At 44.4% G+C, this 72089-nt stretch overlaps 1 protein-coding gene across 1 annotated transcript; it reads left to right on the forward strand.

Moving 5' to 3' along the window:
- Window positions 1-28452: 28452 nt before the first annotated feature.
- Window positions 28453-51902, forward strand: DLL4 (delta like canonical Notch ligand 4). The gene is made up of 11 exons (XM_085626919.1): window positions 28453-29193; window positions 29298-29558; window positions 30696-30753; window positions 32078-32350; window positions 39444-39504; window positions 39659-39789; window positions 40100-40269; window positions 44824-45043; window positions 45552-46284; window positions 47107-47215; window positions 49984-51902. The coding sequence occupies exons 1-11, from the start codon at window positions 29140-29142 to the stop codon at window positions 49987-49989; spliced, it is 2076 nt and encodes a 691-aa protein (XP_085483045.1). The 5' UTR covers window positions 28453-29139; the 3' UTR covers window positions 49990-51902.
- The last annotated feature ends 20187 nt before the right edge of the window (window positions 51903-72089 follow it).

Here is a 72089-nt window from a genome sequence, read left to right on the forward strand (position 1 = left end):
GCCAGGGAGAACACTGCCCTAAAAAGGCGAACTTCATCTGATGATCTACATATCCTGTCAAAACTGCCCATGATATTTGCCAGTTTTGCTATGTCTATGGGCATTTGGAGTCTTGCCTACACCCCTCTAAGCATAGCCAGCCCTTCAGTGCCCTTTGCACCAGGAATGCTTTTGTCCCATCCGTGTAGCCGTGCATCTTCGCAAAAAATTGAATTGCCACAATGTGTGCCTTGCCATAGGACACGGGTCTCCCTTCCCCCCTCAGGTACCCGAGGGAGCTTGTATACACCTGCCCTGGAATCCAATTATATCCCCAGGAATTCAATTGTGGTGGCTGGCCCACAGGTCTTTGCCTGTACAAGTGGTACCCCGAAAACACCCATCAATTCCTTGAAGCACAGCAAAGCCCTCCCACACTCCTCTGTTCCAGGCGCTCCCAGAAATAAGAAGTCATCCAAATAATGCAGTCCCATTGCTTAATTTGTAAAATAATAAGTGCCAGGGCCCTGACCAGGAGGCCACTGCAGTGTGCACCACCCATCGCCCCTGTCATCCCTGCCAAAACAACTACTAACTATCTCTCTCGCCTGCAAGTGTGACAGTTTAGATTATTCCAGGTCCCCAAAGCTAAAGGAATGGCTGGGGAGGCAGGTATTAGTATTTTAAATATATATTGTATTCATAAGCAACTGTTGTTCTGCTCATCTCTAAATTAGATGAGCAGCGCCACCATGTGGCATACTGTCCTTAGTGCGGTGTTGACAATCAAGTGCCGGTGCCCAGCACTGGAAACCACTTAAGTGCTGGCGCTGAGCACTGGAAACCACCGGCTCAAATTAGGCACTGGCGGTGTCCATTGGTGTCCTGATCTCTGTTTAAATACTCATTCCAAGAAAGCACTAAACCTCTCAAAGTAAGCATAGGAGACTGAACAGCCCATGGGCACACATTTGTCAAAGTAGAGGCACCCTCAAATTGGAAACCCAATAAATGAAAGTCCACCGGAAGTAACCGAAAGGCGGATTCTATATCTGCTTTTGCCAGCAAGGTCCCAGTTGCTATGCCAAACATCCTGATGCAAACATAGCACCTAAAATTGACACCAAATTAACTTGTCTCCACAAAGCACTCAAACGTGCATCAATCAAACAAAAGCCCTCCTGTGCTTCTATGCTCTCATTTACTTGTAGTAATGTATGACCGGCACAACCAAAACAACACTTCCCATACGGGGATTAACCCCACCACCTTGGCTCTATCAGCAATTAAAACGCCTCGCACTCTTACCTTTGGCGCCCCCTCTGGAGCAGCCACCGTGAGTCCACTATCATTACCTGGGCTCTTGGGTCAGGCGAGAAAACTCTCAAGCCCATGCGGCTCCAGGCAGGGCAAGAAGATGGGAGGGGGCCTACCAGCAGCGCGTGATTGTTGTGGGGGTGGGTGTCAGGGAAGAGAAGCGACGGCGTCCTCCTTGGCTGCCAGCAGGAACCAAGAGACCTGCTTGCAGCAGTGTGGCTCTTTAAATAGGGGCAGGGTTTGGGCCGTACTACACCGGAAGCACTTTAATGCTTTAGGGTTAGCGCTTGACCGGGCCCAATCACCGCCACCCCTACCATTGGGACCGAACATGCCCGGTCCCATGCATGGCCCCCGGGTCCCTGCCATATTGTCGGGTGTGGGGGGGAGTCACTGTTACATGTTATCATGATGGCATATTAAAATAAATGAATGCACAAAGGCATTTAGTGAGTAACACTGTATCTTTAAGACATGCAAAGACACACAAACAGCATGCACTTCCTAAACAAAAAAAACAATTAAAACTTTGCAGTGTCAGCAAATAAATACATCAAACAACACATACAAAGGTCTCAATTACAACATTGTGTCATGTCATATCTGCATTCTAACAAAAGAACTACTTAATGCTCGATCACCCATCCAATCAATGGTAAACCATGAAATACACATGGAAGCTTTTGACCGAAGGGGGCTTAAACTTCAGTCACTCGCTCTGTGCTTCTTATTGTACATTTCTGAAGAGCTGATGACACGAGGTCCTCCATAAAGCTAAAGCTGTAGTGGCCCTGCCAGACCCCAGAACACCCCAGATCATCTTGGGGTGCGTCATGCTCATGCACTCCACTGCAATTCGGGGTGATTATTAGAAGGTATACATAACCATTATCTAAATTATCTATCCTTTGCTTTTGCCACTGTCATTTAGAACGGTGCACGCTTTTAAAAGCTCTCTTAGAGGGGGGATAATACGGTGCTTTATGCCAAAATAGAAAACACAGGCGTCAGCCGTACAACAGGTAAAGCATCTGAGCGCCAATAAAAACAAAGGGGAAGAAACTCCCCTTCATTTGCTACACATTTAGAAAGACAAATATTGAAAATTATAATCATCCAAAGGTTAATACGTTTTTTTCAAAAGCCCTGTCAATGTTTGCATGAAGAGCAAACACGTGAGGGTCACTGTTCTCGGATTGGACCGAGCAGCCTCAGTACCCAGCTCCCAGATGTTCACTGCCATGATAACCCAACATTTTATTGGCACTTTTATGGTCCGCTTGCTGCAGGTGCTCTATTATGTACCTAAGCTATTGCTTTATTGTCACTTAGTGCTTGACAGGGAGCCCTTCACATGCTTCTTTGCCAGCTATGTCCGGGAAAACATATTCTCTGCGGAAATTGGTAAAGAAGAAAAGCAAAATAATGTTCTTTTAACTCAAACCCGCCTTGTTTTAAAAGATATGTGATAAGAGCTGACAAAGGTAAACCTGTGTTAAAAGGTGCAACAGATTCCGCTAGGAGATGTGAGCCATGAAGAAATAGGCTTAAGTGTTGGAAACCTGTCCCTGTCCATTGTTCTCTGAAGAATACAACACTTCATTCACCTGCAGCACTATATATCATAAACCTTGGAAAATTCCAGTTGACTAGTTGCCAATTGTTTACTATTGGAACGAGCTTTGGCATGTTGTTTTGTTTTTGAGGGGGCTTTAGACTATAGATGAACAGAAGAAAAAAAGGCACCACTGGCTCAGAAAAATACTAACTTTATGCAACAACTAATACCGATGGCAGTTCCAGATGCAATTGCAATAAACTGGAATTTGTTGCATCGTATAATGGACAGAGCAGAACCCAATCGTACCTGGTGTACTCAAATTTCCACCTGAGAATACTTTGCCCTGTTAAGAGGCAAGAGGCGCGTGCAGGGCGCTGTGACACTGCTTCCTTTCCGCTCCTCCAGATGGTGCTTCTACCAAGTGGCCACGCGCTGAGTGCCTCTCGTGAGCCTAATAAACTCACAATGCAAGTCAAGAATCAAAACACACGTCAACATCTGCCGGGGCCTACAGAGCGGAGTGAGGCCCTGGTGGTGACGCTAGGGCCCCGCACCCTGCTGCTCCCACGGGGAGGGCGCTCATTACCGACTAGGGAGGCGGGGGGAAGCTAACCTCGATTGTATTAATACCCAAGCTACCAGCGTCAGGCCAGGGCCTGACAGCCACGCGGCGTGTGCTGGGAAATCACACCACTTCGGGAAAGCAATAGCTGCCCTTTGTTGTCGGCCCCTATCGCAACACTTTTCATGCATAATTCATCAATTTGTGCTAGGAATATCTGTCGATAATGTGACGCGACTCTTTTAAATTGTAACAATAATGATTGGATCCCTAACAATGGTAGTAATAAAAATAAAACTTGAACCTTTCCCTGGATAGTTTGTCAGAAAATCCAGTATTTGGTTTAACAGCTGATCGAAACGCCCACGACATGAGCTGCTGGCCTCATAATAAAGTTCCCTACCAGCCCGCCTATCGACCGGTCGGAAAGCCCTGACAAAAGCTGCTGGGCTCTTTATAGACCAAGCTACCAGCCTCAGTACCCCCAGGCTGGGTATGACCGTAAAAGCTTAAAAGCTGCCTACCAGCCACAGGCCTCCTTTTCTAGGCAGGATACTGCAACCTTTGCTGACCCAGACTAAGGCTCTGCACCAATTCAGGGTCAGACTGGGATAGAAAATAGGCCCGGGCACCAAAATGAAAGTGGACACCATTAATGAATGAGAAAAGTGGTCCATGTTTGAACATTGGCGCAGTTTTGAACTTGTAAAGGCGCTTTATAAGTGTTGTTTTATGTATAGAAGACTTAATGGAGTTGAACCTGCTGCAGGCAGGGAAATCAACTGTGAACGCCAGCCCATCATACCATAAAACAAACCCACAAACAACCAAAAAAACGCCTAACACAATAACCAGCCCATCGGGAACTGATTTCCTCATAGTCCAGTCCAAAACTCCCTACCATCCCCAGGCATTCTAACAAAGAAAGGCATGTTTCCCCTGAATACAGCTCCCTCCCTCACCTCCTTTTCACTTCAATTCCCAAAGTAGTACAGACACAGCGAGATCTGCTGACCTAGTGAATAAAGCTATCTTTCGGCCACTACTCTTTTAATCAAATCAGACGGAGCAAGTCTGCTGACCCTGAATAAAGCTCTCTTGGAGCCCAGACACTGCAGTGTAAGTCAGAAATAGCAAGAACTGCAAAGTCCCTGAGAGCAGTTCTATACTGGCCACTGCACTTTAGGTGGGAATAGACACAGCAAGAGTTGTGGTACCCCCTGATAAAGCTCAATGAATACCAGCCTTAGGCTTATAGGGTAGTACAGACATAGCAAGACCAGCTGATCTTTCAATAAATTGTCCAGCTCCAGGCCTTCTAAGAAAGGTGAGGCTATGCAAGAGCTCCTATACCCATGAAAAGAACTTACTACTGGCCCTTGCCTCAAATTGAGAGAGAAACACACATAAGCAACATCTTTAGACCCCTGAAAAAGTTTTCGTCCAGCTATTCCCTTCTAGATTAATGTACAATCAGCAAGTGCTGTGGCTCTCTGAATGAAGCATTCAGAACACTTCACAGTCCCTTGAGAATAGCAAAAGCTACTACGCTCCTGAAAAGAGATCCCCACGAGTCCCTGTCCCCTAGGGCAGGGCACGCACAGCAAGAGATACAGACCTATGAATAAACTTCCAGAGCCTTTGCCTCTTGGAGTAGATAAAAATTAGTAATAGTTTCTGGGCCGCTGACTAAGGCTCTCCATCAGGAACTAACCATTGCGTTATTACAGCCAGAGCAAGAGCTCTTGACCCCTAATGAGGCCCGTAAAGGCCCAAAGGTCAGAAAAGATGCAACAAGAGCTGCTGCCCTTGATTAAGGATCTCTATCACCCTCTACTGATATGGGAAAAACAGACATAGCACGAGGTGCTGGATCCCTGAATAAAACGTGGCACAAGCTGCATCTCACAAAATAACTTATAGATGAAGAGCAGGTGGCACCTTGCCTAAAGCTTGCTTCCTGTATCTGAAACACATGTAAAGAACAACTGGAACCTGGAATAAAGTTCTTTTTCTGGACCAATAGCACAGGGCAAACACAGATGGAGCTGATAAGGCCCTGAATATATCTCTATACTAGTCTCAGGCTTCCCATAACCCAGGGCAGACACAGCAAGAGCTTGTTGGCCCTGAGTACAGCTATCTGCTTCCTAGGGTACAGCAAGCACAGGAAGACATACTGATCCCTCAATAATGCCTTCAGCAAACCTCCAGCCCCTTTGGGTAGGTAAGACACAGTAAATTCTGCAAAAATGCTCCATAGGATCCAGGCCACATAGTGAGCATGACACATTAAGGGATGCGAGCATGCTAAATTAAGCTAAGTAAATCTCTCTACCAGCCTTTTTTCACTGGTGCAGGTCAGCATCGACAATAGTGGATCCACTACCTAAGATAGAACAGACACAGCAAAAGCTGCTGGACTTGACTGAGGTTCTTTACCTGATGCTACAACCCATAGGCAGGAGAGGCATAGCGTGAGCTGATAATCCCATGAATACAGCTCTCTTCCAGTCTCTGCCCACACAAAACGGTAAGGCAAAGAGGGAACTGCTGTACCACTGAGTAAAACTCTCTCCCAGCCTACAGCCCACTGTAGCAGAGACTAAGAGAGAAAAGATCCCCCCTAAATCATGTGCCCAGAAAAGGAGACAAGGATTGGTGAACCCTTTATAAAGTTCTCTTCCAGCCAAAGGGCCCTTATTCTAGGCTAGACAGCACAAGCCTTGCTAACACCATACTAAATATCTCTAACAGCCATAAGCAATTAAGGCACAGCAAACACAACAAAGGCAACTGTTGCCCCAAAACATTTGATACCTTCCCAAGGCTCATTTAGAGCAGGATTGGCATGCCAGCTACTAGGCCCCTGAATAAAACCTATCAGCCTCTTACTGCTTAGAATAAAAACATGCAGAGCAAAACCTGCCAGCTTCAGGTTAAAGCACTATACCAAGCTAGAGTTCCTACGTGAAGTACAGACTCAGCAAGAGCCACTGGTACCCTAACTAAAGCTCTTTCCTACACCTTTCCCCCATGGGGAATGAGAGACAAAACACGAACTGCAGAACCCTCAATAAAGCTAGCTGCCAGCCTCAAGCAACCTAGGGTCAGAAAGACAAAGACAAAGGAAGAGTTGCCAGGCCCCTGCATAAAGGCCTCTACCAGCCCATGTGCCTGCCAGAGTTGGACTGAGGCTGCCAAAAAGGCACTGCCTCATGGCAGACTGCACACTCAAGTGAAAAAGATCCCGTTCAATATGCACTGCAGAGGAAGCCTGTTTTTTTTTTTACAAGGAGAACTGACATTGTGTTAGATAACAAGTTCTTACAATAGAGCTGGCCTGGGATAATATCAAGAGGGAATAGCTTTATCCTTTCATAAAAGCTACCAATTGCCAGCCACTTGGAATAACCATGACGCAAGATTGCTGACATATAACATTCAGTGGACATGATTCACAAAGCATTTACTGTGAGTGGTTGGGTCTTTCTCACGTCTCAGATGTGAATAATATTTGAATATCCATGCATGTTTCACAAAGCAGTTTCGTAAAAAGCAGCATCATCTTTATTAATCCGAGTCTGACCTTTCTTGCCACAGTTCGAATGCACTAAAGCATACTTGGTTTTAGAAACCTGTCATAGTTTTATCACAATACTAATGCACATGGTCAAAAAATGAAACCACACTGGGCAACACAAGCCTGCAACAAAGTGATATTCATTGCGAGAGGAACCCTAGATGATAAATAAGTCCTCCGACTTAGAAAAAGACATCACACGGTCAAGATACACAGAGGGAGCTTTATAAACATGAGGACGGCGAAAAAGAGAATTGGAAAGTTGGGGGGGGGGGTCTCAAACGCTGGTCAGGGGGATTGCTGTTATTGTTTTCAGGAGTTCCATTTTTTCAGCAGTGATTTTTAGCATTCCGATACCGAGGAATTGGACATCTGGTATCTTCTATGGTCTGCTAGTAATTTAACTGTAGGATTAAGGTGCCATAGTGTTTCTTGTTTTGCATCTTGTTTGCAATCTAGAGGGTTTTTTGGCTCACCATACTCGGTGGGCCTGAGGGTCCTCAGTTGCTACATGCAGATGGTACACCATTCACTAGGTTTCAGTTCTGTAGGGTGTTGGCCCTGAGGGCAGTGGGTTTGGATACGATGAGCAGGGGTCTCATTCCTTTAGAATTGGGGCAGCTACTGCTGCTGCAGGTTTGGGGCTGGTTGGGCCCACAGTGCAAAGGATTGGCAGGCGGAGGTCGGACTTAAAAGGTAGCACCAGGTGACGAGCTGGTCTCTTTTCCTGCTTACTGCCCCGCAAGGCAGATGCCGCTTCGGACCCCACACTGTCCCTCAGACCTTGGCCTGGATTGTGTTTGTCTGCCCACCATCTTCAGAAAAATTGGGCACCGGTTGGGGGGTCTGTGTGGGTTTTGTCTTACTTTGAGGGTTTTATGACAATTGCTTACTGGCTGTTTTATTGGGATGATCTGTGCCGTGTCTAACCACCTTTTTTCTTGCAGGTATGGCTGATATGTCGTATGTATGGTTGTGTAGCGGGTGAGGTCATGATTGGTGCGACAGTTTGGGTAAATACAAGGCATCATTTTAGAACAAAGTGACAGCTGTGCCAAGGATCCTTCAGGAGGTGCTGGCTCCAACAACAGAAGTTCCAGGTGCATGGGGGTTGGGGGCGGTCACTGACACGCGGTCCTTACCAGGCAATCAGACGCGCAGATGCAGTGCGCACAAGCTAGCACAGGCCCCGGGCGTGGTTCGGGGGGAGTTGGGAGTGCCCGAGGTAGGTATCCTAGCGGGCAGACGGCTCCCCTGCACAGGAACACCCCGGTAGGGAAGGTCGGTGGGTGGGGCCTGCCCATAAGAAGTGACCCGCTCAGGTCCAGATTTACTGGATAAATGGGTCTAGGAGGAGGGACTCTGCTGCCAGTCATGATCTCACTCGTCAAAATATGATCTTGAAGAACAGGCAGAAACAATTTTAGCTATGGATAGGAAACAGCCGTGTTTTATAACTTTTTTAAGGTTTGTACTTAATGTCTTTAAGCAACGATGTAAAACTGTGAGTTACAGTGCATAATAACTGATTTAACGTTCTGTTGTGTATATATGTGTAAATAAATACAGCAGGAGGTCTTTCGACCCCTAACCCAATGTGTTTTGTTCGGTCTTCTTGCCATTATCTGAAGGGGTATTGTGGGTGGGAGAGAGGTCTGAGGGTAGGGATTGCCATGGGGCCTTGGCACCTGCTGCCCATTTCTGCAGGTGACTGATGATTGGAGTAGGAAGCAGGTAACACAATGTCCTGGGAGGCATGAAAATCCAATGATTCCTTATGCTGAAAAGCCCAACGAATCAGAAGGAAGAATTTATCTGGGGAAAAGAGGCAGATAAGGATCATGGCACAAGGTGCCAAGTTTGTCCACCTTGGGGGCGGAGCTTGCCCGGCTGGAAAATTGCTGCTCCGTTCTAGAGCTCCGCCACACAACGCAGTAATCCGCTCAATCCTCACCTCAATTCATTGTTGCTGCGGCGTCTTCAGCCTCCCGAGCCCTCAACCCATCCGGGGCTGTCCTTGTGTGCCTGAGATCCCTGGTGGAAGCCGCCGATCTAATGCTTCGTGGGCGCGGCGCGACCTACTGCCCGCGTGCTCACGTGAGGAACCGGCTGGATTTCCTGCTCCCTGGACCGTGTCTGAGGCTTCGGGCCGGCAGCTGCTCCGGCCTAGCCCATGATCGCTGGAGATTGCCTGTGTCCCGCTACTGGCCCCGCGCTGGGCCCCCCGGAGGTGTGAGGACTGCGGCGCTCCCGCTGTTTGGTGGTGGGCAGGGGAGGTCTGGTTGCCGGCCGCATCGGAGCCTGGTGAGCGGCACAGCCGCTGCTGCTCTGTCGGGATTTGGTGAGTGACGGGACTTGGCCGTGCTCCCCTATGGATACGGCGCCAGTGATCACCGCTGGTGGAAGCTCCTGGGACGGTGGGGCATCAGTGCACTGGGCTGCGGCGGGGGGGGGGGCGACTAGGTGCCTTCTCCCCTGGGAGCTGCGTGTACCCTCAACAGCCTTTCTCCTATCCTGCACCTCGTTCTGGGCCTGGCGTGGAGAGCTGCCTGTGGCGAAGACTATTTTAACTGTGTGTGCAGCCCTGCCCGGTGCCTGAGACCCCCTTGTGCCTGTGGCATACTCCACTCTGCTTCATTGGCGCTTTCATGCTTGGCGCTGGGACTGGTGGTGAGCGCTGCATCTTATAGTTGAGAGTTTGCTGCTCTGAGGTGCTGCCACCCATATAACAATACCTACCTCTACCCTGGCTCAGACGCATGCTCTGCACTGCCATCTCATCCTGTCTGAATTCTTGGATGGTTTCTTGCTGGCTATCTTCTCCTAATTGTGGTGTCTGCGTCGACCCTACTGTCCTGATTCTGCAAAGTCGGTCTTCATCCGCTCCTGGTCTCCACCTCGCAGCCACATCCAAGGCGAGTCCTCCTAGGTTGCTCATTGTGTGTAGATCTGGCGATGGGGAAGCCTGACAAGTCCCAGCCCAAGCTCAATTTTTAGCAGCGCAAGTCCCGGCGCTACGAGGAGGCGGTGGACAGTGCGCTTTCCAAGACGAAGGCCCCTGCGGACGACCCAGTTGGTGACATCAAGCAGATCATTGCTTCTATGCAGAAGGGGCTCACTGCCATTGACTCCAAGATAGATACGCTGGTCTACAGGATGGACAGGATGTCTGAGAGGGTCGATAAATATTCAGAGCGCATAGACATGGCAGAGCGCCGAATAACTGAAATAGAAGAAGCGCAAACCGATGCTGGTGGCACACAGAAACGGGTCAAGCGTACATTGTCTGCATTACAGGATCGGGCTGAGGACCTGGAGGCCTGGTTGCATTGCAGCAACCTCCGCATTACGGGCCTGACGGAATCTACAGCGACCGTAAATATGGAGACATTCGTGGAAAAGCTTTTGACCTCCCTGTTAGGTGCGGAAACTTTTTCCCATTTATTTGTTGTTGAGAGAGCACATCGATCGCTTGGCCCTCGCCCCCAGCCTCGTGCCCCGCCTCGGCCTATAATAGCGAAATTCTTAAACTACTGGGACAGAGATGCTGCGTTACGCAAGGCACGAGAACTGGGAGCTTTGCAATACGAAGGCTCTTCCATCTCTCTGTTCCTGGATTTCACTCACAAGGTACAGGAGGCCAGGCGACATACCCTTAAAACGGAAACTACGTGACCAGCATATCGAGTACGCTATGTTATATCCAGCGCGTCTCAAAGTTCTATTTCATGGTAAACCCAGGATATATTCAGACACGCAGTCCCTACAGACAGCATTTCGCGAATGGGAAAAAGCTGGCAAACGGGCGAAGGATCAGAATGACGCTCCTGTACCGAATGATGCACCAGGCAGTCTAGACGACAATGACTGAGATAATGTTGGCATTTTATACATGCAATGATGCTTTGTTTGTTGGAAATAGCTCTGTACGGTCATTGCGTTATGCATCGCCGACCTGTTTTTTGCGGGTTGGCTAATATGTTTCGTCAGATACGAGGTTGGGAGTATTCTCCAGGTCAGTTCCTTTCTAACAATATTATCTCCCGCCTCTGGTGTGGTTCCTAGATGGGAGGGTCAGGGCTTTATATTACTTCTCAAAGAGGTGGGTATTTTTGTACGCTAATGGTAACAATATGGAACATCTTCATTTGCTATTTGTGATTGGTCTATTGCTTTGTGTCATGCAATTATGGAGTTTTTTGGTATTTTTGCATGCGGTGTTGTGGCGGTGGGTTGGTTCAGTTTGTATTGCTGGGTAACATCTGCCCTGCTGCGTTAACCGCTGCATCACTTCTTGTTTTTGGTTATTTTTATGTTATTCTAGGTGTGACTGTATCATGATCGCTGTTTTTTGGGGTATATGGGAGGGTGTATGCTCGCCTTTGCAGAGTTGGGGAGTGCAAGGCGCGGGAGGGGGGGAGACATGTTTAGTCGGATTGTTCTTTTCCTTCTTTTTTCTTTTATGGATCACATGTTCAATTTCTGTATGCATGGTGGGAGGGGTGGGTGGGTGAGCTGTGGGCGGAGATCACACTTTGTGCAATTATTATTGCTATGACAGAACATCAGGCTAGGGCCAGCTTGCCCAAACGAATGACCTTCATGACATGGAATATCCGTGGTTTAAATGACCATCGCAAGGTGTGGAAAGTTATTGCATATCTGAAACGTAAAGAGAGTGACGTTGCATTGCTTCAGGAGACGCATCTGCCTCCGGGCTCTGCGTTTCTTGCTGGTGGCAGATTGGCGGGGATTTCACATGCGGCTTGTTTCACTTCCCATTCTAGGGGTGTATTGACATGGCTTAACCCTAAGGCAGGTTTCAAATTAGAACCATTAATGACAGACTCGGTAGGCAGATATGTAATGTCCCGATGCTTTAGCCCAGAGTGGGAATTCCTGGTGGTCAACTCATATGGTCCGAACTATGACAATCCGGTGTTTTATCACTCCTTGCTTGCCTTACTCAAAGATCGCTGTTCCCTTCCGATATTCTGGGGGGGGGGTGATTTTAATTGTATAATGGACACAACTCTTGATCACTCTAGGGGCCCTATTCGTCCTCTTTCTGCCACGGCGAAGGCAGTGGCGGACATTGCTTTTCAACTTCAGCTGGCGGATGTCTGGCGGTCTCGTTCGGGAGACCGTGGGGGGTACACACATTATTCTGCACAATATGACATTCACACACGCATTGACTACTGGTTTATTTCACAATCCTTGTTGCCCAATGTGCTGGATTGCTCTGTCCTGGCCTGTTCTTTTTCGGACCACTCCCCGGTCACGGTTGCGGTGCCCCCTCGTTCCCCTCCTCCATTTTTGTGGCGCTTCCCACCCTATTCGCTGTTAGATTCCGTTTTCCACTCAGAGCTCAGTGGTGCGATCTCAGAATTCTTAGAGATCAATGTGCGATCGGTCGACTCCTTTACCACAGTGTGGGAGGCGTTTAAGGTCTTCATCAGAGGCGTAGCCATTAGTAAACACGGGGGTGTTCTTTGTGCTAATCGTGGTCGCCTAGCTTTGCTGGAGACTCATCTATTGGATCTGGAAGCACGCCTATTAATCACTAATGACCCTGAGTTGCGTGAGCAACTTAAGACCACGCTGGCTGAATTCCATGAGGAGGTTGACAGTGAGGTCAAGCATATGGGCAAGTATGCTTCCGCTAGAGCTTACGGGGAGTCTGATCGGCCTGGCTCAGTGATGGCGGCAATGGCCTGCCGCCGGCTTGATGCTAGAGGTAACGTCAAATTAGAAAGGGAGGATGGGTCGCTCCTGACGCAACACACTGACATTAATGCTCAGTTTCGCTCTATCAGGAGCTGTATAGCTCTAAACTTGCCCCCAGTGATGAGGATATCGCTAACTAGCTAGAATACATACAGCTCCCCTGGTTACAGAATTGGCATCGGGAGTTTTTGATGCACCCTGTTGAGGCTGCGAAGGTTCGCCTCGCTTTGGGTTCGATGCGTGAGGGTAGCGCCCCAGGGCTTGACGGCCTTACGGTCACATTCTATAAGGGCTTTAGTGATCTTCTAATTCCACATCTAATATCTCTATTTCATGAGATGGCTGCAGATGGTATTATGCCCCCATCCATGCGAGAGGCGTTGATCATTACTCTGTTAAAGCCCAATAAAGACCCCCCTAAATGCCACTCATATCGTCCGCTCTCATTACTCAACGGGGACACTAAGCTGTTCGCGAAAATCTTGGCCAATCGTTTATCGCCGCTTCTCCCTCAGCTTATAGGTCCTGAACAAGCTGGGTTTATTCCGGGTCGCCCTTGCAAAACCTCACGGTTTTTGGGGCTCTGCAGCACGTCCGCCCGGAGGTTAAGGCCGCCGCGGTCTTTTTAGATGCCGAGAAGGCTTTTGATTCAATCGAATGGAAATTCATGTATGCTGTGTTGCGCCGAATGGGGGTCGGTGAGGTGTATCTGCAACTGGTTTCGGTGTTATATAACTCTCCAGTGGCTCGGATGCGCACGGGTGATGTGTTCTCTGTCCCGTTCCCAATAACGCGGGGCACTAGGCAGGGGTGCCCTCTGTCCCCATTGTTGTACGCTGTAGCTGCTGAGCCTCTGCTGCGGGCATTGCGTGAATATCACGGGCATAGAGGACTTTGTTTTCCTCATTACAATCTCATTACCTCTGCTTACGCGGATGATACACTTTTATATATTAGAGATCCCGAGATCCATCTATCACCAGTGATACGTGAGGTGCTGCGCTTTGGAGGTCTTTCAGGCCTAAAGATAAACTGGGATAAATCCATATTGTTTCTGCTGACACCCTCTACAGAACAGTTTCCGCTTGATTTCCCATTACAATGGACCACTGAACCGGTGCGTTATCTGGGCATTCAGGTCCACTCCGACGCAGACGAGGTAATTAAAGCTAATTATGGGAAAGTGACTGATAGGCTTGGGGATGATATAGATAGATGAATACGACTCCAATTGTCCTTGGCCGGTAGAGTCTCTTTGATGAAAATGGTTGTACTCCCCTGCCTGCTCTTTCTCTTCACTAATATACCCATAGTGGTTCCTCAACATCTGTTTCGTGTACTCCGATCCCTGATGATCAAATTAGCATGGGCTGGTAAGTTCCCTAGAGTCACCTTGGACACCCTCGTGCTTCCGTACACTGCTGACGGACTGAATGCCCCGAATTTTGAACTGTATTACAGGGTCGCACAGGCTTCTCATGCATACAGCTGGGTGCATGGGCCCCATGCTTTGCCTCATCTTCACATCGAGAAAGTAGCTGCTGCCCCGCACTCCCTGCCTCGCTTTCTCACGCAGACCCCAACGAGGCGCTGCAGTATATTGGACTCGATCAACTCCGTCATTTACGCGTGGAATGCATTGCTTAGAATGTATGATGGGGCGCAACTATATTCGCCCCGAATGTATGTTGAATGGTGCCAATGGTACGCGCTTAGTTCGGAGAAAGGGACCCTGGATTCCCTAAAAAAATTACGCATACAGAACATAGGTGACCTCTTCAGACATGGGCGGGTGGGTACGTGGGAAGAGGTGGCAGATGCAGAAAGTGTGCATTCGGCTCTGATTAGATTCCACTTCTTCAGAACCCGGCACACTCTGCGGGCGATACTGGGGGAAGAATTGCAGGAGCCTTTGGTCATTCCTCCACTGTCGGCTCTGTTGGGTGCTCAGTCTCCGTGCAAACTCATTTCCAAGTTATATGCCTCAGCTCTGGACGTGAAGACTTCCTCCCTTAGCAAAGTTAGGCAAGCCTGGCAATTAGCTATAGGCGTCCCCATTACAGACGACATATGGTTCTACTGCTGCGAGGTTACCCGTAAGATCTCTATTAATGGCCGTCATCGTCTTGCCCATTTAACATTTTTAAATAGAGTTTATTATTCACCTCTACGTCTATTTGGGTAGGGATTGAGGGACACTGATAATTGTGAGCGGTGTCATGAGCCGCAGGCTGGCTTTTTTCATCAGGCATGGCAGTGCCCACAGGTACAACATTATTGGGGATCAATATTCCAGAAGCTGAATGACATACTTAGGCTATCTCTTGCTCCACATCCCCTATTGGCGCTCCTGGGTTATACTAAACCTCTTAAGAAAAATGTACGTAAATTGGTAGCAATCGGACTTCTCCTCGCCAAGCATTGGCTGGCGCTGCATTGGATTAGAGGCCCTGTGCCCACGGTGGCAGAGTGGGAACACGATATGGTCTACTGCCATACCAAGTCCGATGTTTATAACGAAACGCTCTCTCCTAGTAACCGCCCGAAGAGTTTCTGGGGTATGTTTGCTCAATATCGAGCTGCACAACAGGTTGGGGCAGACACTCCTGAGGATTAGTTAATGACTGTATGCATCTTTTGTTTTTTTCACCTTGTACAATCAATGTCTTAGACTGTTTCTGCATATTAACTGTATTATCCTGTGTTGTTCTTATGCCCATCAGCAATCTTTAGTACAGAATTTACCCTGCCTGAGTATCACACTGCTGGTTTATTATTTCTCCATTTGTTATGTCTCATGCTCCTCACCTGCCTTCCCTTTAATTGTTGCCATGCTCTGTATAAACGTTGTTATACTCACATTTGCTTTTGACTTCAGTGATCCATATTGGTGTTATGTTATTTTTCCTTTTTTTTTATTTATTGTATGTATGTTGAGTTTCCTTATATTTTCAAAAAGCAATAAAATACAATAATAAAAATTAAAAAAAGTTTGTTCACCTTCTGAGCTGATGGTTACAGGTTACAAGAAAAAGCCCTTTTAAAGACACCAGATCCCTAGGAGCAAAAAAACACAAAACGGCATGCACATAACTGTGGGGGAAGACAGCGAAGCCAAGTCTCCAAAGTGTATGGATAAAACATATGTGTTATTCTGACCTGATGTCGGTGCTAGTTTTGCACACAGCAGGCATGGGGAGGCAGCATTGTTTTGTTTGGTTACGAGATCTTGTGAAAACAAGATCTTGTAACCAGGCAACAGTATAAAAACAGGAAAATTGCTGCTATATTGTGTTCTTCATTCTGTTACTGACAATTGAGGGCAGAAAAACTACCACGAAGGAGTAGAGGTGGGTGAGTCAATAAATTAACAGGGCGAGCCGAGCCAGAGCCAAGCCAAGGGTCTGGCTTGGCTCTTAGAGCACGTGCATGAGCCTAGCCCTGAAAATGTTTGCTTTGTAAATCATACAACAAACATCACATAAAATATCATAAAGTCACTTAATAATTCACAAAAGTGTATTTCTTTAGCATGTGTAAGCATCTTGTAAAATATTTTTATTCAACACTTTATTGCATAAACATACAGACAACATCTGTTAGGCATGCATCACTATACATCGGAGGGTGTCAGAAAATGGACCCTAATGTGCCTTTGTTCCACAATTCCCCCCATATTAGATTGCCCCGTTCACTTGTGCAGAGGCAAGGAACCAGCCGCTGGTCCCCTGCCTCTGAACAATCTGTATCCATCTCATGAAACATGTGGAAGCTTTGACATTAATATGTCACACTATAGCAGCTACATTGAGAAGTACTTATTAAAAGTGATAGTTTTTAAACATGAACTTAGAACCATTCCTGGGTCCGCCCCACCCTGGTGACAGTACCATTAATGAACTTAGAGGCACAACAGCAGTCATAAGAACCCTCTATGTGGCGCACCCACTTAAAGATAGAGCAACATTATAGCCTATCAAATTAAACACAATAGTTTTTTTTACAGCTGGTATTCTAAAGTCCGTATTTGAAGTTGCTTTCATATGTGATGGTGAAGAAAAAGGAGGATTAGTAAAATAAAATATTTGCCTAAAATCACCCAATTTGTTTAACCTCTTAAACCGTGATTAACCCAGTTTTTCTGATTTCACTTTGTGCAAATCAGCCACTAAACCGATATCTATTTGACAATACTGTTTAACTAAAATGTTAATGCTTTGTTTTTACTTCTTTGTGAGTGATGGGTAGACCGAGGGTGGCAGGCAGACACCATATGAAAGCTCGGCTCGTTATGTTGAGCAGCAGCCTGGGGATGAACAACTGCTTTTACAATCTGAACTTCAAGCCCTTATTAAAGAAGCCACTGAGTCCTCCCTAACAGAGCCAAGAAGCAGAGAAAGGACCAAGGTGATGATCTACAGACAGATCCAAAAGACAAATATGTGCAAGGCACTCAATTGTGGCACCTGCTATAACACATCAGATAGGCTCTAGGTTTTGAGGAGCGACGAAGGAAAGAAGAACGGGTCTACTCCAAGTATAGTGCTGTAGAAACAGATGATTAACCTCTCCAGGAAGTAATAAAGGAAATGTTATGCAAAGTGTAGAAAGATCCTGATGAACAGGCAATCCCCCACTTTCTAAACAAAAGATACATAAGAACTTCTCACAGACACCAAAAGTAAACACGATTTTGGCTTCAATGGCTTCTACTTCAAATCTAGCCTCTAAGAGTTCCTTCCTAACTGATATATGGGATAAAAAAGTGGAATCAACTCTCCAGAGGGAGGCTGGAGCAAACACCTATGAAGCACACACAACACAGGATTTCCAGACATTATTTGACTGTTGTTTGAAATGGGGGTCTCTAGTTGGCAGAGGTAGGTACCTTTGTCCAAATAGGGGCCCTTGCTTCTAGTCAGGGTAAGGAGGATACACATCTAAAATAACCCCTGCTCACCCCCCTGGTAGCTTGGCATGAGCAGACAGGCTTATCTCAGAGACAGTATGTAAAGCATTTGTAAACACATACAGTAACACAGTGAAAACACTACAAATGGACACCACACCAGTTTAGAAAAGTAAGTAATCTTTATCTAAAGACCAAACAACAAAAGTCCACAATACACTATTAAAAATAAGGCTTTCAAATGATCGAAATAGTTCAGTTCAATGCAAGTTGTAAATGCGACACTTCTCTCACAAAGTGCCTTAGATGTGTCACGCAAAACAAACAAAAGGGTCGCAGGGAAGGTGATGCGTCAGTTCCTTGGTTTGGCGGAGGCGATGCGTCTGTTACTTACTGCAGCGTAGGGGAGGCGATACGTCTTGTTCCTTACCGGAGAGGAGGGGATGCATCTGTTTCTTACTGTGTTCCGGTTACAATGCGACAAGATGGCACCTCAATGCGTGGCAACGATCCGGTGCAGGCCAACCCCAGACAGCAAACAGCACAGAGGCAGTATTCCTCCTCAGCTTATCTGGCTCTTCTCCTTGGCAAAGGTTTTCTCTTGATTTCCCAGAAGTGATCTAAAGTTCTGGGGTCTGGGCCCTTCTTTTTATACACACAAATTCTTTATTCTCTGAAGGCAGAGAGTGTCTGTACCCAGCTAAAACCAGTTTTGTCCTCACTGGTGCAGCTTCCTGGCAGGAGGTGGAGCGAGCATTGTTGAAAGCAGACCTGGCCCAGGCAGGTGAAAGGAAATCTCCTCCCCTACTCTAAATTCAACCCAGGTCCATTTAGCCCAGCCCTGACTCATCAGACTCCCAGAGTCGCTGCCCTCCTCCAGCCCCTGTCACTCACAAGCCAGACATGCAATACACAAACCTAGCAGAGGCACACTGGATGGTTAGGCAAGAAAATACCCACTTTCTAAAAGTGGTATTTTCAAACACAGAATGTAAACATCACCCTCACTAAAAGATGCACTTTTACATTCTGAGTTCAGGCATACTAAACTTTATTTTCCCATCTTGTTCCTAGGGCCAGTTATATTTATTAGATGTTATAAACTAACTGCCCATTCTGGCCTATGGGAACTGATAGGCTTGCAATAGTGAAAAACGAAATTGGCAGTATTTCACTATCAGGACATGCCACACACATCAGGGCATGTCCTACCTTTCACATACAATGCACCCTGCCCACAGGGGTACCTTGGGCCTACCTTAGGGGTGACTAACGTGTACAAAAGGGAAGGTATAGGGACTGGCAAGTGTGTGCACTTGCCAAGTCGACATGGCAGTCCCAGACTGCACAAAGGCTCTGCAATGGCAGGCCTGAGTCACATTTTACAAGCTGCTTCTGTGGGTGGCACAATCAGTGCTGCGAGCCCACCATCAACATTTGATTTACAGACCCTAGGCACACATGGTGCACTGTACTAGGGTCTGACAAGTAAATCAAATAACCAGTGATGGAGTCACTAATCCATAACAACAATTTACACAAGGGAGCACTTGCACTTTGGCACTGAACACCAGTGGCAAAGTGCCCAAAGCATCTACACCAGCAAAAACAGATGAGGCAACAGCAAAAAAATGGAAGGGAGAGCCACACCAATGGTGCCAAGTCTAACAACTGTATTCAAGCCAAGAGGATCCTACAACCATACTGTCTAATATGGAACTGGTATCTCAATTTTGTCAGATGTCACTTTTGACAGTCTGTGTGCTTCAACATCTTCAGCCGGAGCATCTATAGCAAGCCGCAGACCATTCTGGATGCAATTATGGAAACTCTAGTCCAGTCAATAAAATCTGATTCAGAGTTACAGTTCAAGGGACAGAAGCTTTTCGGTCCTGAATTAGATCAGATGATACAAAATGCTGTACAAGAAAAAAAGATAATTTAGCCTTTTTAAGTTTCTTCTGGGAAGAAATCTTTTATCTTTAAGCGGTAGCCACAGAACACTCAGGAGAAACATCCCTTTCGGGCCAGGCTAGTGGTCAGGGGCAGCATTTGCCAGAAAAATCTGACCAAACAATCCAAATACTTAAAAGCAACCCCAGAAATGACTACACGTTAGTTGGGGCAGGATTCAGGAACTTTTACAGTCAGTGAGAGAATGGTGTAATGGACCTAATGGTTTCTGTAGATCATCAACAACGGTTACCATACTCCGCTCTTCCACAGTGCTCTGCAGGACAGTTTTATTTCTACCCAAATGTTAAAAGAACAATCAAAAGCTATGCCATGCTTCTGGGAATTCAAGCACTAGTAGACAAGGGAGCAATGATTCGAGTCCCTTTGGATCAAAGAGGGAAACTATTCTATTCCCTTATTTTCCTTGTTCCCAAAGTCAACGAAAGATTTCAACCAGTACAGAATCCCAAAGCACTCAACACATATGCTTTTGTGGAACATTTCTGAATATCAGTACAGATGATCATTCTTTTTTGGGCAAAAGATGACTTTCTGGTCACTCTGGACTTACTGAACACTTATTTCCACATCTCAATCCATCCGTCAAGTCAGAGTTTTCTTCGTTTTGCTGTGGAACATTACCATTTTCAATTTCACGCATTGTCTTCGACCTGGAGACTTCACCCAGGGTCTTCACCAAGGTATTTAGTCCAGTAGTTTCATTTCTTCAGTTGAAAAGTATAACCATGTTTCTGTATCTTGCTGACTAGTTATCTGCTCCTTCTTTTTTGACGGTCCTGGAAGATGTGCTGATGGTGATCAAGACGCTACAAGAACTCAAATTTATCATCAACTTTCCAAAATCACACCTGCAGCCTGTTCAACACATACTGTTTAAAGCAGTGCAGTTCATTACTCTTCTAGGGCATGTTTTTCTCCTCATCAAGGGAGTAACTGCAAGTCAGAACGCTGTTGATCACTGTTGGGATGGAAAAGTCCTCTGCATGGTAATAGACGTGCACCCCTGCTCTAAGTGCCCAACTGTACTGATGTCTGGATCCCTAATGCTGATTTTTGTTGTCACAGGCAAACACGGATCATGTGTGGGCGCCATGACAAAGGCCTGTCTCACGGATTGAGGTCTTGTTGGAGTGGGAGGGGTGCCTATAGTGCTACTCTCATGGCGGTGGAAGGATACTGCCTTCGTCAAGGGTTAAGCATCACAAGCATGGGGTGGCAGTGTACATGTAATGATCAGTACTAGTGAATAGGTGCTTTTTAACCTGTGTCATTTGACAAAGGCCTACAGGCTCATTCATTTTTTTTTGTTCTGCTGCTGTGTGCTGAACTCACCCTTGGCCTACATTAGTTTGTTTTGAACTGCTGCCCAACACGGAAGTGGTGTATCTGCGCTGGGTGTTGTGCATAGGAAGGGTACAATGCAAGGATAATGCAGTAGTGGGCAGTGCATGCATGGTTAATGCACGTGCTGGATGTATGTGTTTCAATGCAAGAAGGATGTAGTGCTGTGCAGTGCGTGCATAAAGAAAGCATGTGCTGAATGTATGCGTGCCTGTGAGCGGTATAGTATATGGAGGATCCAGTACTGTGCAGTGTGTGTAATTTGTATATATGCACGGGGTGCATATATGACTGTGGATAGTACAATACATAGAAGGTCCTGGGTTCCATTTTGGCGGACCCAGGCCTGCATGGTGAAACATGAGGGAGGAGGTAGAACTATCCCCCAGACAGATTTCTGTATTGCTGCATTTGTGTAAGCTGGCTGGGACACACACAGGGGAGAGCCACGCTAGCCCTGCACACTTCAAAGGGTGCTCTTTGATTCAGTGAGCGGTCACAAGGAAGGGTCTGGGTACATTTCAGGAGGGAGATGGGGTTCGTAAGAGAATCATGAATAGGGCTGGGGCCCCTGGGCTAATCTTTAGATGCACATATCACTGTGGCTGACATCCAGTTGTGAATTCTAGTTACTCCCATGGCCTGTGTTGTGGGATTATCAGCTTTGTAGTCACTCCTGCTGTGGCAGACTGCTTTTCAAGAGGAACAGGGAGCAGAGGAGTGGACACTTCAAAAGAAGCAGACCCTTAACATAAGACTTCTAATACTCAGACCCTAAATCACATTTGGCTTACGGAAATGGACTACATGAAGGGAAGATTGAGACCCCAAAAACTGTAATCTGTCAAGCAGCCAGACAGGCCACGTGAGGGGGGGGAGGCTCTGTAAGACTTCTGCTTGTGACCAGGGCTAGGAGCCAAGGCCTGCTAGTCTCCCTGACATCACCCTGGAAATACAAGACTACCAGCCCTGGAGCACTGGTGCCTACCTGCTTGCCAAGACCAGTGTGCCCTGTGAGAAAGAGGAGAGCATTGGTGGAAGTGAGGTCCAGTGGGGAGCCCTGACGAATAGACTACCTCTGCAAGGTGTGAGGGACCGACTGCGGCACCGATCGGGCTGTTTCCTGTATGCAGGACAGAATCAATGACTCCCGTATGCAGGGGGAGGGCCACCAGGAAGCATGTGCTACACTGCGCAGACTGGGCCAAAGCACATGCATAGTGCAGTGTCAGCGACCCCATATGCCAGGAGGGTTGCCATGAAAATGTCAGCCGTGCACTAATAGCCATAGCTAGGTTCGGTAGCGGGCTGTGGCCCCTATGTCAGGAGGAGCCGCAGCTGAAGACTTCACCGTGCCGATCGAGTAGGAGCCTGTGTACTGTGGGATATGGTAACCAGGAGCATCAAGAAGTGCAACCTGATCTGTCAATCCCCATTGGAGAAATTAGGATGTCGTGAGAGCACCAGCGCACCATCTCCCAGTCAAGGGACCTGCAACATGATCATCACAACCATCCCCAACCGGGAGATGAACCGGACACTTACCCAGCAGGAGGAGCCGCGGAGAACCTCAAGTCACTTCGAGAGCACAACCACGACTGAAGGACTCTGCACATGCTGAGTGCAGCCGCATGGGCCACGTGCAACAGATTCACATGAACTCAGCTGCTTTGAGCGCCTGCGGATGGGGTCCACTCAGGAAATCCAGACACTCCACGACTGCTGGTGTGGGTAAGACTGTTTTTATGGCTTGTTGGCCCCCGGGGTACCTTTCTGCTAGTTAGCATGGAAGTACTGGAATACTATATACCTAATTTAGGGTCAAAGTGGGCTCTTGAGACTCGGACCGCTACTGGGGCATACCCTGGATGTTATCAGTAGTGAATGAGTTATAACCATTATCGCTAAAACGAGGAGGGGGTGGGACAGGAAATCGCCAAAGAAAAACTAGAGCCCCAATCACAAGAGGGATTGTATGATGGGTTGTGAATGTCATATTTTTCCTTTGTATAGTGTGAGGTAGAAATAAAATACTTCTCTTTTTTCATGAAAGTGAGTATTTGTCTGGACAATGATTTATTACTGCTGCTGCAGGTATTTTGAGTTGTGAGTCCATGTTCACTATGCTGTATCCACACCTCCCCATCTCCTCCTGAGGGAGCCTTGGACTGCTCAACCACATTACTAGTGAGAACCAAGTGCAGAAAGAGTGCTTAGCACAGTTTCTCAAGATCCAGAGTAAGTCGGGCACTGGGACATAAGAAGTAAAAGGCCTCGAACTCCATGTTTGGGCCCAGTTACTCCTGCTTGGCTTGTAGCCTTCTGCAAAGAGTTCTGACAATCGTCTTATGCATCATTCCATTCTAACAACATGGGCATGGCTAAGGATATAGGATCTAATGGCATCTGCAACAGCAGTGGTTCCATGGGCAAGGCACTATCTCAAACTCCTGGTCAACCATATACTCTCACACTGGTGCCAAAGATCTCAATACTATGAGCAATTGATACCAGTAACGCCAAACATAAAACATCACCCGAGTTGGTGGTTAGTAGAGAGTAACTTATTGATGGGCATAAACTTGTAGTATTCATGTCTGATTCATCTGAAAACAAATGCCATCCTCATGGAGTGGTTAGCAACCTAGGGGATCAATAGAGGAAAGGTCACTGGTCAGAGAGGGAAGCTACACCGTCCTTCAACTGGAGAGAATTGACAGCAGTTTAGCAAGCATTGCAGATATTTACCCCTCAGTTGGAAGGCATGAATGTAGTTGAAAAAACAGACAACTGTCAGGGTGGCACGAAGAGCAAAGAACTCAACTGAGTGGCAGGTCTCTTGTTAGCCAGGGAAGAAACTCACCTGCTTGTGTTATCAGCAATCTATATCCAGGGGCTATATCCATCGCCCTTCAATTATCAATCGTCCGTCAATTATCACCTGTCAACCTGGGAGTTCAACTTAGTATGTGCCCTCTTTGGAACCCCCTGGATAGACCTATTTGTTTAGCATCACAATGCGATGCTTCCCTAGTTTTGTGCAGCGATGCTGTGGCCCAAGCTTGGGCGATAGATGCTCTGTCAATACCTTGGCCTCAAGAAATACTATATGCCTTCCCATCAAATCCTCCCACCCCTTCTCCAAGGGTGCTTTGGAACATTCTGGAAAAGAGGAAGAGGGTGATTTTAATAACTTTTTTATTAACATCACTTGTGGTTTTTATCTCTAATGCATCTGTCCAAAGGGGAATTTCTTCATCCAGTTCCAGCACATCAGCTTTACTGCTTGGAATCGGAGAGAATAGGATTGCAACAGATGGACTGGTCTTTGCGGGTCGCTCTTCAAATTCAAGAATCACGCAGACCATCAATGTTAGCATCCCACAAAAAAACATTGGAGTTCATTTTTAAAATTGTGCTCTCCTAAAGACCTAGATCCTGTAACTATTGATCATTTTCAAATTCTGGAGTTCTTGAAAGGTGGGCTCCTCAAACGTTTGTCTCACATCTACATTATCCTCCCAGTGGGCAGCCATAAAAGCATTAGAGGTAAGAGAGGACTCTTTAAAGATTACTTCGTTGATTACTAAACTATTGAAGAATTTAAGACTCAAGAGGCCACCACTGTGAAATCCAATCCCTATGTGGGATTTATCTATAGTGTTGAGTGGCTTACAGTTTCTGCCTTTTGGGACACTAGAATAGTCGGACCTAGCTTTGTTATCCTCTGAAACAGCCTTCCTAAAAGCTATCACCACAGCAAGGTTGTTAGGCGAGTTCGAATCATTGGATTTTCCTTACTTGAGATTCTTCCCAGCTTTGGTAGTTCTAAAGTTGGATCCTAAGATTATTCCGAAAATTAATTCTTCTTTTCATTTGGCCAAAGATGTGATGTATCTGCCTTTCATTCAGAAACAGACAAAGGTGTGCCTTTCACTTTAGATGTCAAGAGGGCTTTATCTATTTACATATACAGAACAAAGTAATTCCGATCTTCCAATTCACTCTTTGTCACACAACAAAGGCAAGAAAGTGTCAACCCAGACATTAAGTAGATGGATCCACCAGGCCATATTTTAGGCATACAATTCAGTAGGGGAAACAATCCCTTTAAATTTTCAGGGACATTAACCCAGAGCAGTAGCAGCTTCGTGGGCAGAAGCAGGACAGGACATTTTTAGGGCTGCGACATGGTCGTCCCATCTAACATTTGTTACACACTACAAGTTGGAGTTGACAGATTCTAGTGAAGGTTCCTTTGGTACTTATGTTTTCAAATCAGCAATGAAGGAATTGTTGAACGCAATAAAAATCTGTCCGCATCACTAATTGTTGGTGACATTTTTTCTACTTGTTAAATCATTACAATTGAGGGCTGGGACAAAGAGGACTAGGATAAGGGGTAACAGATGAGCAAACGGTTTGAATGACATTGTTATATATTGGGAAAAGGGTGCCCTTTTCCCGGACTGGCTTATACAAACCTCTTTTCTCCCTATTTCAATGTCAAAGCAAGCATTTATTCGGTTTTACAAGTGGTAGACGCGTGCATGGCTGTCTGCTCGCTAATTTGCCGTTCACTCGATATTTCAGACTACATAATCTCTGGATCATGATGCTGTTTAATATTCATTGATAATATCAACAGCATCTGGCCAAACTAACCCGCTGTCGGTGCATGCATACCAATCAATAAAGCGTTCATCTAAGTGGATCAATTCCTTGTCAAGCATATTCGGAACCTGGGGGGAGTATAAAAAATACCAGTTGCGCTGTTTTTATTTTTCTTCTGATAAGGCCCTTTTGTTGCATTTCTGGTGTACATCACCAGCGGGTGAGGAGCAGCAGAAAGCTTGGAACGGGTCCGCACAAAACTTACGAATGAATAGAAACCAGAAACCCGCAAGTCGTATCAGAGCTTAAAAGTATTCACCTAGGGGTAAAACCAACGTGTTAGAAAGAAAGGAGAAATAAACCTGCTCAAAAAAATTAATAATTCAATCTTTGTGTAGAAGTGCGGAGCGTTTTGCTTGCTTCTTGCACAGGTGAACCAACACACTGCGGGGGTTTATTGCTTTATGAGCTGTAGACAAGATAGTGGAGAGCTGGCTGCGCCTCATTACCATACAGCTGAAGCTGCGTCCCCCCAACCCCCCTTTTAACAAGCTGGAAGAGAAGCCACATGAAAGGCGCTCTGTGTGCCTGGCTTTAATGAGGGGCACGCGACCCAACAATAAGCAGCCTCTGCAATCAGGCAGAGGGCTTTACTGGCACACGCCAAGCTGCAGCCAGGGCTGTAACCACAGCAGCAACAGCACACCAGGGACCGCAGCCAGACCTGGGCTGGCTGCAGGCGCACTCAGACGAGCACTGACAAAGGCAAGAGGTCTGGCCTTGTTTAGTAAATTCATGAATTGTTCTGCTGGCTCCATTCAAAGGTAAAACTCAACTAGCAGGGCATTTCATTTTCACATTTATACATCTTTTTTTTTGTTTTAGTCTGGACCATGACAGCCCAGGTGTCATACTACTTAGAAGAGAAGTCACACAGGAACAAAACCATTTATAAATTACAAGAACATTGTTTTAGATAATTGTCTTCTGTACGTAAATACGGCACAACAGTTCGTTATGGCTTTGCAAAGGATGTACTTTAGCCCGCACTTTACCCATATACATGTTCTAACTTGGGAGACTCCAGCGGGCCAGACCCATGCCAGATTTTCAGGATAGCCATATAATAAAAATGTATGTATAATGAACCAATATGGAACTCAATTGCATAATGTGGGGTAAACCTAAAAAACGTGGAATGCACCCAGCACCGCTACACCTCTGTCGGATACACATTTCTTACATATTTACAGAAAGAGACAACGTGAGTATAGACTGTCTTTACATTTCAATCAATATAGTTTGATACTAGCATTCCTGTTAGCTTTCGGTTTGGTTCATACAACTAGGCACTAGTATTGCTAAATTATGGGAGACAATGGGATGTAAAACAAATTCTAGTCTTATTTTCATTGACATACTTTAACCAGGGCGCTCATATATTTTTCCTGGATTAGTAAAACATGCCTAACTAGTGTGGCGGATTGGATGAAGCACAGCTATCTGAAATGAAATTCAGATAAAACTGAAATACTTTCTCTTTAAATTTCCAAATTGCATAGGACCTTTGGTCTAACAACTTGTGGCCTTCTGGACTGGCCAAAAGATATTTTGATCACACATTTGAGGATGTATTTGAGGATGTATACCTTCCCAAATTGGCCCCACCAAGCTGGATGCAATATAAACAATCAGGGACTCGTGAAAAATGCTAACTTTACTATTCAATTAAAAACAAGAAGCCCCAAATAAGAATGTAGCTACAGGGTTTCACTCTTTGTCTGCTTGTCTTGTCACGTGGATATACAGTTCTGTTTACTAAAGACCTTGGTTTTTAGCATGTTTATTTATAACTGGAGAAGATAAAACTATTAATTGGCACGGGCCAGTTGTACCTGGAGGTATGTCAGCGTCAAAGGCTGTGTCACTGGCCTACAGTAAAGTAGCTCAAATGGAATTTCCCAGTTACAGGACATTTTCATAGAGAATTGAAACATCAAGACTGGTGGACAGAAAGGAAGTTAGAAGCAGCCCTGTAGAACTCCATTACTGATCATAAAAGGAACTGTTTGTACATCCCTGCCAAGCCTGGAAATTTGAGGTGCCTTCAGGTACTGATTAGATCTAACGTCAACTCAGCAAATTTAAGCAACAGGTGTTTAATGTAGAGAAGGGTGTGTATTTGTGGAGAATTGAATAACATCTGGGGTGGGTTGGTTTTTATCTGTGGTTGTATGGGGCACTGGGTTTGTTATTGTGGTATGAGTAGATTATATATATGGTATTGTCTATTTATAGAACCAAAGTACACCTTTGCTGCGCAATACAAATGAAAACAGTCAATACATCTTAAACATCAAAAATAAGAACTCAATAAAGGTAAAAAGATTTTTAAACAAAAAAAAAACCTTACTATTCTGAGGATACCTTAAGACCACTCACAAATAGAGTTTAATAGCAAGACATTCCCCTTAAAAAACACTTTTATTGTATTTTTTTCACAAACTGTGTAAAACTATTTGCATCTGTGGGTGAGTGTTTTTTAACGTTAAGCAACCAGGCTTCCCACATGTTGAAAACATGTAAACATGTACAGAGATCTGTAATGCACAAGTGGACCATAAAAACCTGACAATACTCCATTTATCACATAAGTATGGGACTTTTGTGAGTTGCTATATTTCATCCAAGCATGTCAACCTGGAAAAACGATGCCTCGTGTAATCCCAGAGAGCATGGCAGGTACTAGGAACGATTGCTTCTTTAAACGTCACTTCTAGTTCTTGCTGCACTCTGGGTGATGCACTTTGAAAGTCAGATGCTGGTCAGTGATAGTGTACACACACGTCCTATAAAAGGAGGCGACTGGCACGAGCATCGCCTAACTAGAGAGGAAGGAATAATAAGCTACGGTTTTGTTTAATATGAAACGTGTGCATTTTTTGTGCACTGTATGCCTCGTAACGGGAAGCAGCTATTTAGGGGGGGGGGGCGCTTGTGTGAAAGCCCAGTATGGGAAATATATCAACAGATGCCCGGACTCCGCTAATGAGCACACCGAGTCCTTGGTGGTCAGAGCGGCGGTGGCAGCAGGGTATTAATTCTGTACAGGGGTGCTCTCCACAGCACTCGGTGCTGGGAGGGGAGAAGTGGGAGGCGCCAGGGCGCTGAGTGGCAGCCGGAGCAGCACACGCCATGGTCAAGAGGAGCTGCTATATAAACAGTTTCCAGTCGGCAGGCTGTGCATTGCTGCTGCTTGCTGCCAGCGGACACCGAGAGGCGGGGCTGAAGTTTGACACAAGGGAGCCTGCAGGATCCACGCACACGGGGCTTCTTAATCACCTGGATTACACCTTGGCTATTTGTTGTGCTTTGAACCGCAGGGGATATCTGGGAGGAAACGCCACTGCCACATTCTTTTTTACGTCTTTTCTTTTTTGTCGTATTTTGGATTTTCGTGTTCGCTACCTTTTTAAACCACGTGGATGATATAAACATCAACAAAGTGAAAAGACAACTTTATTTTAAGTGTACATTGAATTTGGAGCTTGGCACTCGCGGACGGGATGGCGAGGTTCTGCGTCTTTGGTTTGACGTTTCTCTCCGTGGTTTTGCAACAGGTAAATAAATGAGCGGTGGAGGCAGGCATCGCGGAGGCCTAGGTGCTGGGTGGGGGGCAGGCAGTCAGGTCCAGGTCTGACATGGGTGTCTCTCTTGTGTGCAGGTGTCCTGCTCGGGGGTCTTCCAGCTGCAGCTGCAGGAGTTTGTGAACGGCGACAGCCTCCTAGAGAACGGCCGCTCCTGCTGGCCCGACTGCCGAACCTTCTTCAGGGTCTGCCTGATGCACTTCCAGAAGGTGCCCTCACCGGAGGCCTGCACATTCGGCAGCCTCGTCACCCCGGTGCTGGGGGCCAACTCGTTCGCCATCACTGAGGTCCCGGGATTCAGCAACCCCATCAGGCTGCCCTTCAACTTCACCTGGCCGGTGAGACTGCGGGATCAGTGCGATGACTGTGTGTGTGGAGGGAGTGGGGGGGGGGGGGGGCTCAACGCAGGGGGCATAAGAGCGTTTGTCGTGAGACTGTGGTGGTTTTCAGCGTATGATTGGGGGGCTTCAGGGGTCGTGCGTGTGACTGAGGAGGCTCAGGTTATTCAAGGTATGTGTGTGTTTGTGGCTTTGTGAGTGAGGTGCGGGCTAGGATGGATCGGATGAGCGAGGGAAGCTTTTGCATGTGAATGAAGATGCCCTGGTGTGTGCGATTAATACAAATTGTATGCGTGTAAAAGTCTGAGGGGCTCTGCAGTGTATAGTTTAGTGACCGGAGACACTGTTGTATGTATGCCCAAGCAGAGAGAGAGAGAGAGTGTGTGTGTGTGTGTGTGGGTGCACATGTGTGTGTATTGCTGTAACCCACTGAAACAAAGACCTAAGCTAAAGTAATAGAAACTACTGATGACAAAAAACAAATGCATCAGTGGAAACTTACCAAATAATGGTGGAAAGGGTTAGATTGTGTCAGACATGATCAGGATGGACGGAGGAGAACGTATATCATTAATATAATTACTAGTTTAAAGATGCATTATTTAAATAGCTTTTTGTCAATAGTTTCTACACACGAGCACTTACAAGAACCCCTCAATTTTACACGTAATCTACTGACAGAAATGTAATAGACACGCAATTAAGTTGCAACCTAAAATATACATATTCGAACAATATGTGTTTTCCCAAATATTTTATTAAGCAAAAAAAAGAAACCGATATATTAATTCATAGGCAAAGAGGGGTTGAGTGGGTTTAGACGGGCATCACAAAAGGTGCCGTTATAGAAAATATGCTTATAGTAGGTAAAAGGAAGGTGTCCATTTAGAAGCGCCCAATCCTCCATCCACCCCTCCTTCCTAAGCACTGGAAAGCAGCTCTAAAGAAGCTCTGTTTAATTGAGCTCTGGACAAAGTAATGCTATCTGCAATTAGATTGATTAAACCGTACCACTGACCTGGCAGCTCTGCAGAAAGCGGGGGTTTAGTATTTCATCTACAGTATAAGAACAGGGGACTTCGAAGGGCGCAGTTACTGTATTTTCAATGCATCTCTCAATTTTTGCATTTATTGCAGGGCACTTTTTCTCTCATCGTTGAAGCTTTCCACGCTCCCGTCGACAACCGTGAAACAGGTGAATACAGGCATATTTCTGCATTGTACACGCTAGAGGGCGCCAGGCTTTCACAAACTGGAAGCACATGCTTGCAAAACAAATCTGAAGCAGTTAATCAGAATAACCAACATCCTAAACAATTTGTACCGTCCTTATTGAATTCAAATGTTTATAGTACAGGTTCAGTGTTAGTTTTAGTCCACAATCAAACGCTATGCCCTGCATGATAGGAATCAGGCCTGCTTTGATTTCTGCCCTCCCTACGTAATCTACAACACAATTGCGCTTCCTGTAGTTTATTTTTGGCGTGGGAAAGAAATCCGTTCTCTGGTGAGAAAACCAGAAGTCTGCCAAAATCCCCTGACTGCCTTTTCCTGTATTTTACACCTTTTCAAATTCCGCCCTTTGCAAAAGGAATAATGGGTTCTGGATGTTTTGATGACATAAAGGAAGGGGATATTTCAACAACACTGTTCCCACTTTGAAAACTTTTTGCAGGCTCCTTAAAGTTTTGTACTTGATTCAGCGCCTTTGTGTTTGTTCTTAAGCTAAAGAGTTTTTGCGAACACATGCATTACGATCTAGTCTGCTCCATTGTATGTCAGTGTGCCAAGAAAGAAAAACATCTTATGTTCTGTTAATTTATACCACACAATTTTGAAGATAAGACTTAACTTTAGACAAGAGGGTACAGTGAAGCAGACTGCATTCAAAATGCGGTATAGAAAGGAAATGAGGTAGTTATATAGAAAACCTTTTTTTCATTAAATTCACTCTGCTTTCCAAGTTAATGGGCTTAAAGAAGAATATCACATTGGTGCATGCTAAATAATTTAGTAATTTGGCACTTTACATATAAGTATAGAAGTTGTTAAAATCCCAAATTGGTGTTTTATTCCTAAGGCAGAGAGGCGAAGAAATGGATGGGCACACAACCCTGCACCTTTCAAACAAGCAATTCAAAGTTTATATTTAGAGTATTTTTTAAATACAAACTTTCTTAATTAAAATCTAAAATCTAAAATCAACATGTGACTGAAGTGCAGCGTAGTTGCACATCAACATACTGTGAGTGTATTACAAAGCATACAAAAATATAGTTTTCATCCTACTGTCACTATTAGTTATCAGAGATAACAAAGAATGATTCACTAATCCTAACCATGTGCAATTGTCTTAAAAAGATCACACTGAAAAACTGTTAGTACTGTTAGTTGCTCAAATGTACTGGTAGTCAGGAACAACATATTTCTACTGAGGCCCAGCATGCAACGGGTCATCTCTGTAAGTCAAAAACTCTGTCTTCATGGTTGTAATGGGAACATTGCCTTCTTGTGGCTAGCTTCAGGTTTGTTGGACAGAGCATCGCTCATCAGCCAGTTTGCCATCCAGAGCCACTTGAATGTGAGTGAAGAATGGTCTCAGTCTGTTCAGGAGAAACACCAGATGAAGCTCAAGTACGCATACCGTGTAATCTGCAGTGAATCTTACTACGGAGAGAGCTGCTCTAGGCTATGCAAGGGCCGCGACGACCGTTTTGGGCACTATGTCTGCGACCAAGATGGCAACATGGTCTGTCTGCCAGGGTGGACCGGAGGAGGATACTGCACAGAACGTAAGGCTTTCTCTATTTCCATGTAAATACTGTGCCTCATTAAATAGGGTGTCATTAGAAACACATTACCTAACAAATACAAGCATACTACCCTTGAGCTAAATGCCAGATTCTTGGCATTTTTGTAGATGCTGAAAAATGCCTTTGTTTTTGGTCATGTAATATATATTTTCTTTGGCGAGGATATGTAGGTTTTGCTGGAAATTCCAGTTGTAATGCCATTATCACGTGGGGATTATTTCACAAACCCCTCCACCACCACTGCATTTTCAGCAGAAACTTCATATTGTTTGAAATAGATAACAAATGGTCGAAACACACACACATACATGTGTGTTTTGTGAGTGTGTATAAATATATATATATACACACACACACACACACATAGAGAATATTTCAAAACCAGATGTGTGCAATTTTGTAAAGTGCAGACCGTCAAATCCCTGAGAATTTCTGAAGTGCTGGAAGACTCAACGCATCCCATACTCTGAACAGATGAGAGCAGACCAAAGTGAAAATTAAAGTTAAAATGTTGTTTCACACGTGTTTCTCTTGTGCTTCAAATGTTTACTCTCGTCTACTCCTAAGTCACATACCTCAAACAGTATCAATCACTGCGAGTGGAAGCCTACAGACCATTTAAACCAGGTTGTTTCTGTTACTTGAACCATGAGACGAACTAGATCTATGTTCATAACATGTTCACCCAAAAAAATTCCCGGTCACAATGCTATTACTGCAGCATTTGAGCTGCTTGAGTCACCTTGTAACCTCCTGTAGAATACACCTACAAACTGACCATGAATAACTGTAATGTCACTTGTAGTGTCAATGATAGCACAAATCGGTCCATGCCTCTCACAAACTGCCTTGGGTGAAACGAACCAGGCCTGTGTGAGTAAAGATGGCAGTGCTTCTTTAAGTGATGTATCAGTTTACCTTCCTCTGACATTGTCTCTCCGGTTTCATATAGTGCAAACCGACTACAAGCTCACTGAGAGGTTTCATCTCTCTCTCTCGCACTCAAGTGACCAAGTTATTTTGTTCTGTCTTCTAGTCTCCTGTCTAAAACAATAACAATAAAAAGATAAAGTTCAAACAACTTTCTAACTCGTGTATGTTTTGAAACAAGAGTGCAGCTACTACATCCAACGCCTTTTTAATTCCAAGTATACTCCACTCTGTGCACTGAGATGCTTCTTACATTACCCTGTGGTAGGCAAGTGGGGAGGGCCATCTTGTCATTATGGTACTTAGATACTAAAACGAGTGACCTGTTTAATTGATGCTTGAGGGCAGGTTCTCACATATTCGACGCTTGCTATTCCCTTTCCAGGAATACTACTAGGAACTGACTACAACAGGGGGACATCTAACTGACCGCTGAAGCAGTTAATATGGCAAAAGCAAGATATCCGTTTAGGAGTACCATTTTATAACTACTGCAAAATATTTGTATGAATTTTTTGTCACAGCCCGTTCTCTGAAATAGAACAATAATAAGACTATCATATGGGAAATAAAGATGTGAGATTTTTTGGTATTGCTGCATCCTAATTGGTTAAAACTGGTTAAATAACTTTGACATGGCAACATTTCTCAGAATGAAGCAAATTCTTCTGTTCTGTGCACAAAAAGATATAAAAGATGAGTGGGAGCATGAGACTCTAGGCAAGCATTGCATTTTTGAGGCCCTGGGAGAGTTCAAGCTGAATCTTTCTTCTTTAAAGTAGTTTGAAAGATGGCATATGAGTCATTTATAATAGCTACCTAATGGGTTTCCACCAAAATATCTAGGAAAAATTGTTGTGGGGCCAAAATATCAAGTATATTTACATGTGTATATGTGTGTATATATGTGTGTGTTATGTATTTATATATATATAAAATCGTATTCTCTTCAAGATGCACAGACACTGAGCAAAGAATTGTAAAGCTCTACTCACCCATACTTACCTGCATGCACTCACCTTTATTATATTTTAGTTCTTGATAGTTAGGCCTCGATATTTTAGCCCCACTATATTTTTTTCATCTATAATTTAGTGGCTATGAGATTATGTTCTACTTTTATTACGGAAATCACTCATTCAGATTGGGTTAGATCGAGGCGCTTGGCACTTTAATAAGGCACATCGCATAGATTACCTAAATAATGGACTATAGTTGATTTTATTGTTAATTACGTTTTTGAAAATGTAGTGTATCATGCTGATTGTTTATGTCTAATTGTTATGGTTTTGTTCAACTATACAATAAAAAAATACTAACTACTAACTACTCCTCCAGTTGGCTAGCACTGGGAAAAAGTAATGTTTTGGAGTGTCACAAATAAAACTCAACAGTATTTACCTGAAACTCTATGTCAGAGAAATGCAAACTAACATTTTCACTTAAAAGAACTACCCCATTTACACAGAAAGACCTATACGTTTTATCAATCGCAATTTGTTAGCAGCATTCAGTAATTACCACTCGGGTACATTCAGCATTCAGTGAGCAGCTCAAAGAGACTCACGTGCAGTAATATCATTGTGGTGACTTGGTAAGTTTGGTGGTGACCCATGTTTTAAACACGACTGTGGCCTAGTTGCTCACCTCGTAGCTTGGGTGGCAGAAACCAAACAGTTAGGAAAAAGTCCAGATTTCTTTTGAGAGTGCTGGGCACATTGTTTTACGGTTGATAAGACCTGCACCACTTTTGCCTGCAGTATCAGCTAGGGACCTTTTTCGTATCTTCATTTTTCTGTGGCAGATTTAACTCATAGCTGCCTGTTTTTTAGAATGTCACGTTCTGACTATGTTCCTGTTATTAATGTTACAAAGCTGCAATTCTAGCCATGGTTCAGAGATATAACCCAATCAGGATTTATGCGTTTTTTTAACTCTAGTGTCAAGGAAATAAATATCACTGTGCAGTGAATATATCGCCCCACCGATCGTAGGCCCGGTTTGCTTTCATTGTCATACTTACATCTGGAGCGTTCGACATGTTTCACACTGTGTCCCAACAGTTTCTTTCGGGATGACTGTATATTTGCACTCTGTTTTATAGGCCCAAGAAAACTACAGACCTGTCACTTCACCTGTCTGTCCTCTTAGAAATGTCGTTATCACGTGACCTACGAATGACATTTGAAGGTTCTAATCCATTCATGCTACTTTTATGTGCCACATATAACAGAAGCCTCACGAACCTAAAGTCACAGGGTACATGGACTCCCTAAAAGATTAAGCCACAAGAATGTAAGAACCAGCCTTACTTCATTTTCTCGCTCACCCCCCCAGGTGTCAGTGGGAGCAACCACAACACACCACGCGCTTGCGCGCACCTGGCTCGTGCCGCTGCGCTATCTGGCGCGTGGCACAACAGACGCGTGCCGGCGACTGGTCCAGAGAGCGGTGTCAATTTTTGGCTCAGAGAAACGCCACGCCTCTTCCCAAAAGAACCTAGCGCAAACGGCGAATCGCGGTTACGTCAGCGCTGAGGTATTAGAAAATGCGGGTCAGAGAGCACGTCGCAGCAATTGAAGCGCGCCAAAGCGCTGACATTTTGGCGCGGGCCAGAGACCGGGCAGACTCAAGCCGCAGCTCTCACGCTACCTCACGTCCAGGTTCTGCGGAGGCTCCCCCCGCGGCCTCTCCATTTTCTGTATGTCAGCCCCTCTTCGCACGCCCTGCCGCGGGACTGTGATCCTTTAATCCCCACAGTTTCGTCAGAACAAGGGCGGGGCCAGAGGCAACACGCGCCGCTCGTTAATCGGCAAGTCGTTAGCTGCCGCCACGTGCCGCCCGTTGCTGCTGTTATTGTTTGTGCGGTGGTCGGCAGCTGCACCGATGGGGATGCGGGCGGGGGCCTCACCGCGGCCACCATGGTACAACAATGAAGCAGCTGCCAGCGATTGATGGGAGGCAGGAGGCATCTGCTTGGAGCCAGCCAAGCATTAAACCTTGTGCTTGTATCCCCGCGTAATTGATGCCCCTGCAGCACACGAACCAGAGTCACCACACCAGGATATTAAATAAAAGGCTGCCCAACGAATGCATTTGTAAAATAAGTTAATAAAGAGTGCAAGACAAAATATACTCCTAAAACAAAAGCTTGTTTCTGATAAAGGGATGTTATACATGATTTGGACAGGTACATAATGTTTAGAAGCTCTCTTCTTAATCTGAACTCTCAAACACAAGGATGGTTACGTTTATATATATATTTTTTTATGGGTTTTCCCTCTTGTTCATTATCAATTATGTCTTACTCCATATTAAAAATAAACTGCCTGTACCTTAAGCTGAGATTGGGGCATCTCCTATAGTAAATTCAAAAGCTCAACATAGGTAAAATGTGGGAAGAGAGACGTATTTGCTTTACCATATTTTCCAGTCCAATGAGCGCTAGTTTGGGGGCAGCGAAACAAATGATGCCATGCTATTCAGTGTTGGGAAGATGCCAGGTATTGGACTTCATTTTACAAAGCGTGGGTATTTGCTAGACTTGAAGACACGTTTTCAAACACCTCCTTTAAGAGGCCCAATGTCACTTATGATACCTTAAAGCCACTCCTAAAGCTGCTAAGGTTTCATATTGCTATATGTGACATTTTCATAATTTCAGTGTAATTATGAGACATTTCAACAACTATGAGTGACACTTTCTCGTGAGCAAAATCAAGCTGTGAAGACGAGGTAAACGTAAATATCAAAAATTGCACCCATTTGGCAACGAGAAACTCTTAAGAAGATCCTAAAACTGCAGCATTGTGATATTTCGTAGTTACTAATAGAGACCTCGATGATTGTCTGCTGCCATTAATATAGTATGTGAGCGATCACTGCACTATTCGCTATACAAGAGTATATGTAAATTTAAATTTGATACTTGTATAGCGCACTACTCACCCGCAAGGGTCTCAAGGCGCTTGTACGAATACCGCTGTGGAACCCATCCTGGCTTTCCCTGTGAGGCGTCCACTCCTGGGCACCCCCAAGGTGGAGGCCAGGCATCCTTAGCGTTGTGGGGGCCGTTGTGGAGATTAAGCAAGCTATTGCCCAGAGTTGCAGAGTGGGACTCCATGATTGGAATAGGCACCGAGGCAAGAATTATCAGGTCCGTGGAATGTTTGAGCCCAAGACCCGCCCAGGCGGGGAATTGAACCCTGGTCCCGGGCTAGACCTCTGCATCAGGGTCTGCCGCTCAAATCATTGAGCCACACTTCCAGTATAGCAACAGCCCAAAGTGTGAGCATTTCTTTACATATTGTTATCCAATAACACTAGCTCATACAGTACAAGCCAGTGAGTGACAAAACTACAAGCAATCACCCGCAAAGGAAAATGAGAAAACTCAAAAAGTATATAATACCAAAAGAATATGTTGGTATGTGCACAAATTGATATCAAACAGTACACAAAGCTGTCGGATTACTCCAAACAGCAAAGTGCAAATAAGCCTCTCCCAAACAAACATTAAACATTCAGAGTGCCGAACACCAAACAAGTGAGCTAAAATCACATTGAGTGATTCTGGAGATGTACTCGCCGCCAGTGTCAGAATCCACTTATGGAAAATGTTAGGACCGGCAAAAATGCGAGAAGGAATGTGTGCTTGGGACGCTCTATTTACGCTCGCCCGCATCCCCAATAGAAAGAGGACAGCATGTACATAACAATGACAGCGTGGCTTGGCAGTGATATCTTATAGATCGGAAGCATTTCTTATCTAATTCTGGGCTCAAAGAGAGATGAGTACAGTTTGTGCTACTGCTTCTGGATAGTGAAAATACTGTGATCCGGAAAACTTACTGTTTCCTGTTATAACTGCTACTTCTATGTCAAACGTCTCACAGAAATGGAGGATGAAGGGGTAAATGTATGGTAAGGGAAGGAAAGGTTTAATGAGGGGTAACCAGGAGAGCGGCCACACCACAATGCCATATTGGACAGTGTTGAGATCATGCCAAACAAGAGGAAAAAAAATAGAGCAGCCAATATCGGCCTAATTAGAGGCACTATAAATGCGTGATACTTATTTTTAATGCGGGGACTTGCCTTAAATGCGTTAGGCTAACGCAGGATGCGTGGAACTTGGCAGGGCTGTAGCCCTGTTTTAGCCATCATGACTTTGCATCCTTAGATTTCTCTGTACTTCAAGTGTTAAAAGTACATAATCAAGTCCCAAAACTAAACTTGTTAACTGAAAGGCCCATGACCTTGGCCATTTGACAGCTGTGTTCAAGTAGTTAATGGTGACCTGATATAGTTTGACAAAATAAATCAGTTGAAGAAGCGTATAGGTTGCTCCATGCCACATAGTTGTGTTACTTATCCAAAAGAGATGATCGTGTTCTTCAAGAAGGCCAACCTCAGTGTTTTGCTCAAAACTGATACTGAAGCAGTGATTGAAATGGAATTACGGAAGTGTATGAACTCACTGGCCAAGAGTACCTCAATGCTATTGAGAAATGCCAGTAGTCTCCCATTATAAGTATTGAACCTGCTGAGAATTGCAGGTAGTTTCCCTCTCAAATTAAAGAAGTGCAGCTATTCAGTATCTGTGAGTAACCGCCCATTTAAAGCACTGTACTGAAGAGATCTGGGATTGTAGTGTAGAAACTTTGTAAATGTTTGTCAGCAGTTGTTAATTGTATTGCTATTGGTGTATATGGGCAGTCAGAATTCACATGTTCATCTTTAGCACCACAAGTGACCTTGGTTACAGTGGCCAATTAGCAGGCATAAAAACAGGCATTAAAATGCTTTAGTCCATCTCAGTCTTGTTTAGTTCGCAACCCCGACATCTACACCAATACTGATTTGTATTCTAATAGCGTTCTCTGCTATCTGAAAGGATTTCTTAATCTCCATGTAGTACTAGTTTACGCATCTTAAAGTTAATTCCCTCTTCACACAGTAAAACAATACACACGTAAAATAAGCGTACATTGGATAAAGCCCTCTCGAAAACAACATATGCAATGTGAATGACAGGTTAAAATAAGAAGTGCTCTCGTTTAAACCATACTGTTTGACCTTTGCATCATCATGTTTTCTTTTACTGTTTCTATTCTAATGCAAACATTCATTTATTTTACAGCCATCTGTATGCGTGGTTGCAGTGAGCAAAATGGATATTGCAATAAACAGGGAGAGTGCATGTAAGTATACATACTATCTGCACCACACATTGAAAAACGTTAAGAAGTGTTAATTTTACTTTACTTTATTGAACTGTTTCAATAGCAACATAACAACAGTTACATTAATCCTTTATTTATTTTGGGCTAAATTTAATTTCCTGTTGTTTTTCAGTTGCCGTCCTGGTTGGCAAGGTCGCTTCTGCACTGAATGTATTCCTCATGTAGGATGCCGTCACGGAACATGTGTGACTCCATGGCAGTGCACTTGTAATGAAGGCTGGGGCGGTCTCTTCTGTGACCAAGGTAGGTCAGACCTGTGAAATCATGTCACGTGTGGTGAATACCTCCTTATCAAGTCATCATCTAACCTGAAAGACTATTTTTATTAAGTGAGGCATACAACAAGTGCAGTAAGGCTTTAAGAACAGCATATTTAACAGTTAAGCACACTTAAAAACAGTTATTTTCCTGCACCGTTATTCTGACATTGATTGTAAAAGAAAACATATGTTTATTGAACAATGTAGAGATTAAGAAAACCTCTTTAAAATGGCATTTATTGTTTTTTAAGTCTTTGAACTAACCATTTGTCTTAATCCTTGTTTGTTTACAGATTTGAACTACTGCACTCACCATAAGCCATGCAAAAATGGAGCCACATGCATGAACACAGGACAAGGAAGCTACACATGCTCATGTAAACCTGGGTTTAGTGGGGTCGACTGTGAGAGAAAGATCAGTGAATGTGACAGCAACCCCTGCAGAAATGGAGGGAGCTGCACGGTAAGAAAAGCTAAAGCTACTGTATTGCCATCAGGAGCCTAGTGTTCTTGCACAAGGAAAGGCTGGAAAATAGCTGACTGGTGTTCCTGAATCAGTTGCCTTTATCTATGAAAGACTAATGCATCCAGGAGGAGTTGCCACTTGCTCAGCTGTGAATTTGTACAGCATGCCTTCAATTCTGTGATGCAGAATGGCTTAGCAGAACGTCTAAGGTGTTCTGTGAATTAAATGTCGAGATATCTAGGAAATGAAAGGGGGAGCAAAATATTTTCTTCTACCTTGTAATTGGGGTTTTCTGAAGCGCTTATGCACCTGAAGGTCTCTTGGCACTATCCCAGTACATGCGCAAATCAATAGTAGTTAACAGGTTTTAAAGATCAAGTGTGTGTTAATCTTACTTCTGAATTTGGTGGTGCATGATTTGCACATAAGTGTAAAGTGAGGGAGTTCCACAGTCTGGCTGCATACATTGAGAAGCTACGACCACCCACACCGATGTTTGAAAATTTAGGATAATTACTTGACCAACAGTGGATGAGCAGCGAAACTTTAAATGGAACATTTTTCTATTCTATTTGTGTTAAAACTGGGTGAGATTCAATTTAAAGATATCTGTACCGTACATAGTCTCTTGAAGAGGATACATTCACAAACTGGGAACATTCGAAGGGTGTACAGGTAGCTGTAACAAGAGGCTCCACTTTTAATACACTTAGCTATGTGCTGAATAATTTGTAGTCTCTCTCTTGAAGTCATTTAGTAAGCCCAAATAGTTTGCCTCATCGATTCTTGAGCCAGTAATCACTAAGACTACCCATCTTTTTGCATCCGTCTTCAAATATAGAGCCCTTTTCCAAAGTAGTTTTAGATTGACGTTGTAACAAAAGATACAGTAGATGAGTGCTGAAATCTGCTTTGATAAGGCGAGATTACAATCAATCTCAGATCACAGGTTATTCACTACTTTAGACGGAGCTGGCTTAGAGAGGACCCATTTCAAGGGTCCATTAGCATATAGTAAGGTTAGATTTCCCATTAAAGATGGGTATCTCACTTTTTTTTGGGCTTCGGTTTAAGTCAGTTGTTTTCCATTAATTCTTAATGAATTCTCCCGGTGCCAGGAAAATGGAACAGGAGGACTGTCTAACCGGACTAATAGTTGGGTATCATTGGCATATATGTATAGATTTACATTCCTGGCAAGAACTAGTTTTGATATAGGACTTCATAAATATTAATGAGATGGGGGAAATTGCGGAGCCTTGGGGTACAGCACAATTGTACTTCAGTTGCAGTAAAAGAGGACAGCTTTACTGCTTGTCTTTGTTCCTTAATAAATTCTAAGAACCATTCCCAAGCAGTGTCTTTGATTCCTGCTTCTTTTGGTTGCTCTGGAGAATTTCTTGATCTACTAAGTCGAATGCTGCTGGCAAGTCTAAGGAAAAGCGCGTTCTATAAGGCAGCGCGCCGTTAGGATCCCGGTCACGCCCTCGTGGCTCCTGGAAGAGTGATTGATCGCTGCGATCGATGAGAAGTACTTCCGGGTCAACACCGACGTAACTTCCTGCCGGTGCCGGTAATGGGGGGGGAGGAGGGGGCGGCGGGTCTATTTAGGTCACATTGCCCTGCCCCTCGCCCTCTCTTCCTTACTGCGCCGGCCCCGTGTGCTATGGACTGCGTGAATCTCCCACCCACCCATCCCTATAGGTAGAGCTTGGGAAGGTGTTGGAAGTGGAATGAGGAGTGGCGGTAATGAGGCCACATAAATTGCATTACATTGTTAAGGGGAGTCCGCCTGCAAACACCCTAGGCCAGCACTGAGGGGGAGATACGGTAAGCTCACTCCAGAGAGTATGGAGACACCAGCTGGGGGCAAGGGCATCAGTTTACAATCTAGGGCATGGGGCATCCGCCCCTGGTTATTCCCTGCGAGCCCCGGTGGGCAGCCTGGTGGTGGAGGGGTGGGCCCCTCAGGTGGCGAACAAGGACCAGAGGGCAGGGGCTTACCACTCAAGGACGCAGGTGGATTGCGCCTTGCGTGACTCTCAGTTGGGGTGGTGCGAGCCAGAAGGCCCCTTAGTGCTGGAGCGATAGAGAACATTCTTTGTTGATAAAATTAAGTTCTGTCATTTCTACCGATAAATTATGAAGTTATGATCAACATAAATATGAAATGTCATACAGTGATCAAAGATGATAAATCTATGTCGTATGAAATTTGAGTCTTAATTGATGATATATATTGTCATGTATATATGTGATGGTTTATAATAAACATGGCCTCTTTTACCCACAGCTCTGGTCGTCAAGTCTTGATTTGTGGGTTTGATGGGGGCGGGCCGGGAACAATCTGAGGTGTCCAGGTCCTAATAAAACAGAACATTGACTTTACCCATGTCCACTTTCATTCTTAAGTCGTTGAGTATTGCAAGAAGGACCAACACAGTACTGTGGGCCAATCGAAAGCCTGCTTTGATAGAATCTAGTACAGTAGCCGATCACAGGAGAGTACTCGGTTGTTTAGCCTCATTACTTTCCAGTAGCATGGATGCTGTGGGTAATAATGATATTGGCCGGAAGCTTTCCATTATCAAAATGATCCAGTACAGATTATTATTTTTAAATTGGTGTAACTAAGGAAGTTTTGTAGTATTTGGAGACAATGGTTTGTACTAGTGATAAATTAAGTGTGTTTTATAAAGGTGGTAAGCGAATAGCCTGCAGTCTGGTTGTAGATTCACTGCCCTGTATCAATCCCCACAGGAGAGTATATAGGTATGCACTCAAGTACGTATTGTCTTCAGGACATGGGTCAGAAGTGGAGCCTGACTTTAGTTTAGTCAAGACTGTCTGAAACTCTTCCGTCGAGGAAGTAGAGGGTAGAGAGCTAACTGGGTTGTAACTAATAATTAGCAGCGGCTGCGGGAAATGTACCATATTCAATTTCAAATTGTAATATGTTGTTAATAAGATAGTAATTTAAAGAGCTGCATAACAATTTTGATGGGTAGATTTTATGCCCTGGTTCTGGTGATATATGTAACGTAACTGATGATATTGTTTTAAAAATAATGTACTAGTTATAGCACTTTTGTAAGCCATCATGGCTGCTTTATTGGATCATTTTGATACTTTATTGTTAAGTCATCTCCATTGGCTTTCTGCTTGATGTAGTTTAGTTTTTTCCTTGAACCAAGGAGCAAAAATATTATGTTTAGTAAAAAGTTTAGACTTAACTGGGCAGCAAGGCCAGCTGCTTGGGTCACCAAATTAAGGTAAGCTGTACAGCTTTCCTCCATGCTCTTTGCCAAAATTGTTCCATTCCCTGCCAAACAAATGGCACAAATTCTGGAAGCCTTACTGTTGCTGTCAATGAAAAAATGGAAATAAATCCTTACTGTGGCTCGGATCTTTTATGAGTATGTCTGAGAAGTCAGTTTTTGATTAGACAAGCATTGACTCAGTATAAATTGTTTCTTGTTCGAGCCCATTGTTTTGCTAAATTGGCTTTTCGAATACAAATAAAACACAGGTGAACCCGTATTATTGTACTGTGTGTGCTTTTTCCCCCCAGAGATATTAGGCTGACTCTTAAGTGACTGCTTTCTGCTAGGCTGCGAAAGGTGTTTACTGTATTCCTGTTCTTGTGTCATTCTTTCTACTTCAGTAACTGTAATTTGTGGTATTGTGTGGAGCCTTTGAAACAGTTTATATGAAAAGTAATACAGGACAGCTTGCTTGTTTCCTGTGTCTGTTTCCCAAAATGGTTCCTGTGGTATTACAGGAACACATCGAGACTACTGGTTACGAATGCTCAAAGCCATGCTTAATGTCACTGGTTTACAATTGTATAGTGGTTTTATTCAGTTCAACAAAGACTTTGTGAATCTGCCCCCACATTACACCCTCACATTGGGTGCAGATTTGAGCCTTTTGGAAAATCACAAAACTTTGCAGAAGTAAACATAGGAAATAGAAATAGAAAGATGCGCCAGTTGCAGGTTAAAAAAATGTTTGTTGATTCCTTTTCTTGCCAGTGCATAGTTACATTCTTTTGCATATTAGTATGTGTTCAATTATTAATGCTGAACTGCAATCGCCTGTAGAGAAGCCCTTTCCCCTACATCTCAAACAATTTTAAGGGCGTTCCCTTTCTATTCCCAAACTGGAAATTCAGTAGTAAATCTCTTGCCATTTGACCAGGGTGGGCAGGGATAGGTGGTGAATTTGTGGGTATTTTCAAACTTACCAGGAAAGCCCCCCTCTAGAACGAGCATTACTTGAGTAGACTTTACTTGTGTGTAATATTACACAGCCATGAGGTAATATTGGACTTGAGTAACGAATTTACAAATGCTTGTTACCTTTTTTGAATACCTTATAAATAGAGCCATGTATACATGGGCTTGTCTGTGGAAATGACTGTGAATCAGGCCTCTTTGTTTAGTGGATATGTGCATATGTATGTGTGTGTCTTTATATTGTGCCAACGAATATAGTAAAATGACAAACCCAAACATTCGTTCCCGTCACAGCATTTTTATTCTTTTGCAGGACCTGGAGAATGGTTACGTGTGCGAGTGTCCTGTGGGCTATTTCGGATCTCACTGTGAAAACAGTGCCTTGAATTGTGCAGATTCCCCATGTTTCAATGGTGGTTCATGCCAGGAAAGAGAGCCAGGGGCCAGCTACACCTGTTTCTGTCCGCTTGGCTTCACAGGCTCCAACTGTGAGAAGAAGGTTGACAGATGCACCAGCAACCCATGCATGAATGGTATGTATGTAATGATTTATCACACAGTTTTTTCCTGAAATGTTCTCCAAAATCTCCCAAACCTGTGAGCATTGCCTATTTATCTCGGGCTGTTGTCCATTAGCCTACCACCAGGTCATTCCTGATTTAGCACACCTTTCACTTCTTTTGATCACCTTTGTCACCAAGATGTTTGCATGTCAGACCACAGTGTTGTGACATGCTGTACAGCACCACAGCTTGCATATTTAAATAAACCTGGTGGATCAAAGTGCATACTTATGAATCAGCCGTACTTATCTCCTTATAGGCATATTGCTGTTGTATAAACAGCAGAGATAATTATGACACGTGACCTTGATAAAGGGTCTCATTACAGACTCAGATTCCAGTACAGTACGCTCTGAGTCACTGGATAAGAGTTTAAAAAAGGTTAATGTCTCAGTGAGTAAAATGCATTCCAGAAAGTAGCTTGAGTGCATTCGTAAACCTGTGCCTGGTTGAACTTTTGGTTTCATTTTTCTTCTAGGAGGTGTGTGCATTGACATGGGTCACACGCGACGTTGCCGCTGCCATTCTGGTTTCACTGGCCCAATGTGTGAAATCAACATCAACGACTGTGCCAGGAGCCCCTGTCTGCATGGGGGTACATGTGTTGATCTGATAAATGACTACGACTGCACCTGCTTGATGGGATATAGTGGAAAGAACTGCAATCTTAAATCCAGAGATGTATGTGCCTCTGCACCTTGCCAAAATGGAGGCACATGCCACAATAGACTTTATGACAATACCTTTGTTTGTGCTTGCCCCAGTGACTATATGGGAAGCCAGTGTGAGTTTCCAGTATACACTGTGACTGTGCCAAAGCCCAGTGCCCAGGATAGTAACTTCCCATGGCTGGTTATTTGTATTAGTGTTGGCTTTGTGGCACTGCTAGTCTTGTTGTTCATGATCATTGTGGTATTCAGACATATGCGAAAGCACCAAGAACAGGATGGTGAAACTATGAACAATCTTTCAGACTTCCAAAGGGACAATTTAATAACAGACTCTCAACTGAAAAACAATAACAGGAAGAAGGACCTGGAGGTGGACTGTGGAGTGGAGAAAACAAATTATAAACTGAAAAACCACACAACGGACTTTAATCTTGTGAAAGATCTGCCAAGTGATATTAATGACCGAACTGGAAAGGATGAGAAATTTCATAAAAACGAAAAGTGTTTAGAAGACGAAAAGTCTCCACTTTATTTATATAGGTGAGAACATGTCAGATTTGTGTAACCTGCAAAGAAAATACTTGTTAACATCTTATGAGAAAATGGTAAACTTCAAAAGATGGTTGTCTCAACAGAACATATTCTTTTATGAAAATGTGGATTGTAGTGTTACGGTTAAGTCAAAGAGACAAACGAATATGGGGCCACATGGACATCTCCTCCATAGTATTAAATCCACAATCTGTTCTGTAGGCTATTAACTTTCTGGGGATGCAAAATATAATAACTGGGGTACATTGGGCAGGCATGCATCTCTACGACATGTAGAAAAATTAAGCTCGCTCCTTGAGTCGAAATACTACTACAACTTGCATGTTGCAGAAAATATCTAAGTAGACTACAGTTTTCAGGTTTGCACATGTGGAGGTGTGTGTCATCTATGTGATACAGGCAGGCTTGATGAGCTGAGGTTGAAAATACAACCCCTGGCCTTCTGATCAATACCATTATGATGATGGGCGTGCTGGTTTTACATTTTGCATGCTACAGATAAAGATCTCATGTGCTGTAAAACAACTTCACACAGTGTTGACCATCGGTCCATGGGACTTTGATCATAATATTTAATATAGTTGAGGGTGCAAAATGTTTTAAAAATCATTCACAACTGTCTCTCTTCAACGGTCTGTACATTCAGTATTTGGGGAAGTAGAATTGGGTTGCAAAAGTAGTTTGTTGTGAGGCATTTGCTAAAATAGTTTGTGGTGTGTTGTTGATTTCTATATCTTTCTCTGTTTCTTTCATTCCTAATTAACACACATTTTAACAGATTTATTTTATTCCCCTCTTGCTCTTTTTTAGTGAAAAACCTCAGTGTAGAATATCAACAATATGTTCTCCGAGGGACTCTATGTACCAGTCTGTCTTCGTGATAACAGAGACAAAAAATGAGTGTGTCATAGCCACAGAGGTAAAGAAATTACTCTAAAAATATATACTAAAAAATAAGCGACAGTTAACGTTTCCCTGGGCACGAATGGTTTCTATAGTGAATCACTGAAGCTATTGCATGCATGTTCAGTATTGTGATAAGTAGCCTTTTGTTAGAGCTTTAAATGTTAAGCTAATGTTCCACCCCAATGCAAAGCAATCATGTGTATACTTTTATGAGTTTCACAAACGAGTTTTCAAGAGTAGTAACGGCCATTTCACTTTTTAACGCTAGAAAACTCACAAAAGAGCTATGTACCAGTATTATTGCTTTTTACCACATTTGCAACAGATAGATGCGTTTCTTCACATCTTAAATGCCAAACTGCAAGGCCACAACAACTCTAAGGTTCTTTTCTACAGTCACTATAATTAACACCTTCACTATTTTGATCGACTCAGCATTTACAAGCTTACACCAAATATTGAACATGCTGCCCCAGATCATTATGAAAATTAAATGGAAGTTACTGTGTTCTGGAAGAATAACACAACTGAGTGCTACAGATATGCCCTGGCAAATATAATAAATGGGCCTGTAACATATGTTCTAGCTAGAGGTAGCATGCACTAAATAGAAAATTAGATTGATGATGAAGCGTCTTAAGGGATTTAACCGCACCTCAAAACTATTCAGTGATTTGTGTGGTTTTGTATAATGAGAACTTACATATAAATCAACAGGGCCCTTTACGGTGTAGAGGGAACATTACATAAGAGCTGGGGAAGTGTTTGGGCTCTCTGAGAGGAAATACTTCCTGTGCAGAGGCATGATGATGATCTGGAGTTACCCCTCTCCGAAGTCACACTTTGGGGATGGGTTGTTTGAAGAGGAGCATAATGAGCAATTTCCTGTGCAGGAGGATAGATTCTGCTTGAATGATTTCTATTTGGATGGCATTCCATACTCTGGGCGCATAGCAGAAGAAGGCCAGGCATCTTGGTCTGTCTTGAATCTCCTAATTCAAGTCAGTGTACCTCTTGAAAGGTTTTGTGCACTAATATCGGAATTTTCTCAACCATTTACTTTTACAATTTTGTATGGCAGATGATGGTCCAATATTTAAGTATTTAATGAAAAACGATGCATTAAGAGCTTTGATTAGCATATACACATACTGAGAGATATTCTATGCAGAAAATAAGTGGTTGATGAGACGAAGTGATAGCCAACATTTGTGAAACAGGCGAGCAAATAACGTGTGGTTGATCAGAGGTGTTCTTGTTTGTTTTACAAATACTAAGATCAGTCACTATGAAGTAAAGAAAAAATAAACTTAGAAACCAGTGGGTTCTAGAATTCTTAAGGAAGAGGAACAGTTATACCAATCAAGTAAAAATGATTATTTTGATTGGAACACTAGCAAAATAAATCACGGCAGTGCTGTGGATCGTATATGTTGATATTTGAGAAATATTTAGATATGGTTTCACACTCATGACTTTTAAAAAACGTTGAATAACTTGGGAATGGGTATTGGTAAGCAGGCCTGATTTGAAAGTGGTTGATTGGTAGGTTCCGAAGAATGTTAGTGAATGAAGTTCACTCTGAGGGAAAGGGGCAGACAAGCTGGGATAGATTATTGATCCATTGTCCTTCAAAGTATTCTTAAGTGGTGTTTCAGATCTGCTGAAAGGTAAATCTGTTTGCACATGCCACACCATCTGCAGTACAGTTGATAAACCTGAGGTTTGTGAAGAAAATTAGGTTCTGCTTAGAAAATCTGAATAAGTGCTGAGGGACATGGCAGGTTCTGTTCATCGCAGCTACGTGCAAAGCCACGCCCCTAAACCACAGATCTCATATAGAGCCTTAGGTAGAAGTGTGGAGGCCACACCAGCAGAGAGAAGTGTAGATTTAAAAAAAAGCTCAGAGATGGCCTGCTAGTGTGTTAAATTATTTACGCAATATTTTGAGACTAGATAGCTTAAATATGAAATTCTGGTGAAAAGGTAGGGGAAGAATGTCAGGTGTATAGAACCGCAAATTCCAAAAAGATAACAGTGCCGTGTTTTCATGAGACGGTAGAGAATGCACAGACTACTATTGAAGCAGAAGTGATTGAGACAAAAACAGTGTTTAGATTCTGGTCTGAGCATGTCACAGTGAACACACAACTGTAAGAGCCACACTCATGTTGAATCTCGTCTAGTTTTCTGTAAAAGAGCAATATGGCAAGCTTTATGGAATACAGTGGAAATGTCTTCAACTTGCTAAACTTTGCATATGTGCTTCAGTTTGATCAATCCCGAGCCTCTGTTGTTTCTGGTTAAGTGTCCAGCAGAGGAGCAGGTCGACTAGCGGTCATTCTTCTCAGCTTCACAATCATGACAAACCTTGACCTGTGACACTTGACCCTGACCAGGGCTCAGTCCTCATTAGTGAGATTTCTCTGTTAAATAGGCAGTCGCTGCTTGGGCAGGTGCTTGATTGGAGCGGGACGAGGAGGGAGTAGCGCGCACATGTCCTAGGGAACAAGAGGCTGTAACGGGTAGTACGATGAATGACAAAAACACTTCCTAATCACCATTAACAAATGTATGGCTCCAGATGGACACTGCACTGGAGCCAGTTAGTCTGTCTAAGAGGAACTGTTTGTAGGGAATTAGTGCAACCTCGGAGGCACCCTGACCGTGGAGAAAGGGCAAACAAAGGGCACTGTGCATTCTTCCGCCATGCATACTGACTTTATGTGAAATGATGGTTTGTTTAGTTCAAAGCTCATCTCACTGGCTTTCTTTTCACAGGTGTAAGGCATGAATGTACATCTGCAACCCGCTATCTCCGCGGCAGCACCAGAGAGACACCTGCCACTGCACTGTCCCTGACTCAGGACTGCATGTTGACGGTGGGTGTTCCTTACATGCAGTTTGCTGCTCTCAGAAGGACTGGACTGAGATGAACAGAGCAGAATGACTTTAAGGAAAGATGCGATATTCTGCCTTTTCATGATCTGCTTTTGGGTAATTTGAATGTAAGCAACGTTAAAAGAGAAAAAACAGAGAGAACTGGAGCAATAAGAACTATTGAAAGCTGACACGAATTTTTGGAGGCCTCTCAAGATCGAACTTTGAGCAGCATTGTTTTCCGTGAGAGCCCAAGTTGCCGACAGCTCATTGATATGCTTGGATGTATGGAAGCAGTGCCACTACCGGCGTGAAAGACCTTTCAGAACAAGCTAGATATGTTTGCTATGCAGATACTGGATTAAGAATAATCGAGATATACATTTTTTTAATCTCATGAGTTATAAAAGTGCCTAAAGTGTGTTATAGAATCAGTAGCGTCCATTGAGAGATTCACCGCCTCCTTTTGCAATACCCAAACAGTATTGGGCTGAGTTGATACCTATTTTCCTGTATGTACACTACTAATGAGCAAGAAAGCAATCTTCCACCACCATTCATCTCAGCTAGTTGAAGCCCATGCAAACTCCTACACTTGAGTGTTAACTTTGGTAGGTGACATTGCTGAATTGTATGGGATCCCAAGAATAACATCCTCTCCAGAAGAAGGGACATATAAATGAAAGTGAGGCCTTCATTGCCGACTCGTCTCTTTGTAGACCGAGACTTGAGGGATGGCGCCCATACCATTTTCGTATGCCTTACAATGCGTTTTGAGTCAATCAGGAGCTGGAACCTGCAGATGCAAGGCCACAGCTGCCCTTGTCACACCTTTTGCACTACAGATTGTGGTTAGAAGCAATCCTATTTTTGTTTTTTCTGTGGACTTGGAAATTGTGGTTTTGTTGGTAAAACAACAAAATTGCTCGAAACTGGAACTAATCTGTCACTCATAGTCTTTGGTTTACATAGAGTGGTATTGTCCGTTTTTGCTTGCAGAGTGTGGTCTCTTCAGTTATTTCATGCATTTCAAACCAGTTTCAATCTGTTTCTGTGGCCTAACAAGAAAAGAGTTAAACCCTAATTTTTCAATTCGTCTTGGACTCTGAACCCCGTGTCAGAGCAGGCCATAAAAGAATGGCTTTCCACCTCTTATTCTTATTGTACCAAGCTCAACAGAAATTGGAACAGAGCTCACTTGTTAAACCAGCAGAACTGGCAATTTGACTGTTTACGTGTATATATAATAACATATTTATTTATATGTACACTTACAATCAGGAAGAATAAGAGGACTCAGCAAGCACATATCCAAAAACGACAGTTGAAGTCCAAACGATTGGCTGATAGTGAAATATTTAATGTTGGTGAGACTATGGAAGAATTATCCAAGGAAAACAGCAGTCCGGGCTGTTTTTATTGAAAAACACAAATTAGCTATACCATGTGCCGTCCAGTACGCCGATCAATTTGCTGCCTTTATTCGTCCAGTGTGGAGACATCTCCATAACCACTACGGCCTTCCACTCCGACCACACAAGAGCTTTTTACAAGACTTTATCAAGACATCTTTTGGAAATCAATAATACATTTTCGTTTTGATTGTTGTTGCTTGTTTTTTTTGAAGTCTAGAATTTCAATAATTTAAAAAAATGAAAAGCACTGAACTTTCTACGTTTTATAGCATTATTTTGTATATAATGTATATTTATAATCAATACAGAATTGTACATATGTTTATTTCTTCTTATGTCATGTTTTTCATGTGATGTCAACAAAGTTTGAATTTGTGTTTACACAATGAAAGCATCTCCCTTCTACCAAAATGTTCTATGTCCTTATTTGCTCCGTTGAAGCTTAATCTTCACAGTGATACCACTTTTCAAAGCTCTAAGCACATTTTCGCAGGGTTGAAAGACAACCTTACTAATCCCCCCACTTACACGTCTAGATCATGTCTATCATTATGTTAACACAGTACGTTAAGAAAGTATGAAACATGGCCAGTGTGACATGGCAGGGGTGTGCATGCGTTTATTATTTAATATGTTTCAAATAATTTAAGTCTCTCGAAAACACAGCCATTGTATTTTCTTCAAATTAGTCAGTGTCAACCACCTGAGGGCATGCGTTGCTAGCGTTTGCAATGTTAGGTGTTTAGCATAAATTATACCAACTAAACTTAAGTTTGATAAAGATCCCGAAAGGTAAAATCTGTTTTTATTCGACTACTTAGGCTTTTGGTATAAAATGTTGCTTGAGTTGTATTAAATTAGTTGCTAGATATAAATTGGCAAACTGCTTTATAAGACTAAGCGTTTAATTTGACACCATTAACATGCTTAGTCTTGTTTTGTTGATAATAGGTTCAAATGAAAAAGGGGCATGCCAGCTAGAAAAAATTTGATCCTAGTAATTTTTTTTTTGCTCTTTTTGGTTGAGCGAGTCACTTTTGGCACAAGAAGAATTGAACAAGGAAAACCGGTTATCCAAAATGCATGCAAAAATACAATTTATGATATAAGGAAAAGAGAGAGTGAAATGATCTACCACATTTGGGAACGGTTCCACAGCCTGACTTCTAAGCGTGTCTTCACAATATGATACTTTCACCACCCTGATATATGGGAAACCAAATTTAACACAACTTTAAAAACTGCACAACACACAAACCCCAGCAACACATTCAGAAAGGCATGTTATGTTTAGATGTCCCAGTAGTTCTTCCAAACTGGTCCTCAAACAAGTCCACAAAACGGGTGCTTTTTGTTAGGAGTGGTTAAATATTTGAATGTTCATTGAGAGGACATTTCTCCGGGGTTCCAAAGCGACCTTTTTGCTTAGCCCAGGTAAAATATAACACTTTATAAAACACAACACACTTTTTTTTCTGCTGTGCTCGAGAATACAGAGCTGTAACACACATATATATATATACATATATATATATATTCAAGAATCCGCAGCGTCTCTGCCTTAATTAGCCACACACGGACACGGACCGCATTCCTGGTGCAAATTAGGTATTTATTTTGTAGATGTCTCCGCCATTATATATATATATATACCTCCAAAACCTGCTCTCGAGGTAGAAAACAGGACCAACGCAACTTGGAATACCTTTGTGCATATTTATACAAATGCGGTTTGCCAATGAATGTGTTTGGGCCGCGAAACCAGCCTTCTTCAACATAACGAGTGCCATAGTGGTATCACATTTTATACACTATTGCAAAACACATGATGATAGACATACAAGATTTCAGAGATTTCTCCCAATGTCGCTGTGCTTTACACTCTATAATAATGTTCTGAGTAGCCCCACTACTGGATCTAAACAGCTATCACACTGAGCGACTGCATCAAAACCAGTATCGTTCCTGATGGAGTTACTAGATTGTGGACTTCCGGTATAATACCTTAGACAAGTGGCGGATCCCCACATTAGACCCCAACAAATGCACAAAAACAAGCAATGTTCATGCAGAACGTTAAAAAGCAAACCATTATAGACAGTTTGCACAGTTCAAGAGGGCACTTTCCCCCAATGGATATATAATTAGTGAAGGGCATAAATGTTCACAACAACACGTGGTGCACTATTAGTTAAAATCACAACTGAACAAGGCATTCCAGTCCATCATTTAAACCACAGTCACAGAAAGGGACTCAATACTGAGAAATTCGAGACCTAATATCAGTCTCAAATCGCTGCTAATTTGCATGTAAACAGCAAGGTCTATTTAAATATGAAAATAGATCTATATCCGCTGTGCACAACTAATAACACAGTCATTTCTCCTCAGAATTTCCTAATCCGCAGTCATGCCCAGCGATACTCATGGCAGTTTCGCACGGCATCAACCCTGCTGAATCCCACCCTGCTACTGTGCGGTCTCCAGTTCACTTGAACAAAAAAACTTATCTTGGGTATATATATAATTAGGCATGATGGGCAGAGAGTGCACCAATCCAATCCAATCATTCTATATCCTATATTTGTTTCCTGTTTCAGATGACCTATTGCCATTCATTCCTGCAAAAAAGATACAGCCTTGATTAAGTTGACATGAGTCGCAGAAGTTCTGTTGATTTAGAGTACTGTAGTTCCAAGTACCATTTGCCGACATAACCTGGAGAAAGAGAAAAAACAAAATTAAGACTGAAAACCCGGTCCCCATGGGGGGGACCGGACGCATGGACGCCTTTATCAAAAATTCGTTGGGACCTACGATTGAGGCCCTGGCTTGCTGGTTAGGCTGTGGAGTGGCGGCGAAAGAGACCGCTCCTGCCCAGTGTTGCCAGATTTTGAGACCCATCCCAAGCCCAAAACAGCTCAAATATAAGCCCAAATCCAGCCCAACGCAGACCAGTTCCAGCCCAAAAACCATCCCAAAGTAGCAAGTCTCAAATTATGCAGAAATAGTCATCAGAAACAATTTTAAGGACAAATAAACATTCTATTCAATATACAGATAGTGGGAGGGAGTTAACTGGGCACCTGCCTTAATGCTACTCATTTGTAAGACCAGTCCCCACAGTGACTAGCCCACTAACCTAGCTACATTAAAATCTGTCATCTGCATATTACATGATGTGCTATGACAGAGACACATAAACCTACACTACTTTGATTCAGATCTGGGACTACACAAACCAGAGATCTCTGTGACAAATACTTTAACCTCCAAAGTTCTCACCAATTAATATTCACTGATATTTACTGGGCACCTCTACAGATGTCTTACCTCATAAAATATTAGAATACGCAGACTTTGCAACCAATTACGCATAACAGATGTAGTAGCATGCTTCTTGTTGCCAATTTCTTTATGGCAGGGTTTTAAAAACAATTTTAGTACTATTTGTTGAGCATTGGGATTGTGTCACTTTTGCAGCACAAGCTTAAAGCACAATTTGTTAAATCTCGTAATGTGCTTAATGCACTCATGATATTCCTACTAAAAACAAATGTGTGGGATCTTATCTGATGCTACTTCGCGTGATGTCAATTACTGTGATGCCACACATTGTGACATCATGGGCTGTGACGGCAGGCACCATGAGGTCACTTGCATACTGACTAACTAGGTTACTGACTAAGTAGGTTATTCCCCCCACGTGCTAAAGCTGTAACTTCAATGCCTTCTATTTTAGGAAGGAATAATTTTACCAAAACACAAAACCTGCTTTTCAACTTTTTCGAAAAACTACCAACCATTATTTTCAATATTTAAAAAAATACAATTTACATATTTTATCTTTAATGATTTGGCAAAATTAACACACGCGTCCCATGGAAAAAGTCACTAAAAACACAGGGAAGGCAGTTCCATGCTTTCACATCCACACATGCATTACACAGGCCTGCCCATCGCCTTCCCATTTGCCCCACTGAAAAGAAATAGACATGGTTCCCTGAGAGTAGGCGGAGGCAGCACGGGCACGTCTGTGGACTGAGGACTTGAGCAGCAATGCAGGAGCAGAGGCCCAGCGCCTAGATTCCTGAGCTTTGCCCGTGAATTGCAGGAGAGAGAGGCAGCTTGTGGTGTGGAAAGGGCAGAAGAGTGTGTATGTTGACAACAGCGAGAGACTGTGAAGCGAGACTACTTGAAAGTGAGTTATGCTTGCAGGTGGAGTTTCTGACTGACTCCATGTATAGCATATTTCTGTGAGGAGAGTTTGTAACAGCGGATGTGCACAGGGGGCCAGGGGCTGTGAGGTTGGTGTATTGAGACTGCAGGGAGGGAAAGTGAAAGGACAGAGACAACTGGAAAAATTGTGTGGCAGAGGATAAGATGGAGACGGAGTTATGACCTGGGATTCTGGGAACGACGCACATCGGTCAGTGCACACACACCCTCTGCTCTGTGGCATCATGAATCTCAACCTAGACAAGGTAAAACATTAAGTATCACTTACTTAGATTAGGGGCCGGGCAGCAGGATACAGTCAGTCAACCGAACTGGGCATCCTGGGCCACTACAGGCGTCCGGATTTCTGAAGTTGAAGTCAGCTGCCAGACAGGCCAGCTACTCAAGGACAGGGAGGGATTGATGGCTGGGGCCGGGTCGTGATTTCTTGTGGCAGGCAGCAGACAGTGGAGTGGAGGTGCACTGCACATAGACATACAGGCAGGCCAGCCAGCCCAGTGCACGCGTGCTGTGCAAAGTGCGAACTGGTGATGAAGACTCTATAATCCAGACGAGAGCCGAGGATTAACCAAGTGGTGTGGTGGTGGTAAACCAACACTCCCTCACTGTGCTGTCACACTATTGTGTTACGCACTAGAGTCGAGTCTCCGAGTGCCGAGTCCGACCTCATGTGTGACAGTGTGATTGAGACAGATTCCACTCCGGACCACTGCTTCGCCCGGGGGGCCGGGGGGGGTTAGCACTCAGACCGGGACTCTCACTCACCAAGCTCTTGTTTGGCCTCCTTCAGCCGCGGGATCAATGCGGATTACGGCTGCGGGTGGTCTGATCACAGCCTTAGACTAAGCCTTAGGCAGCGCACAAGGCACATCTTGAAACTAAAGCCTTAGCCTGACCTGTGATTTTCCTATCAGGCAGCCGCAGGGCCCAGGGGCCAGGCCCGTCGAGGTGCGCTGCACAGCAGCGCAGGCAGCAGGTATAGCCTAGGCTATGAGCCTGCCTGAGCTGACTGATGGTCCTGACTGAGGGCAAGCTGAGGGTGCTGGCCGACGGGTGAGGTGGTGTGGTGACTGGACAGGGCACCAGACCAAACAGACCACAGAGAGGTCGAGGTCCGGTGCAAGTCTCCCTGCTGTGGCCTGCGAGCACCCGCCTGCCTGAGTGTGACCACTAGGTTTCGTCGACGGGAGAAACAACTAGAAATTACTACAGTGACAGTCCACTCTCTCAGACTCCGCCCGCTGAAAGGGAGAGCGCTCAGCGCGGTCAGCCAGCATTATATAGAATCGCGTGGGGACAAGTAAAAAATGATGCCCAGGGCCGTCATTGGTAGCTCTTTCGCGTGCTACAAGATTGACGGCCCTGGGGACCCACATATCGGCCCGCACACACTGCTACCAAGCTAGGTGGTGGTGGTCTAGTGGTGCAGCGCTGCATGCAAGTGTAGCAGGTGCGCTTGCACTTACACAATTTCACGGGGCATCCAGCCGCCTCACGTCACGTGTCGTGATGCTCACGGGTAGGGTGGGACATCATCATCATGTGGTCCTCCTCCAATGATTAGCACTGATTGTTAGCGCGCTGCATGCTCATTTGCCAATGGACCTTGTGCACCACTGTGATAGGCGCACGCCACGGACTCACCGTGGTCGGCACCCGCACAAGCCAGTAAATTGCGCACACAGACATAAAACTAGCCCAAAAACTAGGCCCCCGCCAGGCATGGGTTTTTCCCGCACAACTGGGAAAAATGTCGCCCAATTGTGCAGGAAATAGCCCAATCTGGCAACATTGCTCCTGCCGCTCCACAGCGTTTTAAGGCCAATTTTGCCTGCAGCCGGTTCCAGCAGGCTCTGCCGGAGTTTTCACGACGCATGACCCATAAGCACTAACAGCCGCCTCCGGGTCACGCGCCCGACAGCAAATCAATGATTGAGGCAAGAGTGGCGCGACGCCCCTCGCCTACCCGCCGGCTGTGGGGGACCGGCACGACCGCCATACTTGGCGGCGTTTCCGAGTCCGTCCCCGCCTATAAATTCTGTTGATTTAGAGTACTGTAGTTCCAAGTAACTTAGGGTGTCTTATAATATTCTACCCTCTTGTATTCTCAAGTTATTACCAAGTAAATAAATTGTGAGTGGTGGCAGACTACATTTATTGTTAAAAAAAACAAGCTAATTCACACTGTATACATCTCCGAAAACATGCACTTGAGTTTACATGTGCATTAGTACATGTGGCGGCCTTGCTGATTTATTTTATAGTGAGATGTTCTGACAGCCACCATGGCTGCTTTAGGACATGAGATATATACAGGAGGTGTATCACTATATCAACATACAAGAATATTGTGGACAGACTATCGAGAGAAAACATATCGAAAAGTAAGTACATATAGGGAAGTATAGATTTACTATTCCTAACTCCACATCTACAAATCTCGAAGGAAATTCACAACATTCTATTCCCAATAACTTTGGCGCCAATTGACGAATCTTCGCGAAATGTTCAAAACTCGTGGGGCGCTCCGGTCCGCTCCTATCTTGAAAGTTTCGGGGTGATTCGTCAAGCGGGGGATGAGAAAAAAGGGGGGTCCCAAAACGTGTTTTTCCCATGCAATTTCCCATAGAATTCTTTAGCCGCGGCTACAGCCCGAACTGCTGAACGGAATTACACCAAATTTGGCAAAAAGGTAGATCTTGGTTCAGAAAGAACCCCTTTTGTTAAATGGTGTAAATCCGTTCAGTAGTTCCTGAGAAAATCAAAATTAAAACACATATATATCTATGGCCGCACAGGATCCACGCACCCTTCCGATCACGAGCTGTATGATAATTGGCTGTCAACACTCCAAACCAGGAAGTGTTGGCAGCCATCTTGTGCCTCAGTAGAACCCAGGCACAAGAAATGAGTGAAACAAACGCAAAAAAGGGGGCAGGGTAGAAACACCCTGACCCCCTAGGCCTGCTTAGGCAGTCCCACAAGGACCCCAGGGCCAAAAAAAGCTTTAAAAAAAAAAGAAATTTGGCGAGATTCGCGCACCCAGTGCGAATTTCAGCCGAAAAGTTAAAAAAAACGAAGCTCGGGCTCCCGCACTTCGTTTAATTAAAGCCCCCGGGTGGTTCAAATCCCGGGGCCAATGTTGGATTTGTGAAGGGGGGCCCGATGGGGCCCCCCAGCCCCGGGGGCCACCACCCCCCAAGGCTTTGTGAAATTATGTGCGGGGGGCTCTGCCATGCCCTGCCATAGCAAACTGCTTTGGTTTTTGGAAGAGAGAGCAGGAAACCTGAATCTTAGCAGCTCCCCGTGTGGAAAAGCAATGCCGGCTCCTGCAGGAGGCGGGGAGCCGGCGGAACCATGGGGGGATTGGGGACCCCCCCACGGTCCCCAACGAAGAGGGCCAACCCCAGGGGATGGGGTCCCCGGGGCTATTAGTGGCCCGGGAGGGGGGCCACGCGGCCCCCCTTCCCAAAATTTAAATAAAAGAAATAAATAAAAAGGAAAGGCCGGCCTCGTGGGATGGGGTCCCCAGGGCCATAAGTGGCCTGAGGAGGGGCGCAACGCAGCCCCCCTCCAAAATAATAAAAAGGCCATGCCCCGGGGGATGGGGTCCCCGGGCCAATTAAGGCCTCGGGAAGGGGGCCACGCGGCCCCCTTCTAATTTTTTTTTATTTAAAAAAAAAAATTAGGGGGCAGGCCCTGGGGGATGGGGTCCCCAGGGCGAATAAATTAGAAAAAGAAGGGGGGCCCCTTCTTAAAAGAAATCAAATAAAAGACCACGCCCCTCCTTGCAGCACTCTGCAAACGCGGCCCCTGAGGGGGAACGAATTCCCCTTGAATACTGGGGGTCCCTGGGGGCCAACTAGCCCACCAGGAACCTCCAGTATGCGCCACGGGGCTGCGTTGCAGAGAGGTGTTCTGAGGCCATGCCCCTTTTTACACCTCTCTGCAACGCAGCTCTGTGGTGCTTAATGGAGGTAGCTGCTGGGCTAGTTGTACCCCAGGGACCCTCAGGATTCAAGGGGAGTTAATCCCCCAAATTAAAACAGTGGTGAAGGGAGGGGGCGAGGCCTGAGGTGCCATATGTGCAAACACGCCCTGTGGCACATTTTAAGTTGAGGAATTCATTCCTCTACAATCCTGAGGGTCCCTGGGGGCCAACTAGCCCACCAGGTACCTCCAGTAAGCGCCACGGAGCTGCGTTGCAGAGTGTTGTAAAAAGGGGCGTGGCCTCTGAACACCTCTCTGCAATGTAGCTCTCTGGCACATACTGGAGGTACCTGGTAGGCTAGTTGGCCCCCAGGGACCCTCAGGATTGAGTAGGAATTAATGCTCCAACTTAAAACGTGCCACCATTGTGCAAACCGCCCCGTGGGGAGTTGTAAGTTGGGGAATTAATTCTCTTTCAACACTGAGGGTCCCTGAGGGTCAACTAGCCCAACAGGTATCTCCAGTATGCGGCAGGGAGCTGCGTTGCAGACAGGTGTTCAGAGGCCACTTTTTACACCTCTCTGCAACGCAGCTCTTTGGCACTTACTGGAGGTAACTAGTGGGCAAATTTGCCCCTAGGGACCCTCAGGATTCAAGGGAACTTAATCTCCCAATTTTAAGCAGCCACAGGGCGTGTTTACACAGTGGGGAAGGGAAGGGACGGGGCCTGAGGTGATGTGTGCAAACACGCCCTATGGTGCGTTTTAAGCTGGGAAAATAATTCCCCTTCAATCCTGAGGGCCCCTGGGGGCTAACTAGCCCACCAGGTGCTTCCAGTAAGCGCCACAGCGCTGCGTTGCAGAGAGGTGGTCTAGGCCGTGCCCCTTTTTACACCTCTCTGCAACGCAACTATGTGGCGATTACTGGAGGTACCTAGTGGGCTAGTTGGACCCTAGGGACACTTAGGATTCAAGGGGACTTAATTTCGCAAATTAAAACGTCCACAGGGCGCGTTTACACAGTGGTGAAAAGAGGGGATGGGGCCTGAGGTGACGTGTGCAAACACGCCCTGTGGCGCATTTTAAGAGGTAGTTTTAATCCCCCTGCCCTATTATATACTAGGGGCTTACAGAGGAGGTCATGCTAATCACAGGGGGACCCCAACGCATAGTGTTCCCTAGGGTATGTAGGTGTTTTCACTGTATTCTAAGTGTCTTTTAACATAGCACTGGCTCTAGGACTGGTTAGTCAGACTCAGTTATCACCAGAATCCGTCTGAAAAAGTTGAGGGTACAGGATGATTTTGCAACAAGGTTTTTTTCTGCTCTTCTGTTTGTTCTTTCTGCACGTTTTCCTTCTTCCTGCACTTTTCTTCGTCTTTGAGTAGTTCTGTTGCTTCTTTCTGCATTTCTTTTTTTTCTTTCTGTGCGTTTTTTCTTCTTTCTTCACATGTCCTATCTCTGTAGGCATAGTTAGAAATTAGCATTTAAAAAACCATTGAAATTCACTGAAAAAAACATAGGTTTCAGGCACGTTATTGTTAGGAATTAGCATTTAAAAAACGTTAGAAATTCACTGAAAAAACCATAGGTTTCAGGGACGTTATAGCTAGCTGGACATTTCACCCGTACAAAACCATTAAAATTCCCCCCTTATAGTTAGTTCAGCTAACTATAACTCGCGCGCCCACAATGCACTGCTGATGACGTCACATATTACATCATTCATGACATAGTCAGTGATATCACTCATGACATCACTGATGACATCTGAAATGACATCATTGATGACATCATCCTTGTGATAGAGTGGTAGACCTCCTCTCACCCTAATATAACCTTTGATACACACATACAAAAATAGAAACTAAAATTTTCAAAACAATGGACATACCAATACCAGTTACAACAACCTATTCAGTAATTTTAAGATCCACATACACATCCACTCATTCACCAACAGTCCTATATAGTCACTCATACATGTACTCACTCATCATCTGTACTCATACATTTATACATCCTGTTACACACCGCCACTCATCCATAGAGTTACTCACACACATAGTCACTAATGCTAATAAAGAATCAAACATCCATTTATTTGCATATACAGTTATACACACACCACAACACTTACTTCTACAGAAACTTACACATACTTACACTTTTGAACAATCACTTATAGAAACACATACTTATTCATACAGGAATTCTTCCAAACTCTCACTCGCACATATACTCACTTATATACACCAATACTCACATATACTAGTTTAAAATATATGTAGTTACTTATAAAGACATTATTGAGACAGTCATTCACTCACTAACACACCCATACACACACTCATCCACCCATACAGTCCTGCACACATACTGTCTTCAACACATACAAATAGTGACTCACTCATTCATGCATGTATGCACTAAGTAATACCCCCCACTGAACCATACATAAAACTCAGATACTCATACTGACACTCGAAAAACCAAGTAATAACCCATATAGACACTCATGTAGCTACTCACCAACCCATGCAGCCACTTATACACAAAGTGAGAGACTGATACAGATATTTACATATTTAAATATTATTCACAAACCCATGTATTCACTAAGAAACACTTAATCAGTCAGTTATACACTCAATTTTTCACAAAAAAATCATCCATTTAGACACTTATATACCCATTTATTCTTCCATCGACCTTGAGATATACATATGTAAAACATATTTAATTTTCAGAAAAACACACATTCACTGGATGATGTCATCAGTAAGCCTGGGCAAAGCACAACGCTACGCTCGCGTAGTTTGCGAAGTTTGCGCTACTTCGCACTACGCGAATTGCACGTAGCACAGTGCAAACACGCGTAGCGAAGCGTTGCGTAGTGCAGCGGTCATTTTTTGCTTGCTCGCGGTCCTCAACGTCAAGTTGGTGACCGCGAGCAAGCAAAATGACATCCCAGTGAGACTTTTTCCTCGTTCGCGATCAGCAACATCAAGTTGGCGATCGCGAGCGTGGAAAATAAACCTCCTGGCGAGATTCTCAACGCAGGGAGGTCAGGTTTCTCATTGCGAGTGGTCGCGTATGCTCGCGACCACTCGCGATGAGAAACTACCAGTTTACGTTGAGAAAGCTGCCGCTCGAGTAAAAATCTACTCGAGCGGCAGAAAACTACAGCTCGCACTGTGCAAGATGCCGTTTTCAATGATTGCACAGTGCCCAATGCTTGTCCGCACTGTGCAATCATTGAAAACGGCATCTGGCACAGTGCGAACAGGGTACTACTCAGTTTGTGAAGTGCTACTCGTAGCTCGCGTAGTGCGAAGTGCACTTTGCGTAGTTACGCGTAGCGCTACTTCGCGAACTACGCCCAGGGTTAGTCATCAGTGATGTCATTTGAGATGTCATCAGTGATGTCATGAGTGATGTCACTGACCATGTCATGAGTGATGTAATATGTGATTTCATCAGCAGTGCATTGCGGGTGCGCGAGTTATAGTTAGCTGAACTACCTATAAAGGGGGAATTTCAATGGTTTTGTAGGAGTGAAATGTCCAGCTAACTATAACGCCCCTGAAACCTATGTTTTTTCAGTGAATATATACATATATATATATATATATTCACTGAAAAAACCATAGGTTTCACACATGTTATAGTTAGCGGAAATTTTACTGATAAAAAACCAATGAAATTCCCCCGTTATAGTTAGTGCAGGCAACTATAACTCACGCGACCGCAATCCTCTGCTGATGCTAATACTGTATTTAGACACTTATTTGCCCATGTCTTCTTCCATACATTTTTAGCTATACATATATTACAAATATTTTTTTTTCATAAAGACACATATGTCATCAGCAGAAGATTGCGGTCGCGTGAGTTATAGTTGCCTGCACTAACTATAACGGGGGAATTTCATTGGTTTTTTATCAGTAAAATTTCCGCTAACTATAACATGTGTGAAACCTATGGTTTTTTCAGTGAATTTGCAAGGTTTTTTAAATGCTAATTCCTAACTATAACGTGTGTGAAACCTATGGTTTTTTCAGTGAATTTGTACGGTTTTTTAAATGCTAAGTTACTTTACGCCATTCGTGGCGTGCGCACCCACTTAACGCAGTTCGTTCCGTGCGCGCACAGTGAGCGAAGCGCACCGCGCGCCCACTTTACGCAGTTAGTGCCGTGCACGCACGGTGGGCACACGGTGCGCTACGTGCACCACGTGCCCACGTTACGCTAGATGGGCCATGTACGCACGATGCGCTTCACGCACCGTGCACACATGGAGGACATATGATGCACTTCGTTTTGAAAGGTAATATTTTAATTTTTCGTATATTTTATAAGCCATGCACAAATGGTGCCCTTCGGGCACCATTTGTACACGGGGTGGAGAGAGTGTGGATAATTTTTTTTTTTATTATTATTTTTTTAAATATTTTAGTTTATCTCATCTCTAATAAGCCATGCACAATTGGTGCCATTCGGGCACCAATTGCACACGGGGTGGAGACAGTGTGGATAATTTTTTTTTTTTTAATTTATTACCGTACGCGTACGGTAAGCGTAATCGGCGAAATTACCGAAAAAATAAAAATTGCGTTTTTGCCCTTGGGGGATCTTTGGGGACTCCCTCAACATGGCTATGTGTGTGGGAGCTGTCTAAACAGCCCCTTTACATGTTTTTGGGCTTTATATTTTAAAAATCACTCTCAGTGCGAGAGAGAAAATGGCGGCCACCGCTTCCTGGTTTCGGCCGATTCGAATGTTTACTAAGATCTAAGAGCCAATCAGAATCGCGCTCGCGCACGCCACCGTACGCGTACGCTAAGCGTACCGTAAGCGCACCGTAAGCTGGCTCAGATATATATATTGATTTAAAGGCTATTTTCTCAGAATCTACTGAACAGATTTACACCAAACCTACAAAAGGCACTTCCTTGACCTGAGGACTACCTCTCTGCCAAATTTCTAGTAATTCTGTTCAGCCGTTCGGGCTGTAGCCCTGTCTAAAGGTCCTATGGAAAAATGCATGGGAAAAACGCGTTTTGGGACCCCCCTTTTATCTCAGCCCCCGCTTGACGAATCCCCCCGAGACTTTCAGGGTAGGAGCGGAACGTGGCGCCCCACCTGTTTTGAAAAATTCGCGAGGATTCGTCGACCGGCGCCAAAGTTATTCAAAATAGAATGTTGCGGATTTCCTATGGAAACGTGGTCCTAACTATAACTACCTACTGGCGACCGCCAGTAGGTAATATATATATATATATATATATATATATATATATATATATGTATATATATATATTACCTACTGGCAGTTTCCAATAGGTAGTTATAGTAAGGGCCTAGTTTCCATAGGAAAAGTGTTTTTTGTTTTGGTAATAACTTTGGCGCCATTTGACGCATTTTCACAATTTTTTTTTTAAACTAGTTTTCTACTCATTTTAGCTGCTCTTTTGAAATTTTCAGGTGATTCGTCAAACAGGGGCAGAGAAAAAGGGGTCCCAAAACGCGTTTTCACCATGCAATATTCCTTATGGGTTTTAGACAAGAATACAGCCCGAACTGTGAATCTGACAGATCTCATACAGAGATCTGATTGGCTACCACCACTTCAACCAGGAAGTGGTGGCAGCCATCTGGGACTCGGACTCAGCCGAGTTTAAAGAAAAAACATTCACAAAAAAGACGATTGGGGCACGAAGGAATACCTGACCTCCTAGGCCCTGTGGTGCGGAAAGGTCTTTTTAATATGTTCCTGTGAATCTATGGTGGTTCCACACATAGAATATATTTTAAAAAAACAAGCGCGGATCCCGTACTTGTTTTTATATGCCACCTGGGTGAGCCAGGTCCCGGGCGGTGGATTAATATAGATAATTGGGGGACGAGGGGGCGTGCATGGCCCCACTCCCCCCAAAAATGTCTATGGTTCTGTGTGTATACAATCTGAACTTAACTATAATGTTCCTGTAATTGTTGTTTTTTTAGCAAATTTCTAAGGCTGTTTTAATTCTATTTCGTAACTATAAAGTCCCTCTAACCTAAGTTTTTTTCTGTGAACATATATTCATATATATAATCTAGTGGCGGTTGCCATTAGGTAGTTATATTTAGGATTGTGTTTCCATAGTAAATGCCTTTTTTGTGTCGCTAAGAACTTTGGAGCCGTTTGCCAAATCTCCACAAAACTTTACAAAAAAGTGCCACTTTTTAACTAGTTTGGGCATGGAAAGTTTTGGGGTGATTCGTCAAGCGGGGCTGAAAAAAAGGAGGGAGGTCCCAAAACACATTTCCCCCATTCATTTTTCCATAGGAACTTTTGACACAGCTCCAGCTCAAACCGTTGAACAGATTTACATCAAATTAGCAAGAAACTAAGTTATTGGTCCAGAAAGAGTGCTTTTTGTGGTTTGTTGCAAACGAGTTCAATAGTTTTAAAGCAATTGATGCTCATAAACATTGTGTAGCTAGCGATGTGTAGCTCCGCAGATTCGACAGATGTCTCCTGCTGAGATCTGATTGGCTGCTACCACATCAACCAGGAAGTTGTGGCAGCCATCTTAAGACTCGATCCATCATGCCCATAGACTGGTCAGACCACCACCTAATACTGTTCACTCTCAAGGCTCACTCCAGATCCATCCCAGCCCCATCCAATAAGCACTCGCACCGGGCAAGGAACATCAAACAAATCCCACTAAAGGAGCTACAATCCATGATCAGCGCCCAATTACATTCTCCACCTCTCTTTCACACCGTAGATGACCTCACCACCCACTATAGCTCAGCGATGACAGATGTTCTTGACCAAGTGGCCCGCTCAATCTAAAGAGAACTAGAAAAACCCAATCTAGATCCTGGTTCAATTTAGACCTAAACAAAGAGAGAAGGCAACTAAGACTAACCGAAAGGTTTTGGAGACATAACCCCTCACCAACACATCTCTCTCCCCTCAGATTGGAAAAGCTCTCCTTCAAGAAACCCATCTTTACAGAAAAAAGCCACTTTCTTTCGCAATCAACTTGACCGTGCGAAGAATAGACTGAGGGACCTCTTCAACATAATAAAACAAATGACCCTTACCTCCCAACACACAACAACAGCCACCAATGAACGATGTGAAGAAATAGGCAACTTCTTAAACGAAAAAGTTGCGAAAATGTAATAATCCTTCATCCTTGACTTACATCTGACATCCCAGCCCTCCTGCTACACTGGCACACACGTCAACATGGAAAATCCACTTCAAGATTCAACTACAGACCTGAATCAACCACAGAAAAATAAAGACAATAACAACCTCCTCTAACTGAAAAACAATACTAGGTAGACACATTTCAAACCTATGACAGAAGGAGAAGTCTTCAAGATAATTGTGAACTTGAAGCCTACATCCCATACTACTCATCCCCTCCCCTCCAACCTTAACCACATGATCTCTCCATTTTGGGCCAAAATCAACACCTCTCATCAGGCCGTGCACCTGACTCCCTCCATCTAGGCCAAGTCACACCCATTCTAAAAAAAACAGGGGCGGACTGCGACGACCTCAATAACCTCAGACCAATCACCAAACTCCCTTTCCTAGTTAAAGTGATCAAGAAGTGTGTCTTGCTAAAACTCAACGAACACATAGATGAATTCAATCTCTGGCACTTCCCAATCAGGATTCAGGAAAGGCTATAGCACAGAAACTGCTATGTTAAATATATCTGATGACATTCTCAGAAGCTCAGATCAAGGTGACTCTTGCCTTCTATTCCTACTCGATTTATCGGTGGCATTTGACACTGTAAATCAATTAGCTTTACTTGAGACCCTCAAGAATCGCACTGGTATCAATGGAACAGTCTTTATATGGTTTGCGTCTTATCTGCAACATCATTCTCAACAAATAAAAATAAACAGATGTATCTATAAACCTGCACCAGTTCCACAAGGAGTACCGCAAGGCTCAATCCTCTCTCCAGCCCTATTTAATCTGTTCACGCAACCCCTCACAGTTATTCTGAACCAAGCGGGGTTCTAATATCACCTATATGCTGACGACACACAACTCTACTACCAAATAACTTCAACCAGAGACATCTGGCATCTGAACCCCACTCTAAATAAGATACAAACCTGGTTAAACACCAACTGCCTCATGCTGAACCCCAACAAGACTGAACTTCTACTCCTTTCGCCAAAAAACAATCCTTTATCAATTCAAGAATGGCTCAAAACCTTGGATGGACTAAACTGTTCTCTTTCCCCTTCTAACTCCATAAAGTCCCTGGATTTCACCTTGGATAAAAACATGTCAATGAAGGAGCACATCAACAACTTAGCCAAAGGAGCACTCAACACACTAAAACATCTCAAGAAAATCTTAAAATGGCAATGCAATCACTAGTCCTCTCGAACCTTTACCACAGCATCGCCATCATCACTGGAACTCCGAAATGTCACCTTGCGCCCCTAAGAGCAACTCTCAATACATCTACTAGACTCCTGACAGGAATTAAATGGCTTGATAACATCTCACCTGCCCTCAAGAGTCTCGCTTGGCTTCACATTGAAGGAAGACGCATCTTCAAGACAGCTTGCATCACCCACAAAGACCTTCGTACACAAAACTCCCATACGTAAAAAACAAACTATCTAGAGCAGGAAGAGGCAGGGCCCTGAGAAGCTCCAACTCACTTCTTATTATAACTCCTAACATGAAGAAGAAATTATCCCAGCCACGCTCTTTCTCAGGAAACGCACTTAGGATTTGGAACTCTACCCAAGGAGCTTTGCTGCAACCCCTACTTTTCCTGCTTCAAACAGAACCTCACATCTCTACTGCTTAACAACTACTTCAACGCGCTCACAAGCCGAGCCACATTTCTAATAGATCCAACCCCCAGCGGCAGGCTCTCGTTGCGGTCGCTGACTCATTAAGTCTTTAGACTGTTGTTAATGCTACTGCTTTATGCTGTATTGTTCTATATTTTTTTACAGTTTTTGACCCACACAAATCCTCACATGTAGCGTGATTAAACTTATTCACTTAACCTATAAAGTGCTCCGATACCTTCGGGTCTAGCTAATGCTATATAAAACTGAAAAAAGAAAATAAATAAATAGGTCCCTGGACTCAGCCAGAAATCCTACAAAAACGCAAAAAAAAGACACAGGGGGCAGAGTAGGGATACCCTGACCCAACACCTGGTGGTGGAGTCCATGAGGGGCCCTGACTGGGGCCAAAAATATCTTTCGTTAAATTTAGCTGTGAATTATTCATGCCTTAATACCACTAAGGCGGGAGGGGGGAGCATAGCAACACTTCCCCAGCCTAATAAGGCCCCAGGGACCCCATCCCCCGGGGCGAAAATGATTTAAAAAGAGGAGGGGGGTCGCAGGTACTACCCAAGGGGAGGGGGTAGCGTGGCCACCGGGTCACCCACATATATTTAAGTCAAGCCCCTGGGAATGGGGTCCCTGGGGCCTCCTAATGCTCTGGAGGGGGTCCACAAAGCCCCCTCCCCTTTATAATGTCATTTGGTCCCCCGGCAGGGGGACACCTCGGGCTTGATGAAGCTTGGGGAGGGGGGCCACATGCCCCCTTCCCTTAGAATTTGGCCACAGGGATGGGGTCTCCGGTACCTATTAAGGATCGGGATGGAGGGCCATTTTTTTAGTTGATATTTGGCCATGGGAGATGGGGTCCCCAGGGCCTATTAAGGCTTGGCTTTAAGGGGCTACACACCCCCTCCTCTTGTTATATATGTTTTGACCCCAGGGGATGGACTTCCTGGTGCCCACAGGCCAACCCTAGGCTGTGTAGCCAAAGGCTGTGCATGGCATGGGACTGGCAGTCTTCAGGGGATTGGCTGCCTTTGAATGGGTTGGCCACATGACCTGGCCTGTGACCAGCTGTGCACAGAGTGGGGTTGGCTTCCTGTGGGGGGTAGTAAGGCCCTGTGGCCAACCGTGCAGAGTGGGTTTGGCTGCCTATAGTGGGCTTGGCCACAGGCCCTTCAGCCAACCACTGGCCACACATGTCTAAAGGCCATTCACAGTGTGAGATTAGCTGCATGCGTGTGGGTTTTCCATAGGCCAGATCCTATGGTCAACCCTCCTTTGGCCGTGTGCAGTGTGGCGTTGACTGTCGACGGGGGGGGTTGGCCACTTCACAGCGTGGGGTTGCCTGCCTGTGGGGGGTTGAAAGCAGGGCCTGGCCATTAGCCAGGCCCTGCAGCCAACCCAGATGTCATAAATTATGTCATAGAACATGTCATGAGTGATGTTACATGTGAGGTCATAAGCAGTGCATGGCAGGAGCACAAGATATAGTTAGCTCAGCTAACTAAAAAGGGTAAATTTCTGTTGTGTTTTTAAGTTCAAAACGTTAATGTTGTCACTGATATTTTCACGTAATTATAACCTTACTTTAACCATTGTTTCTCTCAGTGAATTTCAAAGTTTTTTAAAAACAATGACAGATCTTTTTTATCACTCCTAACTATAACATTACTTTTTTTATGCATATATAACTCAATCTCTCTCTCTCTCTCTCTCTCTCTCTCTCTCTCTCTCTCTCTCTCGGGGGCCGAGAAAAAAGGGGGGTTCCAAAATGCGTTTTCCCCATGCATTTTTCCATAGGGACCTTTAGTCCAAGGTACAGCCCGAACGGCTGAACAGAATTATTTGAAATTTGGCAAAGAGAAAGTCCTCAGGTCAGGGATGTGCCTTTTGAATATCTGGAGTCAATCTGTTCAGTAGTTCCTGAGAAAATTTCAGTTAAAAGTACATATATATCTATAGGCGTGCACCGTGCGCGTACGGTAAGCATAATTCTGATTGGTGGTTACATGACAGTAAACATTCCAGTCGGTCGAAATCAGGAAGTGTCGGCCGTTGTCTCTCGCAGTCTGAGGCAGTGAAAAACAATGGCGGAGATTATGAAAAGGGGGCACGGTGGTCAGTTCCTGACCCCCTAACCTTTGTCAGGGGGTCACTGAAGGATGAAAAAAACATTGTTTTTTTTTCCGAAAAAGCGCGGGGTGCGCCTACTGTGCGCGCACGGCACGCACAACGCATCGCGGGCGCACGGTGCGCGCACGGTGAAGAACCTGAAAAAAAAAATATTAATAAATACATAACTTAGCATTTAAAAAACCGTACAAATTCACTTAAAAAAACATAGGTTTCACACACGTTATAGTTAGGAATTAGCATTTAAAAAACCTTGCAAATTCACTTAAAAAACCATAGGTTTCACACATATTATAGTTAGCTGGACATTTCCCTCGGAAAAAACCAATGAAATTCCCCCGTTATAGTTAGTGCAGGCAACTATAACTCACGCGACCGCAATCCTCTGCTGATGACGTCAGATATTACATCACTGATTAAATATGTGTCTTTCTGAAAAATAAATATTTGTAACATATGTATAGCTAAAGATTAATGGAAGAAGACATGGGTAAATAGGTGTCTAAATACAGTGATGTAATATCTGACGTCATCAGCAGAGGATTGTTAACGGGCACAAGTATTGGCGCAGTTACGTTGAAAAGGGCACTCGTACAGCATGTAATTATTGCATCCTTTAATTGGCAACAGGTGAAACAGTTAGTACTGCATGCTGGGGATTGTAGTCCATAGTACATATTTGTTTATCTTAAGTAAGTTTTTCAGTGCTCTTTGCCTCGGAGGCCCACTGGAGGGCTGAGAAAGTATATAAATGTGGTAGGAGCACAGTACCTACTAAGGGAATAATTAAAAGAGCACTGAAAAACTTACTTAAGATAAACAGATATGTACTATGGACTACAATCCCCAGCATGTAGTACTAACTGTTTCACCATAAGTTCAGGATTTTAATAGCCTGGAACGTTGCTGTGTCCCCATATGCCCAGCCACAATCCCAAGTGTTCGCAGGGCCGTGAGACACCAATGCAGTGATTGTGTCTCACCGTGAAGTCACGGCTCGCTTTTGGCAGCAGCCTCTTACTGAGCTTGGTCGAGGCGGTCCGAGGTCCATCCAATCCCTTGGAAACAACGAAGCAAAAGCCAACACCAGTGACGCCTCGGACTCTTCAGGACGGGTCCTCCTAGCGGGCCACTGGTCAGCGCGTGTAATGTCCCAGACAAGATTACCTTAGTGAAAAGTAATCGGAGGACACAGCGGGGAACATCAGTAAGTCCATTTTATTAAATAGCTTGGGCAGACGCGTTGCAGCAATTTGTGCCTTCTTCATGTGCCGCTAGTACTGGGAGGCTGCCCCAAACAGTCTTTTTTAAATTCCCACAATGCTCCCATTGGTAGAAGCCCAGCTGGCCTTGATTTGTTGGTAAGGAGTACTCCTGTAGTTTCTAGATTGCGAACTACAGCTCCCAGCAGGCGCCACGGGTGGGTTAGGTGTCTCCA

This window comes from Triturus cristatus, chromosome 9, assembly GCF_964204655.1.
Source record: "Triturus cristatus chromosome 9, aTriCri1.1, whole genome shotgun sequence".
NCBI classification, from domain to species: Eukaryota; Metazoa; Chordata; class Amphibia; order Caudata; family Salamandridae; genus Triturus; species Triturus cristatus.

Excerpts from the sequence above, each read along its gene's own strand:
- DLL4 (XM_085626919.1), top strand. The coding sequence starts at position 29,140 with ATGGCGAGGTTCTGCGTCTTTGGTTTGACGTTTCTCTCCGTGGTTTTG. Across the intron at positions 32,351-39,443 it reads AGGAGGATACTGCACAGAAC|CCATCTGTATGCGTGGTTGC; the intron begins GTAAGGCTTTCT and ends TTTATTTTACAG. Across the intron at positions 45,044-45,551 it reads CAGCAACCCATGCATGAATG|GAGGTGTGTGCATTGACATG; the intron begins GTATGTATGTAA and ends TTTTTCTTCTAG.